This window comes from Tasmannia lanceolata, unplaced genomic scaffold (genome assembly GCF_043159265.1).
Source record: "Tasmannia lanceolata isolate RefF3 unplaced genomic scaffold, GAP_Taslan_0.1 ptg000015l, whole genome shotgun sequence".
NCBI lineage: Eukaryota > Viridiplantae > Streptophyta > Magnoliopsida > Canellales > Winteraceae > Tasmannia > Tasmannia lanceolata.
The window spans coordinates 34,508,397-34,578,763 of NW_027518692.1; the positions used below are offsets into that span (position 1 = coordinate 34,508,397).

The following is a 70,367-nucleotide window of genomic DNA, read 5'->3' on the forward strand; positions in this document are numbered from 1 at the left end:
ATTGGGATACATACGTTGAGGTTGTACATGCAACACTAGATCAGACACAATGACATGAAAGTCCCGAACCGTTGATGACAATATTACCACCGCTTGCGAAGTGACCACCTAGAAGGCCACATACGAGAAGAACGGATCGCGAGCTGAAAGGTGGATTACATTATAAGTACACCCGATACCGACAAACTTGGTCACAATAGAAGAAGTTACAAAGAACCTCCCGTCGTCGGACCAAACCTCGACAAAACTGCTATTGAACCTTCTGCACCAATACTCACGAGGTCAGGCGTACCTTGTCAAGCTCCCTTCTTTGTGTAAGGGTGTGGATTTTTTTTAGGAGAAGTTGTATATGATTTTCTTATGTACTCATATACTCTTATGATTTTTTTTGTTATTTTGTAAACAATGGTTGTATTAAGATACACTTATAATTTTTTGGAGTAGAAGTCACCCTATTTTTGAAATGGTAACGAATCGATTACTGAGTTATTACAGTGGGTCCCACAGTTAAGCATAACTCGGCCTGATATGGTCAAGTAATAATAGAGGTCCCTTCCATCCCTGATAATTTCTAAATTTTCATATGTGCTGCTCCCATTTCATCCCTTGGTCACCCCATTTTCATATGTGATACTCCCATTTTCCTTGACCTGGTAACCCCTTCCAGCCCAACAGACATGAACCGAAAAATTTTCAGGTGTGATAACCCCATTTCTTCTCTTGGTCACCCTATTTTCATATGTGATACCCCAATTTTCCTTAATCTGGTAACCCCTTCCAGGCCCAACAGACATGAACCGAAAATTTTTCAGGTGTGATAACCCCATTTTCCTTGACCTGGTAACCCATTCCAGGCCCAACAGATAAGAACCGAAATTTTTCTAGGTGTGATACTCCCATTTCATCTCTTGGTCACCCCATTTTTCATATATGATACTCCCATTTTCCTTGACATTGTAACCCCTTATAGGCCCAGCAGACATTAACTGAAAATTTTTCAGGTGTGATAACCCCAATTTCATATGTGATATCCCCATTTTCCTTGACCTGGTAACCCCTTCCACGCCCAACAGACATGACCCGAAAATTTTCCAAGTGTAATAACCCCATTTCATCTTTTGGTCACCCCATTTTCATATGTGATACCCCATGTTCCTTGACCTGGTAACCCCTTCCAGGGCTAACAGACATGAACCGAAAATTTTCCAAGTGTGATAACCCCATTTCATCTCTTGGTCATCCCATTTCATCTCTTGTGATACCCCCATTTTCCTTGACCTGGTAACCCCTTCCAGGTAAAAGAGGGTTGTACGCCTGTAATATTTTTAAAATAAACAAAACCGCCTGAGGGGTATTTAGGTAAAAAAAATGTCAAAAAAAGTAAAATGGACCCATTTCACAAATTTGAAATGTGGGGTACCGTTTCACTATTTCCGCTATTTTTTGGACCCTTTTGACCAAATTTCCTTTGTTTTATGATAAATTCACGATATTTTTTGTTGTCCTAATTTTGTTCTTAAATTTGGGAAATGAAATATTCACCCACTTTTATTCCATGGGCCACCCTTTTCTAGTGTAAAGAGGGTAGTCATAATTACACTAAAGAGGGGTAGCCCAGGGAAGCAAAGGCAGCGAATATATCACTTCCCTTAAATTTTAGATTTTTATACATTTTATTTTTTCTGTTTTTTTTTTTCTGATAAAGTAAAAAATAACAATTAAAAAATAAAATGTCCTGAGATACACCCTTGCTAAATCCCCCAGACAAATATTTGTGACTATGAAATTTACAACAATTGCAAGATCAAATCTTGCCAAGGAAATAATACTTCCTGATGAATGCAACATAATTTTAGCTTGATCCAGAGACTAAACACTCCCAATTTCTTATCTTCATTGTTTATTGGGTTGTGTTCTTCCCCACCAATTCCATACAGGTAAACCACAAGGGGTTTCTTCCGTGTCCATTTACAGTTACACAAAGCAATGAGAAATTGCAAGATCAATTTGTGCCTGCACATACCTATGTGATGATCTTTGATCCTCAGAGCCTAAATTAACCTCCTTTCCACCTATAGTTTATGAGTAGACCCACAAAAGTCGAAGGAGATAGTGGGAAACCAACAAATTGAAATATAAGAAAGTCTTCCCTGCATTTCAAATCAATAATGAGCTCTTGGGATGTAACCAACTTGCCTAAGATGTTGACCCAATCTATCTATCATCTTGTAGATTCCATAGGATTGAGGATGTGATCTATCTCCCACTGTAAACTCATGAACTACATCATCAACCTCAATTGAACTGGCTCCCGGCGGCTTTTGAACCCCAGTCCCCTTCATTCTCAATCTCACCTTTGCTACATCGTCCCAATGCCCCGCCGCAGCATAGATATTAGACAACATAGCATAGTTCCCCGCATTCGAGGGCTCTAGTTTGATCAACTGATCCACCACCTCTTCTGCAAGCCCAACATCGTTATGCATTCGGCACGCCCCTAGAAGGGTGCCCCAAATAATGGCATTGGGCTCCATTGGCATGCTCTTGACAAGCTCAAAAGCTTCCTTTAAATGCCCCCCACGTCCAAGAAGGTCGATCATACAACCATAGTGTTCAATCTGAGGTTCCACACCATAGTCCCTCTCCATCCTCGCAAAGTACCGTTGGGCTACATCAACTAGACCCACATGAGTACAAGCACACAAGACGCCAACAAAGGTGACACTATCGGGCGCAATACCTTCCGTCATCATCCTGTCAAAGAACTTGGGCGCTCTCTCCCCATGCCCATGCATAGCTAGCCCTTGTAGAATTGAATTCCAAGAGACCACATCTCTCTCAACCATCCCATTAAACACACCCATTGCCAAGTCTAGATTCCCACTCTTTGAGTACATATCGACCAATGAATTACACACTTGAGTACTAAACCTCAACTTAGTCCTATCAACATAGGCATGAATCCTCTTACCCAAACCAAGTAAACCAGACTCAGCACAACCAGATAAGATGCTAACAACAGTAGCAGCATCAGGTTTCAACCTAGCCATCTCCATTTGATCATACAAGCTAGAGGCCTCCTTTCCAAGACCTTTCTCAGCATACCCAGATATGATTATAGTCCAAGGAACCAAATTCTTCACAGGCATCTTATCAAAAAGAAGCCTTGCCATCTCCATGTCACCCGCTTTGCTATACCCCGAAATCATCGTCGACCAAGAGACTACATTCCTCTCAGGCATTTTCTCAAACAGTTCAAAAGCAACATTCATTTCCCCACCCTTAGTGTACCCATCAAGAACAGTGTTCCAACTCACAGTATCTCTCTCAGGCATTTCATCAAACAGTCGGCGAGCTTCGTCCAACTCCCCTGCTTTCACTAACCCAGAGATCAAAGAATTCCAAGACACAACATCTCTTTCAGGCATTTCATCAAACAACTTCCTTGCAGCATCAACCCCGCCGCCACACTTCACGTAAGAGTCAATTAGCGAATTGGGTACAAAAATATCTGAAGAAAAACCAAATTTTAGTATCTGGGTATGGATCATTCGAACCTGGAAAAGAGAATTGTGGCCCAAACAGGCCTTGAGGAGAAAAGGGTAAGTGAAATTGTCTGGGCTTATGCCGTTTTTTTGCATTTGGAAGAAGGTAGAGAAGGCTTGGATGTGTTGGGAGTTTTGGGTGAAAGCTCTAATGAGGGTGTTGTAGAGAAGGGTGTTGGGTTCTTGGACTTGGTTGAAAACGTTGAGGGCAGAGACCATTTGGCGGCAAAGGGAGTAAGAGGAGATGAGTTTGGGGGCTATGAATGGGTCTTGGTGAAGGTTGGCTTTGAAGATTTGGACTTGGATTTGTTTTAGAGAGTTGAGGTCTGAGCATTTGTGGAGTTCTGAGAGCTTCTGTTCAAAAAGCCTACGTTTGGAAATCCATGATGGTGGTCGAATTGCTGTGGACATTTGAAATCTAGTGACTGAGCATTACATTGGTGTTGTGGCTATAAGCCGATAACTAAGAGAGAGAGAGAGAGAGAGAGAGAGAGTCCCTAAATTTGTAGTACTTGGCTTAGATTTGGACAAGAAACTGGAAATGGGAAGCCTTATCTTTCCAATGAGCCCGTTCGGTTGATACACTTACCATGGAAAAGAGACAGAGAAGGGTTCATTTTTTGTCATCCCGGCCTTTTTCCGCTGTTCACTTGTGTTCCCTCCCCTTTGTTTGATTGTTTCACATTAGATGTGTTTTCCTTGCAGCAAAAATCTGTAGTCAGGGTTTTCTTCTCCAAATGACAGATTTTATTGAATGGATGGCAAGAACTTTTTGGAAAATATTGGAAAGGAAAAATATTTTTAAAATCTTCTAATATAACTTGAATCAACCTTATTCAAATTTTATTTAGAGGGACCTTCAACGGTGGCATCTTCTAAATTAACCATAATCATAGTATTTCAGTCCTCTAAATTGAATAAAGAAAATTATATCCTCTGAATTTTTCCATCAAAATGTTTTTCTTGCAATCCAAAAATGGCCTTAGCCATAGATAGCTTATGCGCGAAAAATCTTCTCCATTGGATGATTCTAACATTAATGTATTATTGTAGGGTGAAAAATATGAAGAGGTAGGCATGTGTAGGTGCTCTACAGATTTAGGGGAAATTTTTCATAGAAATTTTTGTTTCTTAGAAAGTGAGTTTTCCAGTGTTTGGTCACTCATTGTCCATTTTTTTTTTCCAAAATAAAACATGGGAATGTTTTTCAAGAAAAATTGCAAATCTAGTAGACTTTGGACTTTATTTTCATGGAATTTTTTCATGAATTTTTTTTTTCTTAGATATAAAAGCTAAACACTCACTTGAAAACGGTACAAAAATCTCTACAATCATAGGGTTAGTGGTGAGAAAGTAGCCTTGTTTCCCACGACTAGGGTTGTGTTGGAAAGCCAAAATAGGAAAGATGATTTTTTTACGCTTTTAGGAAACATAGACATAAAAGCATTGTTTTTCAATGACAAGAGGGAGTGGGAGGCTAAAGGGTGGCTATGTTAGAGGCAAAAACATAGAGGACATTTCTCTTGGTGAGAGAGAGAGAGAGAGATATTGGTTTCTGTTGGGTTGCTCTATGTCGGTCTTGTGTAGGATCTCTTTCACAGTTGATGGAGAGATGAGTTTCTAGATTGCAAACAGACGATGAGGATGATGACTCAAGATTCCTCTCTAGAATTAGCTGAGTGAGTTAATTGGCTGGAAGCTACACTTGCATTAGCTGTGTTGTTCGAGTCAGAATTAGGATGATTCAATAGTGTGTAACTGGTAATTAAGAAGGCTAATCGTATTTTACGACAACAACAGCCCAATAGCGGCATCAACGAAAAATATTTAGGTGACTTAGAAATAAGCCAATATGGAGATTGTTGAGTTTTGTCTAATTTTACATCGGTTGAAAAAAAAAAACTAGTATTTTAATCAAAGACAGAGAGTAAAAGTTACTGAGGCGTGTCGAATGACACTGTCCTTAAGAATAGTTTCGCCCCTCTGAGATGGTATCTCGGTGCAGCAGGTTCGTTGGCGATCTACCCTCCAGGATTCAACAGCTCTTCACTACAAGCGTGCACTCGCAAGTGTAGTGGGTACAGGAACAGTACAAAAATATCGGCACTACTGGATTGAACGGAAAATCAAGCAAAAAGAATTTTATAAAGAAACAAATTTGGGAAGGCAGTATTTAGGGAGAGAGAGCTTTTCTGGTTTTGTATTTCTGAATGAGGTGAAAGCCTCTATTTATAGGGATTTCTAGGACAATAGAATAAATAGAAAATTAACTCATATTAATTATCTGCACTCAAACATTCAAAAAAAAAACGTCAGACATAGCATTGAAGGAAAATCAAACGGTAGACAAAATCCCACATTTAATTCGGTATTAAATGGGCTACAACGGTAATGAAAAGTTGTATACAATTGTAATCTGACCATTCAATTTTTGGGACAAGCCAAAAGCTTTGAAATACTGCAATTTTTACGACAACATCCACGTGTCTTTTTGTAATAGTTACATCTATTAATAAAAAGATGTTTCGTGGTAAGTTTTATATGAGAGAGAGAGAGAGAGAGAGAGAGAGATTTCTTGGGTTGCTGTGTGAGTGGTCTTGGTTGAGAGGATAGGAATGGTTGCTTCATGAGTTGCTCGTGTACTATTCTCAGGATCTTCTAAGGTTAATCCATTTAATCCTTGTATTTTGTTTTCCCATAGTAGAAGATTTTATCTCACAGCCGTGAACGTAGGCATCTTGGCCAATGCATGTAAAAACTCAGTTAATGTCATATTGTCTTGCGGAGGGTACATGCAAACCCATTCATAATATGGCTCATAATAATATACCAAAACTATCTAATTACAAACCAGCATGGAAGATAACACAATTAGATGCCTAATTTTGACTTCCTACTCCTGAATATATTCCCTACTTTTTACTTTTGAGAATCTAATTCTCACATCCCACATCCCACATATACATTCAGTCAACTGAGAAAATTCTTGTGAGAATCGATTTTTAAAAAGTTAATCATGGTGAGATTTAGGCCACACCAAATGAGGAAAATAAAAAAATAGAATCTTCTATGAATAATAATCATAATCCAGCAGAACAAAATCTGTCATTAACTAGAATTTCAACTTGAGAACCTTACCCAATGACAGATTCCCTGCGAGTTTCTTGTTATTATACACCGGAGGATTGCTCTCTCTACTGATCGATTCATCCCGGAATGCTGCAGGAGTATTGCTCTCTCTGCGACTCGATTCTTCCCGGAGTGAGGCCAATAAAGCCCTTCTCTTCTCCTCTTTCTGCCTCCACTTCCTTAGATGATCCTCAACGGCCAACTTTGCTTTCTCTGCCATTTCGGCCCTCCTTACCGCCTGTTCCACAACAGATTGTAACTCTCCAATCTCTTCTTTCTTGACTTCCAGCTCTTTCTTCAAGGTCTCGACCTCACATTCATTTCTAAAATCGAACATCGAATCTGGAACCCTATCGGCTTTTTTAGCCTTTCTGGTTAAGGATTCATACTCTTCTACCGAAATTGTAATGTTTTTGTAAAACCCAGAGCAGACGAGGTCCACATCGGTAATTTCAGTTTCCCATTCCATGATTGTAGGTGTTTCGGGACCTCCATAAGAGTTGTTTTTGGTATCTGATTCCATGGCCTCTTGTTTCAAACTTTGGGTCTCTTTTTTGGCCTCCTCTACTTCTAAGGCTTCTTGTTTCAATCTTTGAGTCTCTTTTTTGGCCTCCTCTGCCTCTATTGCTAACTGCTGCACAGCTATATAGAGTCCTGATTTAACACTTTTAGCCCTTGCTTCGGCTGCCTCCGCGGACGCAGTTTTTGATCTACTACTGTGAAGTTCAGATTTCAGCACTGCAATTTCAACCTGTGCTTCCGATTCCCTTTCCACGATTTGCACCATCTCGATTTTCAACTTTTCCATTTCAAATGTAACATCCCGTATCTGGTGGTTCAAATCATCAACCACTTCTCTTAATTGCTTCATTTCGGCTTCCATGGACTCGACATAGATTGTTTTCTCAGAGTTCTCTTCCTCCAGTTGCTTTATACCTCTTCTCAGTCTGTCTAAATCCGCCGTGGCATCAGAAGCGGCCCCTTTTGCTTGCTCTGTTTCCATTTGTAAACATTCAGTAAAGAGTGACTTTTCCAAGAGCTGATTCTCCAAGTCCTTCACCATATCTAACTGTTTTCTCATTTCTTCTAAATGTTCCTGGGCCTGTGTTGCGGCCACGGTAGCAATCTCTATCTCTTCCTCCTTTGCCATTAAAATAGCGGACTTCTCTTTCTCTGCTTCAATGGCTCCCAACTTTGAGTGAAGGATAGCTTCATTGAGCTCTGATACATGACTCAGAAGCTCCTGGGTCCTTTCCTTCTCCATTTCAATGGCAGTTTCCATTAACTCGGCTTCCCTCAGAGCAGCGAGCTTAGATTCCTCGGCAGCATCTAGAACTGTTTTTAGCTGTTCTTGGGTAGCTTTCAACTCGTTTAAAGAATGTCGAAGCTCTTCCTCGGCCTTCCTAGTTTCAAAGAGTTGAGCTGAGACCTTTTTATTGTCGAATTCGAGTTCGTCTATACGGATCTTAGCTTCTCCGTATTCTTCTATGTTTTTCTCTCTTTCAGCCTCAGATTTTTTCACTTGCGTAGAGAGTTCTTCGATTGTTTTTCTGTAGACTTCAAGCTTGAGAAGGAGCTGCATGTTGGAAGATTCTTTTATTTCCAGCTGCACCTTGTAGCTGGCCAAGTCCTTCATCATGAGATCAAGTTCTTTATCCTTCTCCATCTCCTGCTTATAATAAAAGTAGAAGAAAATTTGTGCATTGGCCTCAGATATGTTGGCTGATTTGTATATTCCAATACCTCAAAATTAAAAACAAATCACTACTCCGGTATTCTCCGTGTTAAATTATCTAAAAGGGAGATTTTGTGAAACATTAAAAAAATAATAATAATAAAAGGAAAAAAACTGTAACAAAAAAACAGAAATCATGACTTTACAATATAAAAATAAATGATTCCATAATAATACAGACTTACAGAGACAGATTAGGAGGCAAGGGTTTAGCAAAACAGTGAAGATTATGCTTTAGAGAGGTCTGTGTTTTTTCCCTTTTCACATCTAGCTAAGTTATGTGTATGCAGCCAACTTTTATTACGAGAAATATCTAAAATAAATAATGAGAGTAAATAGAACCAAGGTGACAGAATTTTCCCTTGCTCCGTTTGGTTGCCGGAATTTTTTTGGTTCTTGGGACTTTTGTGGAATTTCCGTGGGAAACCCACGTTTGGTTGCTGGGCCCAAAATAATCCGAGGAACCAAAATAACCCCGCATGAAACCCCAGGAAAGAAAAAAATACTCCCAGGAACCAAAATAACCCCGCATGAAGCCCCAGGAAGGAAAAAAAAAACTCCCAGGAACCAAAAATAAGCTTCTAGAAGAATTTTTTTCTTCCCAACAATTCAAGCAACCAAACAAAGCATTTTTTTTTCCCACCATAGTCCGGTCAACCAAACATGGGATTTTTATTTTACCGGGATACTTCCGGGAAGTTTTTTTTCCCACCAATCTCCCAAGAAGTTTTTTGTTCCACAAAAATCCCAAGAACCAAAAACATTCCGGCAACCAAACGTAAGGATTAGAATCCCTTTTCCTTCTGTTATTTTTCCTTTTGTCCTTTCATATTTGGCTCTTAGTAAACACATCTAAATGGATGTATAAAAACAAAAGAGAAAATCCACATTAACAGAATTTTCTCTTTAGAAGTATTAGAATTCCCATTCTTCTATTAATTTTCCTTTCGTGCTTTCATATTTGACTCTTAGTAAGTCCATCTAAATGCATGTTACCAAACAACAAAAGAGAGAACAGAAAAAGGCCAAATTTACTTGTTTGTCATGTGGAAAATCGGAAAAAAAAGGCAAAAAGAAAAGACCAAGTCTGATTAGTTCTCTTTTTTTTTTCATATCACTTTTAAGTTTGTTAAAGCACTTGAGATAGGGCCCACTGCCCAATTCATGAATCCTACTTTTATATCACCTGAAGTTAGTGGTGTTATATTAGTTTAACAGAGCCCATTACTTGATGGCATTATTGGCATCCTTTGTAAATATTGCAAGAGGCATATTATAAATATATGAGATCGAGGAATAGCCCCACGATTTTCCTCTCGTATTCTCTTCTTCTCTCTTCTTTATCTTATTTTCTTCTTCTACCTTTGAATGCTTCTTCATGGATGAGAAACTTTCAACATTAGCATCGTATCATAGCCAGATGATCGTGGATTCCAAGAAGAAGATTAAGATCTGAGTTTTTGTTTATTCTTTGCCTCCATCTTTACTGGGAATTGAACTAAGATCTGATTTTTTTGCTCTCTCTCTCTTTCTCTCTCCCTCTCTCTCTCTCTCTCTCAATATACAAATCGGTTAAATAGGGGCATTTTGGTCATTTGACCGCAATCCGTATAAAAGTCAATTTAAAAACTATACTGGAAATTATTGCACCAACAAGGCAAACTGAAATTAAATTTTGATGGGTCGAGCATCAGCAATCTAAGGCCTGTGGGCCTAGGTCTCCTTAAGGATGAAGAAGGCAAAACCAGGTAGGCTTTCTCTGGTCCAGTTGGGATCAAGGACTCTAACGAGGTTGAAGCAGGGGCGGTCTTACAGGGCAATAGACTTATGGGGAGAGGGGATTTGGGCAGATTGGTCATAGAAGGGCCCCCCTTAACGCATCACGTGGTTGGATGGGAGAAGTCCTTACCCTTGGAGATTCGTATATTTTGTTAAGAATATAAAAGATCTGCTTGAGGGGTACTTGATTATCTTCCATCATGTTAGGAAGTTGGCTAATAGAGAGAGCCCCCCCCCCCCCCCCCCCCCCCGGATTTTTTCCTCTGTCCTTGTAGATGTTTGCCTTGTCTGATTTTCTTTGTCGTTCTCTTGGTGTTGGCCATCTCAACTGCGAGGCCTCACCTTTTTCTTCTTTCTAATAAAATATACCGCTCTTAAAAAAATAACTATATTGGAAATTAATGAAAGAATAGAACAGTTTCAGACTCCATCTTCTCCTCTCCTCTATATTCTACTTAATGTATGAATATTCTACTTTATATGAATTCATCTTAAAGTGATTTTTTATATGGTATCAGAGTTGTGAGATCTCTACAAAAAACAAAAAAAAAGAGTTGTTAGATCTCACAGGTCAAGATTTCAAGACCCAAGGGCCCTCTTGATCAAGGTAATATCCTTTTTCTTTTTATTTAAATTCCTTTTACATTTCCCTTTCTCTTGCAGATCTATCATTCCTTTTCTCTCTTTTCATCTTACTTCCCTTCATTCTATCAAAAATACTAATTTTCATCTTTTCCTTTCCAAACCCCATCTCCTTTTCGTCACATTTCGATCCTAAATCTTCAAACCCCAAGTTGATCTTTCATATCGAAAATTAGGGTTTTCCTTTTCTTACTTTCTCTCCCACAAAACTTCTCTCATTTGCTTGATAAGCCCAACTTAAGTGAGGTGCAATTTTTGCACCTCACTCAACTTTTGTCTTTTAAAACATGAATAGGGCCCCACCTTTCTTTCATCTAAATCGGTACATTTTAGCACTCATCTTTAGTTAAAATATGACCACCTTTATCTCACTTAATTTGGCACATTTAAGCACCAAATTTAACTTAAAATAGGTGCATGTTAGCACCCTCCCAAACCAGCCTTGTGCCCCATCTCATTTGAATTCCACACCCTTCCCCCTTCATTTTGATACACTTTTGCAATCTTTGATTTAAATTTTTCTTCCACCCTATATTCACCTCTCTACCTTTAGTTTCCTCCCACATCCACCACACTATGTCATGGATTTCCTTAGCTCTCATGCTTCCCAAACTTACTTCCTATCCCATGTTCTCCCAATTGGTTAATAATAAACTCTCGCATGACAACTTTCCTCTATGGAATGGTCAAATCCTACTGATTCTTTAGCCAAATGTCTTCTTGATCATTTAAAGGGACTTAACTTCCCCACTGAAGAACTCATTAAAGTAGAAAACCCAAGATGAAAGATTGAATGAGTTAAACATGAATAGTTCCTTTGTCGTTGGCTTTCTGACATAGCTTATAATGCCCATTATGAGAAAGACCAACTTTCGCTTGCATCGATTAATTCCACACTATCACCTGAGCTTCTCTCCAAGGTCCTTGATGTTGCCTCTGCCAGATACCTTTGGCACACCCTCAATTCTTTCCAATTGGAGCAATCTGAGCCTTAAATTATGCAGCTCCGGGCCAAGGTTTTAAATTTCAGTTCCAGTGTCGGTTTCGGCCACCACTGAAACCGAAATATTTCAATTTCGATGGAAATTTCGGCAGAAACCAAGTAAAATTAGTTTAAAATTTTCGGTATTTTTAAAATTTCCGTGGAAATGTCTAAAATTCCGGCAATTTCGGTGGAAATCTTTAAAATTTCAGTGTAAATCTTTAAATCTCGGTGGAAATTTTGTAAATAAGCGTGAAAACGAAATTTGGGTCGAAATTTCAGACTTTCGCCCAAATTTTGACAAAATCTTGTAAAAATCCGGTTCATAGCGAATTTCATTTCGGCCGAAATAGCATGTTTCAGCCAAAATTTTAAACCATGCTCTGGACTAACTGCAAAACATCAATAAAGGGAAGTTGTCCATCCAGGAATATCTCAAGAAGATGAAGACTCTCTTTGACCAGTTTGCGACAAATCAACACCAGAATGATGCTACGAATAAGGTCAGATACACTCTTTAGGGCATTGGTGATGACAATTCAACCTTCACCATGCCACTTATGTCCAGTAACACCTATTCAACGTCAGTTGAGCTTCTAGTCTCTCTCTTCCAACTAGAGGGTATGATGTCTACCCCACTCCCTCGAAAGGCGCTTCCAAGTCCACGACTCACCAACAATTCCCATGGACTCAGTCGTGGTCGAGGCCGTGGCGATGGTCATGGGCATGGCTTTTTTCCAGCCTAATCTCAATAGCCTTATCACCAGCAACAGCCAACAACCATTCTTTCACGATCCACATCCTTGAACCTACCCTGCCTGACCAGCATAGAGCGGACCCCAAAGCCCTCAAGGTGACCTCCTTCCTACTCCTCATCCGCAGTTTCATCGAGCTGCAAGCACAACAATTGTATATCGTGTTGCTACACCAACTCCTTGTTATATATATGGTCGTTGCAATCATACTATAGTGAATTGCTATTATCGTTATGATCTGCAGTCGTCAGGTGGCTCTCCGACTGCTCGAGCTCTCCATATGGGAGATATATCTCTCACTTTCCCATTAGATACACTCCGTGGGTCATAGCGCGCCACATCACTTTGTCGATGACTCAGGTAACATGTCCTCCGTCCATCCTTACTCTGATTCTTCTCGCATCATCTGAATAATACGCATCATCATCATAGGGGATGGATTCCCCATTTCCATCAACATGTTGGTAGCGTGATCGTCTCCACTTCTTCACGTTCCTTTAAGTTCTCGATGTGGCTGAATGTAAACATCCGCATTTCCTAGACGTAGCTCGCCGCACATGGTTACCCAATATGAAAGTACGGAAACTCTATTGGGGTGATGATGTTCTAACTGTCTGCTACTAAGTTAATCGACTGTCATCGTTCATCTTGCGTTGCCAATCACTAGTTCTGTTTTGTTTCCCAATACTTGTTTGTTTTTGCAACACCCTTAAGTGTTTGCCTCCCGGTCTTAAAAAACCGGATCCCCGTATCATTAAATGTGTCTTTTTGGGATACTTTCATACTAAAAAATGATAATGTTGAGATATAAACCCATTGGTACTATGATGGATCGCAATATAAAGTTAGTAAAGAATAACGGGGAGTTGTTTGAAGATGCTGGTAGATATCTTTGCCTGGTTGGTAAATTTACCTCTCTCACTATTACATGTCCTATTATTTCCTTAAGTTCTGTAATCCAGTTCATGCAGATTTCTTTTGTAGACCACTGGGAAGTTGTTTGATATTTCCTAGGGCATCTTTGGCATATTCTAAGGTTTCCGAAGGGAACTCCAGGAAGGAGGCATTTTTTCAAGAGAACCGATCATTTAAGAGCAGAAAGTTTCTCAGATGCAGATTGGGCAGGATCACCTTTGAACATGAATTCAACTACTGGCTATTTTACATTTGTTGGGTAAAATTTAGTCACATGGCACAACAAGAAGCAAAATGTAGTTGCTCAGTCTAGTGCAGGAGCAGAATATCATTCAATAACCCACACAGCAATTGAATTGATATTCAAAATTCCTCAACCAATGAAGATGTATTGAGACAATTAAATTAAATTGTGATTCAACATCACTAGCAATCCAATGTTTCATAAAAGGGCTAAACACGTTGAAATATATTATTGTTTCATTTGGGGAAAGCACTGGCTCCTCCATTTTGGAAGTATCTGTCAAAGATGGGCATGGATGACATATCTGCACCAGCATGAAAGAGAGTGATAAAGAACTCAAGTGGGATAGTGCCCACTACCTACTCATGAATCTCAGAATCTTCCTATTATATCACCTAGAGTTAAATGCCTCTATATTAGGTTGACAATGCTCATCGCATGATGACCCTAATGGAATCCTTTGTAAATATTGCAAGAGGCATATTATAAACGTATGAGATTGCGGTTTGGGGGAAAATCTGACACAAATTTTCTTTATATCGTATTCTCTACTTCTCCTCTCTTCTTCTTCCTCTTTTTTTTTTCTTCTATCTTTGAATGCCTTTACATGGATGAGAATCTTTTAGCATTTTAACAAACTTTAACTAAGGCTCCATTCAATTGCGTCACTTCGGGTGGAAAGGAAAAGGAAAACAACTCATTACATTGATTAAACAGAATTCAGGTGTTATGTTGAATGGAAAGGAAATTCGGGCAGCCTACGTGGAATCCACCGAGTCCTACGTGTAAAACAACTTTCCCTGCCCAACTTCCCCACTCTCAGCTACAGAAAAGATCCAAAATCACTAGGATTCATTTTTACCGGGAGCCAAAATCAAAACCTTGTCTCTCGTGCTCTCATCTCCTGCGCAGAAGCGTCGCCTCGCCTTGGTCATCGCCCCCAATTTGCTTCTCTCTCTCTCTCTCTCTCTCTCTCTCTCTCTCTCTCTCTCTCTCTCTCTCTCTCTCTCTCTCTCTCTCTCTGTGCAGACATTAATGACGAAATGAAGGAGGTTCATCTTCTTGACCTCCATTGTCGCCACCCATCTACTTCTCTTTTTGCAGAAAACCTAACACCAAACCCCCATTGGGAAGCATCTTCTTGTCTTTTTTGCAGAGAAACCTCAACCCCCTTTTACGGATACAAATGTAAGACGAAACAACTTGTTGGAAATTTTTACATAGCCAGAGAATAAAAAACGAAGAACAAAGATACGGTGGCTCTTTTCCTTTCCATTTCATAAGCAACATAAAATCATTTTTTTCTTGTCTTTTTTCCTTTTCTATTTTCTCTTTTTCTATTCACCACTTCATTTTCTCCTATTTTCAGACTGAGAAATGCAACTGTATGGAGCCTAATGGAAAGGAACCTGGATCAAATTAATTAGATTTTCAACAAAAATAAGATGGAAATTCACTAATGGACATTTGGCTTTGACAAAATGGAAGAGAAAATAAATGAAAATCCTATGAACCATATGGGCTCAGCACAACCCAGCTGCAGTGGCCAGTAAGATGGTAAAGAGCCACCGAGTCCAGCTCAGTAGCTAAAACTGCAAAGAAAATTTTGAGGGAAAAGACCACTCAGTTCAAGACACACTGAGGCAGATCAGCCCGTCAAGTGTGGTCATAAAACTATAATATTCTTGTTTTCAGTTGCCACTTTCCAAGAGAACTTACCTCACTGCTAGTTGATCTGTACTTCCTCTGATCATTTTTCTGCCCAAACAAGGACAGTGCAGCTTGGACTGATTCAAATGGTTTTGTATCTATCTCACCCATCTGGTCCCGGTAAAGATCTGACAAGTAACCTGCAGAAATCCAGTTCAATTTGATTAATTCAAAACAGTGGTAAACATCTCAAAGAAACTAGCACAAAGACAGAGAAAGCATCTAGGATACGTGGAAATTGTACGAGCTATGATGCTAATGTGGACAAAATCGAAATGGACTTAACTAAAAAATTTATATGACAGAGTGAGTGCAATGATGCTTCAAAAAATAATAACAAAGGGAAAAATTCTTCTTGCATATGAGCGAAGAAAACCCAACCTAAAATTAGGAGGAAGAGATTTGAGAAGATTCAAGGCAAGTGTTCACAGCCTGTCCCAAGCCAGGATAAAGGAGGAGGGTTGGCGTCAGGTTGGCAGCCAGCCGTAAACTTTGCCACTCTTCTATGAAATCAATCCTATAGTCATTACAGAGCTCCGGTTACATAAGTTGAAACAAAATACCAGTAGCACATTCCAATAGATATTTCTTCAAAATGATATTAGCATATATTTTTCATACTAGCACACTTTCACTCCAGTATTTTCTACTACTTTGAAATCTCACTTACATGTCTATACTTTATTAAACTTAGAATTCAAGAATTATCTTCACAAAACCACTTGAAAATTGCATGTGTCCTACATTTTTTTAAGAGTATCTACCCAAAAACAACCTTATATCCTCAAGATACCTAGAAATTTGGCTTCTCACATACATTAAAATATTTATGCTTTCAAAGACTATTATTTTTGACTCGTCACTCTTTGCAATAACTCTTTAACATAGTCTCAAGATTTCCAAAATTATCCTTCTCCATAACAAATTATTATCTAACTTTTATGCATTTCAAATTACCACTTCCAAAGAATACTCAACCAAGATGATTAATGTCTTTTTATGCACTCAAGGAGCCTGAAAACCCTTTGATGTGTAGACAGAAGAAGAAGATGAGGGTGTCATACAAGGAGGGGAGAAGGCATTGGTGACACATGATGTCATGCTGATGGCAGCAGAGGGATATGAAAGCTATACGAATTACAAACATGATAATGGACAGATATTTTTGAAGAACTGAATAAACTAGAGATATTTCTCACGATTCTGATCAGAAAAAGGAAAAGAAACACCAACGAGCTGAACAAAAAGAATGAGAATCAATGTTACGATCCTGAGTGGGGGGGCCTAACGAGGTATGTGACTATAGGCTGGTATGGGGCAAGTTTAAAGGACCTAGCCAAATGTGTTCCATCAGTTCTGAAGCTTTTGACGTATTGGTTAGGGACCTAACATTTGGCATCAGAGCAGCCACCACGTCCTGTGTTCGAGTCATGGAAGGGGCGACCTGTGGAGAGGACTACCTTGAAAGGGATACCAGGTAAAAAGCCAGAGTAAAAGAAGCCAGAGTGAAGAGTGGGTCGTCACAGAAGGGGGTACCTGTGGAAAGGGCTACCTTGAAAAAAAGCCAAAATGAAAGCCGCCACAGAGTGGGCTGCCAATGATGGAGGATGAGGAAGTGTGGTAGAATGTTACGGTCGTGAGTGGGAGCTTGCCTAGGTATGGGACTACGTGGGACTCAGGCTCGTAAAACACATGTTTAATGGGCCTAGCCTAATGTGTTCCATCAGCTCTTGAGCTTTTGGTGTATTGGTTAGGTAGATAACATTCAATATCAGAGCATCCACCACATCACGTGTTTGAGTCACAAAAGGGGCGACATGTGGAGTGGACTATCTGGTAAAAAGCCAAAATGAAAGCTTTTAGAGTGAAGTTGCCACAGAGTGGGCCACCGCGGAAGGGGAGGCATGTGGACAGGGCTACCTGGAAAGGGCCATAGTAAAAGCTGCCACAGAGTGGACCGCCATGAACAACGGATGCGGAAGCGTGGTGGAATGTTACAATCGTGAGTGGGAGCTTGCCTAGGTATGGGACTAGGTGGGAGCAACCTGGTATAACACAGGTTTAATGGGCCTAGCCTAACGCGCTCGATCGGCTATTGAGATTTTGGCGTATTGGTTAGGTACCTAACAATCAACCTACTTTTAGGTGTGATATGAGCTATTTTGGAAGGAAATAAATGACAGGGTATTTAGAGGCGTGGTAAAAAGCCCTCATTTCTTATTCACAAAAATTATATCAATATCCATTGCTTGAGTTAAGATTTTGCCTAGTTTTAGGTTCTTATCCAATTCTGACTTATGGAGGTTGGAAATAGATATGCAATTCGGGAGAGATCAGAAAAGATACAGGCCGCAATGGTACCCTCGTAATCAAGGTTCAATGAAGCGTAATTTTAATGGATCAAGTTTGGGCAACCCAGGTCCTGCAAGTATGGCAGGAGTGTTGAGAGACTATCAGGGTATGACTAGGTGGGCCTTTTCCGGACCTATTGAAATCACTAATTCCAATGACAGATTAGTTGAGGAGAGGGTTCTAAGTCAACAGAAACCCTAACAATCAACCTACAGTCTTGGGAGAGTGTATGACCAAAACTAGAATGTAGAAAAGGAAAAAAAAATTACCTGAAGGTGCAGCAGGAAGCAATATCTCAGCTGAAGCAGAGAGCATCGGACCTGCACCGAAGTTTATTAAAAGCAAAATCATATTGATCAGTTCTGCACCAGAAAATTACCAACACCATATGACAAGAGAGAAATTTCTGACCTAGATCTACCGCAAACCAAGGTCTTTTCGTCAAGAAAGAAAATTACAGCAGACCAGACCTGCAACAAAATCCATTAAAAATGAAATCAATCTAGATCTGTTCTTTAGCAGAATATAACAGAAAACCGAAACCGAAACAACAAATGTCTAACCTAAAATCTCCGAAAATCGAATTCCCTGAAGAAATAACTGCGCAGGCCCGAAATCAAACCTGCAACAAAGTCCATCAAACGAAGAACCAATCAGATCTGTTCAAATGAAGGGAAATAAATGTAAAACAAGAGAAAATCCTGACCTAGATCTTCCGAAAACCGAAATTTCAAGGAAGAAAGGGGCAAAATCCAAATATCTGATCTGCAATATGACCAATTGAAGCTTTGTGAAAGACATTTTGGCCTCTCGATTTTAACAATTTGGAGAATGCGAAAAGCGGTATTTGTCGCAATCGAAGGTTCCAGAAATGGAAGGATTTCAGACCTTGAATCCATCGACAGAAACCCTAATTCCAACATTTTGTTCGAATAGAGACGAGCGGAGAGTACGAATGTTCGACTCTGTTTTTTTACTTATCTCGGGATTTACTCCATCAAAGTGTTTTCCTTTGGGTAGTCATAAATTCACCCCCTCCTGGGAGAAATTCACCCCCTCTTTTACCTGGTTTTGAAACTGCAACCGGTACAGGCGGTTCATCCTCTCTCTCTCTCTAGACAAACCGTACACACCATGAAACCCTTACAACCTTCTCTCTCAACACAACTATTTGATGGGGCCCACCAACTAAATGTTTTTTTATCTTTGAACAGGTAGCCACCATTTCTACCTACCAAACAAAAAGGTAGGCACCATTTTATTAAAAAAAATATGTGCACCCGTATGAATATAACAAGTATTTAAAATAAATAAAAAAACTTGGGCCCACCACCTTATTTGAAATCCAAATCATTCATTTGTTGGGCCCAATGTGAATAGGCCCTGTGTTGGAGATGTGAAAGTTGGACATGCCATTCTCATTCATTGAAGTATTGAACGTTATACCTTGTTGCCATTCTTGGCTATTGCCAATCCAGCTCTTGACCGTTGCACCTTGTTGCCATTATTGGGAAATGTGGATGAAAGATTAGCATGATCCCGGTATTCTCTTCTTTTCTATTCTTGATGAAACATTGTATTCTGTTATGAATAAATCTGCCGAACCACATAAAACATTCTCTCTCTTTTCATCTTTTGGGTTATTTCACCTTCACTGTAAAATCATTTCCATAGGATGATCGTAACCCTCGAACAGACACCATAATATAACAGATCGAAGAGTTAGGATCATTCTATGGAGATGCTTTTATGGGAAAAGGCTATTTGCACAGGAGCCCAACAGGTCAACGGTTTGGATCTTCAAACAATGTGGGCACCAATGAATTTTCTAATAAACACGCGTTTTATATTGTGTGCAGGTGGCCCACCTTGCTCAAAGGTTTAAGTTTGTTTTTTTTTTTTTTTTAGATGGTAAAAAAATTCATTAGAGGAGAACCGAGAAAGTCCTCAAAGGAGCATACAAGAATAAAAAATAAAGAATACAGAGAAAAGAGAGCTAACTCAGGGAGGAAGGAAATCAAACAATTCCAAACCCACCCTAGTCACCCCATCCCTTACCAGAGAGTCTGCATCAGAATTAGCAGATCTCCTTACATGTCTAAAGAAATGTTCAATGGGTTTAGGTCTACACTCACTCTCATTGCATACTATTTGCCATCCCTCCAATAAATCAAAGGCCGATACAAATTTCAACAATGAAAGACTTTTCGCTCAAGCAATAGAGAGCAATTACTTTTATGTATAGCCAATATGGGGCTTTGGCCACCCCCTCAAAGACTCTAGCATTTCTCTCATTCCAAAATACCTACCAAGAGGCAAGAAGACATATTCTCCATAATACCTTCCCTTTCCTTTTCCACGGCACATTTTCTCAATAAGACAATAACTCAGTGATTGACCTAGGAAAAATCCAACAAATTCCAAACCACACAAGAATGCGGCTTTACACCTCTCTAGCAACCTTGCAATGAATGAAAAGATGGTTAATTGACTCACCATCTTCCAAGCACAAGGGGCAATGGTCTACAAGCGACATGCCTCATTTCCACAGGAAGTCAATTGTTTGAATCCTACCATGAACCACCCCCAATCCAAAAAAATTAACTCTAGGGGGACAATGAAATTTCCATACCTTGGCTGAAATAGAGGGTACACCTCAGGGCACCAACTGATGATAACAAAATTTGACCGAAAAGAAGTCCGAGGAATCCACACTCTCTTATCAAAACCTGATCTTTTGATGTAGCAACCCCCAATCAATTTCAATAACTAAGATATTGCGTCCAACTCCCTGTCAAAGAAATTCCTTCTGAACTTCGGAGTCCAAGTCACAATAGAACCCTCCCATTCGAAACATTCACAAACCAGAGCCTCATTTGAGAAGCAACCTCAAATAACTCAGGGAACATCAGCATCAGGGGGTCACTCGAACACCATGCACCAAACCAAAATCTAATCCGGTTTCCCGAATAAACTTTATACTTAATACCACCATAAAAAAGATAACTCAGTTTGCAAATATCTCGCGCACACAGTTAGTGACTTCTTTTTATATAAGTCCTTCGAGCCCCAATTTTTAGCCGAGAATCCATACTTGCTCCCAATTATCTTAACCCATAAAGCATCTTCTTCCACCCCAAACCTCCATAACCATTTTCCCAAAAGAGCATGATTAAAGTCTCTAACTCTTCCAATACCCAGACCCCCATTCTCCATTGGACGACATACATTTTCCCATTTGACAAACGGAAAACCTTTCTTATCCTTTGATCCACCTCATAGAAAACTTCGTTGAATTTGCTCGATCCTTAACACCACGCTCATAGGACATTTAAACAAGGATAAGAAGTAGATAGGTATGTTAGCTAATACTGCTTTTACAAGTGTTAACCGACCTCCTTTGGAAATAAGATTTCTTTTCCATGTTTCTAATCTCCTCTCAATTCTTTCCACAATAGGATCCCACAAGGCCTTGTCCCAACTCCAAGATGAAGACCAAGATAAGACGACTGAAAAATCTCCACCTTACAACCCAAAATGCTAGGAAAAACCCTTACCTCCTGCTGAGAAGTGTTCAATGCATATAGTCTAGATTTCTGGAAGTTGGTTCTCTGGCTAGAGATCATTTCATAGCATCTAAGAGTGCCTTTTAGATTCAAAATCCGATTTTGCTCAGGTGCAAAAAAAAGAAGAGTATTGTCTGCAAATTGAAGCAATGAGACTTTCACACAGTCACTGCCGATCTTGAAACCTTCAAACAACCCCAAGCTGTTTCCTTTTTTCATCAACCTATACAACGTCTTAGCAATAAAAACAACAAAAAGGGAGAGAGGGGATCCCCCTGCCTTAGACCTCTAGAAGATTCAAAGAAACCCCTAGGGGATCCATTAATTAGAATAGAGAACCAAGCCGAGGAAACACACTTTCTAATCCATCCTCGCCATCTACTACCAAAGCCCATCCTCCCAAGGAGATAGATAGTCCAAACAGTCCCACTCAACTCTATTGTAAGCTTTCTCCATATCCAATTTGCATATGACACCGCCTTTCCCAGCCTTCAGGTAGAAATCAATTGCTTCATTAGCAATGAGGGAACAATCCAGAATCTGCCTCTTACTAACAAATGCGCTTTGACTGTTCGAAATAATCAAAGGAAGGATAATCTTCAAACGATCAGCTAAAACTTTCTCTAACAATTTGTATAGGCACCCCATCAAGCCAATGGGACGAAACTCCGGAACCTTAGAGGCCCCTTTCACCTTAGGAATAAGCGTAATAAAAGTAGTGCCCGTTCCCCTATCAAGATCCAGACCATCATAAAATTCATTGAAGAACGCTAAACAAAAGCCATCGGGCCCTGACGCCTTATCCTTTCCCATAGAAAATATTCCCCTTTCGATCTCCTCCTCCTCAAAAGGTTTTTCCAAACTAGAGCTCATGTGGAGTGAAAGGTTACTAAACTCAACCCCCTCCGGAACTATTTAATTTATTATAGAGAGATTTTCAATTTATTTAGTTCCTAAAATGATTTTTTTTGTTGAAGGTTTTTTGACGAGAATATTGGAAGACATAATATTGTTGCTCATCTCCTAGTTTTTTTCAAAAGCATTGGAAGGGAAATAAAAAAACGCTAAAACTGATTAAATGGGTTGGGCGTAAATTTGTCATTTTAAATTTTTTAACGGAGAAAATTTAAGTTAGTGAGTTTTAGGGAGCAAATATTTGCTAAAAGTAGGACTGTTAAACTAATATGCCTTTCTAATAAGCAATTCTTTGCCATGTAGGGACTACCAGACTAACCAACAAAAAAAAAAAAAAAAAAAGGGAAAATTACATTTACACCCCTTATAGTTTATGACACATCCACTTCTACCCATACAGTTTAAAATGTGACAACTACACCCCCTGTAGTTTCAATTTGTATGAGGTAGGCCCCCTCAGTTGACGGTTCATCCACAGATTGAAGGGTTAGGATGATCCGACGGAGCTGATTTTTTGGGCACACCCTATCTATGTCGGGGCCCATCAAATCAATGCTTTGGATCATCCAAACAATGTGGACCCATACCCGAATCCAAACACTACCAAAAACACAATGGGCCCACATGGTTTGGATGATCCGCGTTCATTTGATGGACACTGACATAGATAGGGTGTGCCTAAAAAATCAGCTCCATCAGATCATCCTAACCCTTCAACCTGTGGACGAACTGTCAACTGAGGGGGTCTACCTTACACAAATTGAAACCACATGGGTGTGGTTGTCACGTTTTAAACTATAGGAGTAGAAGTCGATGGGTCAGAAACTAGAGGGGATGTAAATGTAATTTTCCCCAAAAAAACCCTAAAAATAAAAAATAAAAAATCTTGGGCTGGATTAGCTTAAGTACCAGTAATCAAGGCCCAGCTGGCATGTAGAGAAAGAGACGACCAATCATCTCATTCGAGAGAGAGAGAGAGAGAGAGAGTCTACGTACTCTCTCATTTCCACCTACCCTTTGTTTGCCATTCGTCACTTTTTTTCCCTCTCCTGTTCTTACATTACTTTCATTTTTCGTTTTGCTCTCTCTGTTGCACATCTGCATTTATTTCTGGGTCAATTCTGAAGTCCTTTTCCTCTGCCATCAATGGAGGTAAAGCAATTAAAAGCATCTCCTCCTATTTACGCAACCCATCTCTTCAAAACCTCTACGCGCCCTGTTGCCATCCAAACCCAGAAAAAACATTCCTTCAGATTCATACTCAAAGCTTCAGCAGGAAAAAACCTTCAATCCGTTGGAAGTCCTGCTCCCTCTCCTGTCAGGTATGAAAGATTGGATTTTTTTTAACCTTTTGTAGCGAAATTCTAGATGGGTATTTAAGATTTTGATGAAAGATTGGATTTTTTTTTACCTCTGTAGTGAAATTCTAGATGGGTATTTAAGATTTTGATGAAAAGATTGGATTTTCTTTGACCTTTTGTAGTGAAATTCGACATAGGTATTTAAGATTTTGATAAAAAGATTGGATTTTTTTGACCTCTTGTAGTGAACTTCTAGATGGGTATTTAAGATTATGATGAAAAGATTGGGATTTTTTGACCTTTTGTAGTGAAATTCTAGATGGGTATTTAAGATTTTGATGAAAGATTGGATTTTCTTTTCCCATCCAGCCATCCTCCATGCCCCTCTTATTTTGGGTTGGTTTTGACATTTTGTAGTGAAATTCTGGATGGGTATTTGAGATTTTGATTCATGATTCCCTTCCTAAAGGGCTTTTTGAGATTCTGTATCTGATCATTCAAATGGTTACTTTTTTGTTGTTAGGTTTCATTGATCATCAAAGCTTTTTTGGTCTCCCAAGCCTTAGCTTTTCAATTTCCTCTTCTTTTTTTCTGTTAATAAATGAGATGTTGTGTTCTTTTGTTTCTCTTGGGCTGATTTGGTTTGTTATTCAAAGATGGTATTGTAATGGATTGAGGAAATAGGTTTTGGGGCTAATCGTTGATAGTGGAAATGTTCGATGGGTATCTTTGTGGGAGGTAGAATGAATGATTAAGGTCATGAAAGTTCCGGGGCGATTGGAAATTCATTTTCCTTTGAATTTCTTTGTTTTAATTCTTGTTTCTCACGCAATGGTCACCCTCTTTTGTTCGTGTTTTCCTAAAAATATTTGTATTCTACATCTTTTCTTCTTTTCTTTTTTTGAATGGTTTGTATTCTACCTCTTTTCGTTGGGCGCTTTTTCTGAAAATAAATTCATTTGAAAAGACAACATTATGGGTGGAAATGCTAAGGGGGTGAAATATTTCCCATAAATAAAGGGGAAAAGTTTTAAATGGGTTGTTTCTATCTAGTGGTGTACTTTGAACCAAAGATAAATATTTTTCACAAGTTTTGTTCACAATCTGTCCATAATATATTGAGATTCTGAGAAGCATGGAGGATGAGTAAATTTGAATTTTGAGAGACATGGAGGCTCTAGTATTGATCATTGACTAATTTTATAAAAGGCTCTTCTTCTTCTGCAAAAAGAATTCATGACTCACCCAAGTGAGGGAACTTTGTTTTTTTTTATATATGGCAAGAAAGTAATGCTTGCAAGCATATGAATATAGGTTGTGTTTATAATGCACACGTCTGCACCTTACTGTGGCCACATATATACATACACTAATGCATCAATAAGTAGATACTTGTAATACTGAGAAGTTGGTTTGTTTTAGTCTGTAACATAGTTTTAAAACTCCCTCGCGTCATCGTGGACTCCTCCGAGTCAACTCCCTTTTACCTTGGCCGCATTCCACGTTTTATCGCGTCTGCATTCCGCTTTTTAACCTACAGAGTCATAAAAACTCCTTTCACTCCCCCGAGTACTCAGCCGCGTCAACCAAGTACTTGACCGTGTTGTGCCGAGTCGACTAGGATTTTCTTTGTCCGTGTTGCGCTCTGCATCCGTGTTTTTAAACACTGGTCTGTAAGAATCGAACCTAGAGTAGAATTGGTCCATCACAGCCTAAAAATATTGCTACTACAACATTGCATGACTGGTTAAATAATAAAGTATGTGCATTCATGCATGCGTGCACCTAATCAAGATTTAAGGTATCCGTTTCGGTAGTGATGGTAATGAAAAATTGTCCTCTTTGGATGGGAATTTCAGTGGAAATCTTGTAAATTTTGAAAATGTTCGGAAACATATGCTGATGGACATTTAAGATAAAACTTCATGAAGTGCTAGAATAAGCACAAATACACTGTAAAAAACAATTACATAAGAAAAAAAATACCCATAATGATTTAAATCGAATACGTAATGACAAGTGCCAATGTCTGATAATTCAGTACATTCCACATTGTAATTTACTTAATACACGCAATATTTCATATGCAATTCATATAAATATAATTACGTAACATATTGGTATAGTATACTAGTAACACACTTATGATTTTGGTTTTGCTATGTATTTCAGTTTTGGTACTTGTTTTGGTGGGGATGGAAACAGAAACATTTCGGCCGTTTTGTGTCGTTTTTCATGGAAATTTAAAGCGATACGCCTAATGCTTATGACTTGTATTACACACAAGTGCACACTATTGCCAACAAATGCATTTTCCACACCATTAGTGCCTATGTATTCAATTTTTTTTTTTTTTGGAAATAGAGTGCTCATACGTAAACATAAATGTATATATTCAAGAAAACACATAATTATTCATCAATTTGAACTCGCACACAGACATATACAGCCCGTGTACATGTATCATATACACACAAAGCATGAAATTCACGATATGAGCTTGAATGGGTGCACTCACACGTAAGACATATGAGTATGGTGAATACACACACTCATCCATACATATAGGGATTTGCTAGGGAGCATTGCAGAAGGAATTTCACGGATGGGCTGTTGCATGTGCGAGCAGCCACCTCAGATGAGTTAAATGAATAAGACAAAATTTCAGCCTGCTTGGCTGCTCGCACATGCAACAGCCCATTTGAGAAATGCCTTCTGCGATGATCCCTAGGAAATCCCATATATATATATATATATTGTATATATATATATATATATATATATATATATATATATATATATATATATTGTATTTTTTATCAAGTGATCAGGGAAAGAAAAGTACTCTAAAGAGGTTTATGGAAAAAGATTCTTCTAGGCCCTCACTAACTGCAAATTTCGCCATTAAAAAACTGCAAATTTGAAATTAGGAATATATTTTCATTTGCATGCTTGTCTGTGTTCTACTTTCCAAACTATGTGAGGTACATGTGCATGACCCACAAAGTGAAGAGAGGATCTTCTCAATCTCTTTGAATTTCGGAGAAAACAGGTTAAGGCTTGAGATTCACTTTTTAGTCGTTTTACCTTGTTCCATAATTTCCTTGAACCAACAAGTCCTTTGGGCTATCTCCTCAAGAAACTTGATATCAAACCAAATGACCAAAGCCCCCTCTTTGGTCATTTTAGGGTGCCAGCTGGTTGACATAGACAACGGCATTTTCATTCTTTTTCTTTGAAAAGAAGACAATCTCACTCTTATAGAGAAAACGCCCCTGGATTCTTCTCATCCGTTGTTGCTTTCAATATTGCCATTAAAACTTAGTTTCAAACTATCTCGAGGGGTTCCGTTCAAATACCTCTTGGTTTTATGACATATTAGTGGCCCTAGATGACCATCAAGTTCTTAGATGGATACCTAGTGAGACCTCACTAAGGCGAAATATGACTACATTTTGATACTTAAATGATGATGCCACTAATGATGTTTCTAGGCTCCACAGAAATCCTGGTGAAAATCGTGGCTTTCCTCTCATGCCAAGTGCCTCACAAAACATGTGAATAGCTGCACGACATAACTTGTCCGTTCGCTGTTCCATAGTGTGTAGAGGTTAATAAATAATATATCAAAAAACCATCAAATAAACCCAAGCAGAAGTTCAATGTCTCCATGAAAATATGAAGGATATTTTCATGGTAAGATAAAAACATGTTAAAAAAGGATATTTATGCAATTTTGTTGCAGAAAGCACAATTAACCATTATTGCAATTTTACATTAACCAATAGATCCCTTGTCTCATTCCCAACTGCATGATTTTCATCAGCATCAGAGAACTATGCACCCTAGATAGTAGCAAAGAAAGTGGGGTCATTATGGTTTTAGAGCAAAATGACTTATTTGAAAAAAGCCCTATTAAATTCCTAGATTTAAATCACACCATCAAGTCCTGGCGAACCTTGGGGTGAAAAGTACTTATTACTTACCCACAGTAACAGGCGTCCTCACCACACATATATCCGCACATGCATGCATGGAAGTGGCATAGCGATGCAATATACATACATTAATCCATTCACATGTATACCAACATACAAATGTGTACATACTCATGCTTAATACATGCATATGTCTACACACACATGCACATATTGTTAAAGTGATCTGATGTGTTATTAGGCTGCTGTCTCTACCTAGAAAATGTAGGCAACACCTTTAACTTTTGAAGACTTGGTAGAGCAGATGCTGATATGAGTTTTTTTTTTTTTTTTTTTTTACTGAATATCCTTTTAATACATAGATCGGAGAAGAAAATAAGGGTGGATGAGAGTGAAAGCTTGACTCTGGACAGTATACGTCACTCTTTAATCCGACAAGAAGATAGTATTATATTTAGCCTCTTGGAAAGGGCACAATATTGTTACAATGGCAATACTTATGATCATAATGCATTCTCCATGAATGGTTCCCCTTGCTCTTTGGCCGAGTTTATGCTCAGGGAAACTGAAAAGCTTCATGCACAGGTAAATTAAACTTCCATCAAAGAAAAAAAGGGAAACTAGTACTTTTGGAAAATTTGTTATGTTTCTTTCCCAATTAACAACACGCTTTTTATTTTATTTTATCACAAGTCAGTTTGGCAGATATAAGAGCCCGGATGAGCATCCTTTCTTTCCAGCAGATTTACCCGAGCCTTTGCTGCCACCTTTGCAATACCCGCTGGTATATATAATTAACTGCAGTTTGTCATATTGTTGAATACTCTTTTTCTCATCATCTGAGAACTGAAACTTTGATTGATCATATTTTGTTGTCTTGTGCTACAAGTTCTCCAACATTTGCAGAAAATACTCTGTAACTTTTATGTTCACAAGCAAATTTACTACCATTTGTTGGTTCATCAACGCAGAATATTGGAAGTGGATTTGATTGTTTGATATTTTAGCCGCTGAAAGTAACTATATTGTTTTCTTATGCTTCCTTTGGCTCCTTGAGAAGATTAATCAAACTGAGAGGGTCTGTTTTATATGTAGGCTTGTTTAGTGATGACTCTATGTTAACCGGAGCTCTTATCCTCAAGATTTTGCATTCTCATTGAAACAGAAGTTGGGGGAAAATCAAACAGAATGGTTGATGCACTTAGTAGTCACTCTTTATTATTGAATACCTTGCATGCACATGTTGTGGGCTTTAGAGAGATGAAAAATCAGTATGGAAGTGATCTGTTTTTTTCAACCTTGTGTTGAAGGAGCTGGCAAGGATTTAAATGTCGGTTACGGTGTTGGTTTCAGCCACAACCGAAACCGAAAATTTCGGTTTTGACCGAAATCATGTAAAATTCGGAAAAACAATTTCAGTATTTTACAAGATTTCGGTGGAAATTTCGCCAATTTTGGTGGAAATCTTGTAAATTTCGGCGAAATTTCGGATTTATGTACTTTTGTTGTCGGTCCCAGACGAAATCTGAAAATTTGGAATTTTGGTATTCCGGCCGAAATTTTAAACCACGGGAGCTGGAATGTGCAGCTCCTGCGTCAAAAACTTGTTTTTATGTTCATGATGGTTATTCGTTAGAGAGGGGCCCCTCTGTGATCATATCATTAGAGAACTGCACTTGGGTGGACTCGGGGGTCATTTTGGAAGAGATATGACCTTGGCTATGGTGGCTGATTGTTACTTTTGGCCAAAGATGCAACAGGGCGTTGAAAGTTTAGTAAAGATGTGTCAGATATGTCATTTTGGTTTGTACTTTCACCCATTTCACCATGGGTTCATCTTAACATGGATTCATGGATGTTTTGGGACCTCCAAGAATTGCTCGATGGCATGAGTCAATATTTGTAGTAGTTGATCATTTCTCAAAGAGGGCTCACTTTATTCCATGCTCAAGGATAATTGATGCGTTACACATAGCCGAGCTATATTTCAATAAGTAGTCTGCCTTCATGGTGTTCCTTCCATTGTAGTTTCAGACGGGTAACGTTCATGGGATCGTTTTGGAGTACTTTATGGAATAAATTGGGTACTCAATTGAAGTATTCGTGGGGATTATGCGAGAACATGGGATTTGATTCTGCATCAAGCTGAGTTTGGCCTATTATGCCTTGGTTGATTGTTCTATCAAGAAAACCCTGTTCAAAGCTGTTGATTGGCAAAACCTACAGCACGTGTTTGATCTTGTCCCATTACCTTATATACAATAGTGAGTGAAGATGTCGAAGCCTTTCAAAATTTTAAACACACTCATGAAGAAGTGCATGTATAATTTTAAACACTTCCAAAATCAGCATCACGGCTTCAAAGAATTCAGCTAAGGTGATCAATTTTTGATGAAGTAAAGGAACAATTTCATTAGGGAAGTTTTCACAAGTTGAAGGCTAGAAAGATTGGTCTGTACATGCTTTTGAAAAATCGGTTGTAATGCTTATAAGGTAGAGTAACCTGATGATCTCCAGATCAATCCTATATTCAATGTAGCTGATTTGTGCGATTATCATGGGTTTGATGAAACTGATGATCAACCTACAACTAGTGATTTGGTGAAGCAATTGCCTAAAAATCCAAGGGAGGTAATTGAGGAAATTTTGGGCATGAAAGAAGCCTATTCCTATCAAGGTAATCAATATCATTGATTCCTTACCAAGTGGCCTGGACAACCACCAAGTGAAAACATGGATTTTGGAAGATGAGTTTAAGCAGTTAGATCCTAACACATATCAGATGTATTTGCAGATTTTCTCATTTAAGCCTTCATCTCGGGGGGAGTTTTTTGAGTGAACACCATGATAACCTTGGGGAAATAGTACCAGCCGCCATTTTCTTTTTCTTTTTGTGGTTCTAGTGACTTAAAATGGTGAAGACCATCTACTTAAGTCATAGTTTAGATCACGTAATTCAGTCTCTTAATAACTGAAGTGATGAGGACCATCAACCTAAGTTTTTATTTGGTAGTTTTTTGTGTTATTCACTTCAAAGGACTTTTTAGGGCAGAGATTAGATTATTTCAATAGCTGTGATTGCTTTTAGGTTAAACATAAAAACGGGTTATGGCTGTAAGAGACATTCATTATTGGAGATTAAAGAAACGGAGAGGAAACGAAGAGGAGGTTCTCTCCTCTAAATGGCTGTACAGCCAGCAAACACCCTTCTTGGTATTTTTCGATCTCTCTCTCTTCCTCTCTTCATTTGTGTTTCCTCCCCTTTATCTCTTAGATCATATCTGTTCAGATATGTTCTTTTTTACTTTTGTTGCGTTAGGGAACCCAGGTCATTCTAGCATCGGGGGCCTTCTCTGTGACGCTAATTGTCTAGTTTGCTGGGCTGACTTCAATCCTACTGATGTGTCGGATTCTATTGAGGTAGAAGTTCGCACCCTTTTGCAGGATATTCGATTCGTTGATCCTCCTCTCCTTGATTCCCTTGCGGTGGACGGAAACTCACTCAATGTTACTTGGTGGGTGAATGGAGAGGTTTTCTTTGGAGATTTGTGGATGCTTTTGAGGCCTTGGATAAGGTGAATGGTCGTGCTACCGACTTCAGGCTCTCTGTTTAGCTAATGGCGAGGCGAATGCCCGCTCTCGGGATAGCTCTCTACAGTCTCTTTAGAGTTTTTTTTTTATCATCTTCCGCCTTGAAGGGTGACTGTATTTTGGTTTCTTTCTTTGCTTGTATCACTTCTCCATCTTTGGTTGTTATGTCTCCATTTTCTATCTCTGCAATAAAATTTTGGTATTAAAAACGAAACATGACAAAAACTCGGTCAACTTGTGTCTTGTCTGTATCATCTTTGCTAGAGACTGATTAGTCTTGTTTTTAAACCTTGATATAAAGATGAATAAGATATATTGTTCGAGCATACCATTGCATAGCTTGGGCCCATGACAAGATTCACGACACGAGTAGAGACCTAGATGTTATATTCCTTAATATTGAAAAGTGCCCATGAGATATCACTCTCTTTTATAGAAGGCTCGTAGGGCTAGGTTTCACCATTTGGGAAGCTTTGCCCCTCTTTAGCTTTTTCTCTCAATAACACTTCTGCTATTCATAAAATAAATTGTACTAAGGATGTTGGTTATCTAAACGAGATCTAAAAGAGTGTAGGGTAGTGATTAAATGGAGAGGGAGGGTAGATGGGGAGTGGTATGGACCCTTAACCTTAGACGACATCTAGAATAGTGTAAGATAACCAGCCTTTCAACTCTTTTATCTCATCTTTATGCTTGTTACTGTTCACCTAATGCTCCGAATCACAGAATTTGGACTCCAGACCCAAATGTATCTTTTTCGGTTCGTTCTTTCTTTTTCAGGTTGGGCTCCTTGAGTAGTGAAGCATCCCATTGCGCAAGGGTGTGGAAGTCACTGGCTCCTCCTAGGGTGGTGGGATTTTCTTGGACTTAGAAGGAGAATTAATACTTGTGATCGCCTAAAAAATGGAAAGTTCATCTAGCCTCTTGGTGCGTGTTATGCAAGGAGATTGAGGAATCTTTGGACCACCTACTCGTGCAATGCCGGCACTTCTACAGGTTGTGGATGAACACCATCAAAAGCTTTGGACTCTCATGGTCGTTGCAAAGATCTATCAAAACCATTATCTTGTAATGGAGTGGCAGTCCTTTCGGGGAAGTGGGTCAATCCTTCTGGACTCTTGTGCCATATGCAATAATATGGCACATTTGGAAGGAGAGAAATAATTGAATCTTCCAAGATAGTTCGAGACAGTGGGGAGGACTCTCATTGACATCAAATCCGATATTATAGCATGGAGTAAAGCCAGATTGGAACCTTGTCCCTATAGTGTTGGGGACATCCATCAGAACCTTGTCCCTAACTCCCTATAGTGTTGGGGACATCCTTAGGAACTGGAAGGTGATCATCTTTGAAAATAAGTGGAAAAAAAAAGTAAAACCCAAATGAAGCCCCCCGCACCCCGGCTGGGTCAAGCTAAATTTTGATGGAAGTTCTAAGGGTAATCCGGGTCCGGTGGGTATTGGAGGTGTATTTCGAGATTCTAACGGCCAAGAAGAACTGTCCCTTTTCGGATCGGCCTGCATTTGTGAGTCAAATGAAGCAGAAGCTGGGGTGTTGTTATGGGGACTGAAATGGTTTGTGGCCAATAAATCTGCCCTTATCATAGAGGGAGACTCTTCAAATGTAATTTCTTGGGCATGCGGTAAAGACGGGGGACCATGGGCTCTAGCAGATGTTATTGCGGAATTTCGAGATCTAGTGGCTGTGATAACCCCAAGATCCAACACATGAGGCAGTCAGTGAATGAAGAGGCTGGCAAATTAGCAGAAGATGGGGCAGACCAGGAAGGCACAACAATTGTACAAATTGCCTCTGCAAATATTCAATAATTCGGATATTACTGAATCTTACTGCACACTAACTTGTTGCTGGGTGCATCCCTGTTTCGAGCTGTTCCTTCCTGGTGGTATCTTGTGCAAACGAGCAACAATGGAAATTTTGTTGTTTCAGTGTATATTCGCTATAATCCTAAGGGCTAAGGAGCATCTGTTGTGTGGGGCTCCTTGCTTCTGCGAATTTGTGGTTTTATATGTATTATGAGGGGGACGTCTTGTCCCAGCCTATGTATATAAGCCTGCCTTATTAACAAAAGTGACCTTGCAAAAAAAAAGGGTGTTGGTTATCTTTGCTGCAATGCTACTGATTGAATCATAAGATGCATACTATTGACTAGGATTGTTGGGGTGCAACTTCTTTTTTTTTTTCTTTTTTCTTTCTTTTTATTAAATTTCACTTGGATTTAATTGGGTTTGATGAATTTTGCTTTTTGATGTATGATCTAATTGTTGTTGACAGTCCTGCGGAATTATTACTTTGAATAACTGAGCCTAACTTGATCATTTATTTCTGGTCTCAACCTAGGTTTTGCATCCCATTGCTGATTCTATCAATATAAATAAGAAGATCTGGAATATGTATTTTGTTGATCTTCTTCCAAGATTAGTTAAAGGCGGAGATGATGGTAATTGCGGGTCAGCAGCCGTTTGTGACACAATCTGCCTCCAGGTATGTGTTTCAGCCTTTTATTGGGTGACCGCTATATATTGCGTAGTTTAATGGCCATATAGAAGAAAATTGACTAGAAAATTCTCTTAAACTTGCGATTCCATTAACAATAATATCCGAGGAGGATTGTCCAATGTCTCATAGGCATATTATCTTGTAAATTTTTGCTTAATAACCCATGGTTCAACTCTCAAACAATTAGAGTAGAGTGCTTTTCTTGAAAGTTCCCATTTCCGTTGGTGTCCAAGTTTGCAAAGTGTGTAAATTCACCCCTATTGCTAATCCGTTGGCCAATCTCTTTTGCCTCTTTGATCACCTAAATTAATTCAGGAAAGTTCCCTATTAGTCATAATGCTCACATGCTCGAAAATATCAGCAAAGATAATGCTTGTTGGTCATGCCCAAAATCTTTGAGCTACTGGAAGACATTTAATTGAAAAAAATAGAACCATGATATAATTGTATAAGCATTAAAAAAATATCGGTAATAAACTTAGTAGCCAAGATGAGAGAAGTGACTACTAGATGCATAAACTATATTTTAGTAAAATCAAATGGTCATAAACTAATCCATGGGCTCAAATCTCAGCCTAGTTATCTCTCAATAGTGATTCTCATTGGAGTCCAAACTCCGATTTTATTCTTTATAAAATTTCCAAGTTTTTCATCTAGTTTCGTAGTTGAGTTCCATGTTTTTGAACATTGAGTAATATTCATGTCTTGTAGATTGTTCAAAATGGTGAAATAACCTTGTTTACACATTTCGTGTCTTTGTCCTCATGGCTTCAGTCTATTTTTCTTTATACTTCTTAACTGGGTTTATAACAAAATTTTAGGGTGCATTCTTTAAACGTTCTCTTGATTCTCATTCTGGACGTCAAAATCAATTCTTATTCTATGGAGTGCTTCCAGAATCAGAATCACATTTCTTAACTCATTTCTAAGAATAATGTTTTATATTTTTTGAAACAGAATCACGTTCTCCTGTAATTGAAAACAATTGATTCAATATAATTTATTAAGAGTGGAGGAGGGGAGGGAGAAACATAGGAGGAGGGGAGGGAGAACTTGAGCTAATGGGAGGGAGAGATCATCAACAATCTCGTTTGTTTTAGAATTTGAGATCCGATTGAGTTCAAAACCTATGTTTAATTTTGAGTTCAATAATTGGTTTTGGATTCAAAATCAGTTACCAAAATCCAAAACAAGTACAGCCTTAGCCAAACCAATTAGAAAAAATACAGAGAGAGAGAGAGAGAGAGAGAGAGAGAGAGAGAGAGAGAGAGAGCTCTGCAAATGGAAATTTTAAAAAAAATGCAAGAACATAGTTGGATGGATCGGGATGGGTTTGGCCTGCTAGCCCTCATATATTTATTAGAAGAAGACCTTTGGATTTGTCTGCTTTTATGGAATCGAATAATTGCTCAATGCATCGACAAAATACTTCATCGCCGGTGGCAGCCGGTGGCAGCATCTCCAAACCCATTCCCCTTTCTAAATCCACGGACAAGAAGAAGAAGAGGGTTTTAGAAGAGGCCAAAGGCAGAAGGTGTGAAGCTGACGAAACCCTCCAAAGGCGAGAAGGACCGATTCTAGCAACCAATGTTTGCCAGTGGTGAGTACACACAATATCCCATAGCCTCTCATCATGTGCTGTTTTGTACCACTGTTTGCTAATGCAAAACACCATGGCCAGCAGCTCCAAGAGCAGATCTTTGTCCATACTCCAAAACCCACTAATCTTTTCCTCCTCCTCCTCCTCGTCTTCTCAATTTCTTCAACTCCTTCCATCGTCTCCACCTTGCTCATCGCTAGTTTCATAGCTCTAGAGAAAAGAAGGAATCTGATTCAATGAGATCCGAGCAGAGAGAAGGCTTTTGATTTTTCTTCCCCTTTCTTATACGTTATCTCTTTTCCTCTAATTGCTTTTTCATCCCACGAAAGAGTTGAGAGATGAGAGCCCCAAAAAAATGATCCTTATCCCGTGGAGCGAGGAATATCCGCTACGAAAAATTAGCCTAAAAAAGGAGAATGAATCTATTGGATAGAATGTAAAAGTGGTTGAAGAACGACATTCTAGCACAGCATGGTTTCTGGGGAGGGAAAAATACGAAGAATCCTTCCTAAAAAACGTTAAAGAATGCACCCTTAGTTGCTGTGGTTTTGAAATATAGGCTTCATATCGAAAGCTTTAAACCTGAAAGTATAACATTAACCCATATAACCCCTATGGCCTTATTATTGTATAGAAAATATTATTCTTTGCAAAATTGGTGAACTGCTAAATCTGTGAGTCCATCTTTCAGTGTCTGTCAAATGTTGTCTGATATACCGTTATCTTGTGAAACTTAGGTGCCATGTCTACCTGATGATCCTACCACTCTTGTGAATACCATCATATAATGTATAGAGTATGCCAAGTTTAGGGTTGTGCACTATTCGGTTCGGTTTCTACGTATTTCGGTTCGGGTTCGGTTAAGAAAATCATTTAATTTCGGTTATCCGTTTCGGGATCGGTAACTGTTGTCAGAATTTCGGTTTATCCGAAGAACCGAATTGTTGGGTTGGGAAAAAAATTGAAAGAAAAATGAGTTATGCACACTTATGCACACCTATTTTTTTACTTAGGACAACCCCCACCAGTCCACCACTAAAGTAAAAGACTAAAAGAGGGTGTCCCGAGTAAAAAAACGGGTGAATATATATAATATATATTCTTTTAACTTAGGTTAGGCTCTGTTCATTCGAGAATCGAGAGTTGAGACCATCAGACCAATACACTTTCTTTCTTCACTTCGACACTAAACTAGGGTTTCAAGTTTCAACTCCGGCCGTCACTCTAGCCTCCAACTCCGACGAGGCGATGATCTACCCAACTCCGGGAGGCGACGATCTACTACATACCTTATACGAGACTACGACACCGTGCTGCCAAAACCCTCTTCCGAAGTTCCGAACCCTATTTTTCTTATGTGACCCCAATCTCTGTGATCCCAACCGCGCCAAATCTCATTCTTTCAACCCTCAATCTTGATTTCTTTCAACCTCACACCACCAATCAAAGACCCATCCATTCGGTTTCAATGAGGGTTTGGCTTTGGCACATTGGCTGAGAAAGAGAAAGAGCCAAAGAGGGTTTGGTTGAGATATACTGAAAGAGAAAGTTTTTTTTGAGAGGTTCTATTAGGGTTTCAAGGAGAAATAGAGAGAAGGGGTTTTTTTGGAGTTGTAAGAAGAAAATCAGAGAGGGTAATTATATCTTCTTCTTCCCATGTTTATTCTTTTTATCTGTTGTTTTCTTTCAATGTATTTCGGTAACCGAACTAACCGAAAAACCATTTTTTTCCGGTTTCAGTTACAATATATTTCGGTTTGGTTTCGGTGCCCTTCTCCCACTAACCGAAATAATTCGGTTCGGGTATTTTTGGCAAATTCGGTTCGGGTTTAACCGAATGAATTGCCAAGCGGATGAGGATCTAATGCGTGCTCTTGTTTAGAACCCCTATGGCCTTATTATTGTAAAACTACTGAAAACCCCCTAGATAAAAACGTATTTACAAGAATCCCCTCAAATTTTTCTTAATTACCAATAGCACCTCAATGGCTTTTAATTTTTTTTTATTTTATCCATTTTACCCTCAGAACATAACTTAGAAATCCCTAAAATCTCTCACTTCACAGCCTAAAAAAATCTCTCTTACGAAGGCAACATCTCTCTTGTAAGATTTTATATGGTGTAAACCGGTACAGTCCATTATTTTTCAAAAAGTATTATACGTGCCACTGTGGGATGATGCGAACCGTCCATTTGATGTGCACAACGTTGTATGATCCAACCATTCATTTGATGGGCACACCGTAGTATGATCCAACCATCCATTTGATGGGCACACCGTTGTATGATCCAACCATCCATTTGATGGGCCACAATGTAAATAGGATGTGGCCCAAAAATCATTTCCATAAGATAATCCCAACCTTGTGATCTATTGAGGAACTGCATATTATGGAAACTGCTATAGATTTGACGGTTGGGATCATTCTATGGAAGTGATTTTTGGGCCACAACCTATTTACGTTGTGGGTGGCTCATCAAATGGATGGTTTGGATCATACAACGGTGTGCCCATCAAATGGCCGGTTGGATTATACTATGGTGTGCCCATCAAATGGATGGTTTGGGTGCTCGTACGGTGTGGTCCGTACAGTACTTTTTGAATAATAATGGTTTGTTCGAGCTTACACCATCTTGCCTGTGTGTGTGTGTGTGTGTGTGTGTGTGAGAGAGAGAGAGAGAGAGAGAGAGAGAGAGAGAGAGAGAGAGAGAGAGAGAGAGAGAGAGAGATTTTCAAAGGATTTAGTGTTGCTTTTAGTGATGGAGGGATTTAAGGGATTTCTAAGGGTAATATAATGAATGGTATAATGGGTAAAAGAAAAAATAGAAAACTATTTTAGGCACAAAATTGTATCATTGGTAATCATGAAAATTTTGAGGGGATTCTGGTATATATGTTTTAATCTAGGGGGTTTCTAGTAGTTTTCCCTAGAAAATATTATTCTTTTCAAAATTGGTGAACTGCTAAATCTGTGAGTCCATCTTTCAGTGTCTGTCAATTGCTGTCTGATGTTCCGTTATCTTGTGAAACTTAGGTGCCATGTCTCCCTGATGATCCCACCACTCTTGTGAATACCATCATATAATGTGTAGAGTATGCCAAGCGGGTGAGGATCTAATGCGTGCTCTTGTTTAGAACAACCCCCCCCCCCCCCCCCCCACCCTGACTTTTATTTATTTTCCAAGTTCCCGTTATCTGGAAATTTATTTCCTGTAAGCATATAGGTGACCACTAAATAACGGGGGTTCTCCATTTTTAGAAAGTTGCCATGTTGGACATTTCTGGACACAAAGATGGCAACTATTGGGGAAAATCTTAATATCATAGCACTAATATAATCTGATTCATTCTTGTTTATCTAAATACATTTTTGTATCATTTATGCTCAGGAATTTTATGTGATCATGTAAGCATATAACCTTATTGACGTGTATGCTCCTTGTCAACTCCAACGGATGTGCCCATGGCTAAGTTATATAGGCAGACACCAGACTAATCTTTCCATTACACCAATTATGTAGCACCAAATTAGCTGTAGTATAGGTGGAACTTCTGCGTATTACTTTATCTATAATCTGTTTTTCCATGAGTGAAGTTATCAAGTTGGTAAAATTTCAAAATTCACTGTCTTCCTAACTTGGATTTCTTCTTTGTTATGCTTGCAGGCACTCTCAAAGAGAATCCATTATGGTAAATTTGTAGCAGAGGCGAAATTTCGAGCCTCCCCTGTTGTATACGAGGCTGCCATTAGAGCGCAGGTATACTTTCTTCCCCATATGGCAACTGATTCTTGTTCGTGGTCTCCCTTTGTCGTTAAACACAGTTCTGCTATGGATTATGACACTATTCTTTCCCTTTATCCTTTTTGGGGTTTGTAGGATGGGGCCCGGTTGATGCATTTGCTAACATATGAGACAGTTGAAGCAACAATCAAGGAGAGAGTAGAAATGAAGGCAAAAATATACGGACAAGAGATAAATGTCAATGAAGATAAAAATGAAGGTGATCCATTATGCAAAATCAAACCCAACTTAGTTGCTGATCTTTATGGAGACTGGATCATGCCATTGACTAAGGAAGTTCAGGTTGCATACTTATTAAGAAGGTTGGAGTGAAAGAGAACTTTCATCGTTGTCTGTAGTTTACAAAATCTTATCTATCTAGGAGCAAAGATAAAAAGAAAACACAGTTCATATTAGTATGGAGCAGTCCAGTTCCTACTATATATATGGGTAGTGAAGAAATATAGATTTTGTGTTAGAATTTGCTGTTTTTCATGTTACAATCTATTGATTTGAATTCTAGTTTATGATTTTAATAGGGTACTTCAGATTTTGGTCCATCTTAACAGAAATTGTGCCTTGCTGAGATCAGACATTTCTGAATTAATTATATCAAATTAGTAATGAGAATTTATCCATGTTATTCAAATTCAATTGCTTTCTTATCTATTTTACACGGATTCTTCTGAATGGGTAAAAGTGCCCATGTCTGACACGGGTCGGATTCCAATACGTCAAGAATCTGTCACACTACTTGTTCTCTTTTATCTATTTATTCTGAATAAAATTACAACAACTTTACAATTACCGCATGTTTTGAGTTTTATCCATCCTAATAGTAAGTATTTACATGGGAACAAAACAATATATTTACTTATTTAAATTTTCAATATATTGCACATTACAACCATATTATTATGTAAAAATAAAAACTTGATAATTGAGAAAATATTTTGGCGGATCCATGAATCTTTCTTTTCGAGGTTTGCCGAATCCAACACTCATACCCGTGTGTCAAATTCCGACTTTCGTACCGGTGCAACATAGTATCTGATGGGGTTCAGCTTGATTGTTTTAAGATTTTTATCGTGTTCAGAATAATGGGCTTAATTGAATTGGGCCCTTCTTATTTCGATGCCTGACATTGCTGATTCGATCGAAAGCTTGCTGATATTATTTTATTTTTTTTGAAGTGTTGGAAAACTTGCTTTATAGAATAAAAACACACTTAAAACCCCCACAAGACATGCTCATGTTGTAAAACATGGCATTCGTAATGGGTAACTCTTGACTGTGTTGAGGTTCAGCTTGATTATTTTGAGATTTTGAATATATTCAAGAACTGATGGTCGACATGAAACTATGCCATTTTGATTTCTGTGTTCAACCTGGGACAATGAAAGGCTTGTAGATTTTAAAAGGTGATCGGCTGAGTAAATAAAGGGCTTGCAGACTATAGAAGAAGGCATTGGAAAATATTTTCAAAATAAATAGAAAGGGCTTATACTTTTTTAATATAAGTAATTTTGTAAATGGCAATGAAAATTACTTTAATTAGAGTTTTTATAAGGCCGTCAAGTCCTGTGTAGGCAGTACCGCCCTTGATATTTGATCCAACAGCAGCCTAGCATCTTGTTTTTCTTCCACTTCTCATTATCTTCCAACTCGTGCCCTCTCAATTCTCTCCGTCTTACTTAGTAAGCTATATTTTTACCCTCAGAAAAACATGACCAAACACCATATAATTTATCAAGAAAAATAAAATAATAAATCATCTTTTTGCTTAAAAGAAAGAAAAATGTAATATACCATTTGTTGCTTAAAAGAAATAAAAAATATATGATGGTGAATAAAAAAAAAGCGGGCAAAACACAGGCAGGGTTATCCCAACCGTTCATTTGCCGTAGATAAGCTCACAGATTTCCTACTCCCATCAAGCTACCCAATTATGTAACTCACGAGTATTGAATAGTTCGAACTCTTAGGTTTAGTGTTCGTCTATCCCGAGTTCTGGATCTCCCTTTCATCTGTTCTGAGTTGGGGATGGCGTATTGGTCCCCAGCTTACACACCCAAAAAGAAAAAAGAAAAGATATTCCCGTCATGCAGTAAAATTTAACAAGATTAGGACAACAAATAATATCATGAATTTAACGGAATATTTTTGCCAAAAATAAAATAGGAAGGTATCTGGACTATGTTTCATAATCTCGAAAAAAAAATTCGGGAATTTATTGTTTTATCAAGAAATCGCAAAAAATTAAAAAAATAAGGAACATAGAAACATGTGATGCGCAGTTACAGAGTCTCCATTGATCTGTTTTGCTTTAAAAAATGAGAACACAGCTCAAGGGGGGAACATGAGAATTCTTGCCTTCATGATGAGCTCAAGACAGCTTATGAATATAGACATTAGAGGACTCCACTCAGAATGTGATAAAAAGTTTCAAGAGGGTTTGATCAAAATTCAATAGAAATCAGGTATCAATTAATACATACCAGTTTGTACTCTTAGTGATAATTTAATTGCTTATAGACATCTTAGCTACTCTGCGATCAGATGTCTATGCTTCTGCAATGGCTCGAGTCTGTTTTATTCTCTTGTTATCTTCCACCTCATTCTGAACTGTATCACCTCCACCTTCCCCGTCCTTTCTAACTTCGATCCTTGCAAAAATGGGCTTAGGTTCTGCCATGACCTGACCCGCTTTCAGCCCTCCCCATTTGGCATCATTCTACAAAATGAAGGGCATGAAATTGATCAGAAATCGAATTGGTGACCAACAGGCAGGATGAGCTACTTGAGAAAAAATTATTAATAATAATTCATAAAACAATCTCATACTAGGCCAGCTTACAAAAGTAATCTGTAAAAGTTTCAATCAATTTTCTTAAAAAGTTCATTTGAAGATCAATGCAGAAAGGTCTTCAACTGAAAGGAGTTAAAATTAGACGAGTCATTCGCATTTTTTTATGAGTAAAAAAAAGGCTCAACTTTTCGTACATTTTGCGCTCATAAGCATAGATGTCATTTGAAGACAGATGGGATTGTGGAAAACCCATTACATATAAAAATCATTCCCAACTTCAAAGAGGCATTGTTTAGTAGGTATATGCTTTCTCTCACCCTTTGAGGGAGAGAAGTCACACGCACACGCAAAAGCACACTACTAATCCATGCTTAGTAGGTATATGCTTTCTCTCACCCTTTTTTCTCACCACTACTAATCCATGCTTCATATGATCAGGCATTGTACCATATAACTGTACTCAATTGACCATTAAAAATAAAAAAAAGAACGGTACTCAATTAACGGGTCAGGAACTTGAAAAATATAAAGCAGCCTAAGATATGTTCGTTCGGTTGTCTGGGGTATATGAAATACCAAAACTGGTAAAAAGGATAAAATGTAGAAGAATATAATAAATAGCAAGGTATGTGGTAAAGAGAAACAGAAAAAAAAAGTTCTGCACTAAAGAGAAATTTACCCAAGTCACAGCATTAAACTGATCCTTCGAATAGCCAAGCTGTGAATATATCCTCAAACATAAACTTGGGGCAATAGGAGACAAAGTAATAGATATAATCCTCATTGCTTCCAATACAATCACAAGGTCCTGTGGATCAAAGACAGATGTAAAATATTGCTCAGGATGTATAGTGCTCCGGCATTGTTAATGGCCTCATGCAGCATTATTTGGATGAGCTTTCGAGTACCAAATATGAAAATTTGGAAAGTCATTTATCAGTGATGCTTTACAAAAATCAGTGAGTTCTCTTGACTCAGCACAGCTGAACTCAGAAAAGTAATTGGTTTCTGAGCTGATGGTTTTTTTTTTTTTTTTGAATGGCAAGAAATAGAAAGAGAATGATATTTCTGAGCTGATGGTAACCTTATGAACATTAATCATAATGGTGCACCAAAAAATCGATTAGCTGAAGTGGTTGCAATCTTCTACTCGCATGTTTTATTGTCATTAAACCATACAAGAATCAGGCTTTAGTTATTAGTCAGTGGAAGGTTTTCCTTTCTAAGCATCAGTAATCAAGGCTTTCTTCTTCTTTTTGAACAGTACTGTCGCAAGTTTTCTTTCACTAATATATGCAAATTCTGTTAAGACAAGAACCAATATACTGATCAATGTTTAAAAACCTGAAACTCAAACATGGACTCACCCATTGGACTGGGGAAGTGAACTAGGCAGAGTTGAACTAACTTTTCAATGACTAAGCCGAGTCACACGATTTTTTATTGTCTCAGCAGGGACAGACCAAGTCAACTTTCTCAGTCAATGATTGAACAGACGAGTTCCAAAAATATTTAATATCTATGAACCTATGCGATAATAATTTTCTTCATTCAAAATCATATTCTTCACATATGTCTACTAATCATCTGTTTCTGTACATGGTTTAATATTTAGCCAGCTTCCCATGCTACACAATACACAAACTAAATATCAAATAGATCGATTTTTTCCAATGGAAGCTCCATACTCCATAAGATCCAATTATTTTCTATATTAAGCAGATATAATTTTGGATATAGTGATGGCCATGACGGAATCCATACGTGAGATCATCTGGAGAACCAAAGCACAGTCATCAGTCATCACAGTTCCCAGAAGGAACTCCTATGTTGTTTTGGCATGGGAAAATATCACCCTTGCGAAACACGGTCAAGTAGATACAAGGTAATAAATAAATCACAATTCACAAATGGCAGTATTAATAAACCATAACTGGCAATACTAAAGAAAGAGACCATCACTCAAATTGCAGTGAATTCTATACAATACCTTTTTGGCAGCTTCAGAACTAGCACCGCCTTGCTTAAAAAGAGTCCACGGAGCACGCTCGTCAATGTACAAGTTACCAGCATTGCCAATCTCAAGAACACACTCACAAGCTGATAATAAGGACAGGTTCTCATAGTGGAGCCTTGCTTTCTCTACCTACAAAGACTGGGACGATGAGTAAAGGGAAGTGTTGACAGAAAATACAGTATCAAATATATAATCATAATATGAAATATGTAAAAGCAACTTTTTGAATAAACACTATGCCTGTATGCCATATATAAATGACACTGTGACCCAAAAATCGAAACTCGAAACATATTAATGACATCAAGACATCTCCATCAAATATTGTTTCATCCAAACGTGTACTTGTTTCTTCCAAATTAAGTTAAAAATGCTCCATAAAAGAATCTAAGATAACAATGTTGAGAACGTAATGGGTCACTCCACAGATACCCCATTACTGAAAATATCAGTAATTGCTCCATTTGTATATATCATTATCTTAATTGCTCCAATTGTATATATCATTATCCATCCTTCTTATCCATTCAATGAAAAGTAGCCTGCCCTATGCATATTGTTTACAAGAACCAGCGTATTTTCGTGACAGAGAGGGAAAAAAGAGGCTGGTACAAACAATACACTGTATATGGCTTCAGATGGCCCTTCCGGCATGGATTTTATATAAAAAATCCTCATGATAACCCTATCCATCTGACTATACCATAGAGGTCACAAATGGAACATTCAAAAACATGCTAAGATCCCTTACCAAATTCTCTACGGTATCTTTGAAAACATTTCCTTCTGCAATATATGAATTCACTGCTAAGGTAGATTGGCAATTTTTTTTCAGAAGCCCAAGGGTGCGGTTAAGAAGATTCCCTGCACAACGCAAGAGATGATTATATATTAGACTAATGCATCCTTATCACAGCAAAAGCAATGATTGAAATTTCGGTTTCGGTGTCAGTTTCAGCCACAACCGAAACCGAAATTTTTGGTTTCGGCCAAAATTAGGTAAAAAACAAATTTCAGGTTTTTCCGAAATTTCGGAAAAAGTGTGGAAATTTTGTAAAAAAAATAAAAATTTAAATCTGGCCAAAATTTCGGTATTTCGGCCGAAATTTAAAACACTGAGCATAAGCAATTAACTTCACCAATATAGTATCTAACTGTCCGGAAAAAGATACAGAGCTATTGCTTTTTCTTGAACAATAATACATGAGCTATTACTATTGATCAATTAGAGAATACCCGAGTTATTTACCAATTGTATTCGCAAGATGGGCATTTATAATACTGATGAATCGATCCTCCGAAAAGTCTCCGTCATTTCCAAATTCCACTTCTCTCAAGAAGAAGTACCTAACAGCATCAGGCCCAAATCTATGAACCAGATTCTTTGGTTCAAGTGTATTTCCCAATGATTTCCCCATCTTCAAACCATCCTAAAATTTTCAAAATAAAAAGCATTGCTGCATGAAATGAAAATAAATATATCAGATATAGTATAAAAAGAACCAGTATTTCCCCTAGTACATTTTTTCTGTTAATTTTAAGTCTACTAGAATACAGTTTCCTTGTCCAAACTTTAAAAGTCAAAGAAGCTCAAGCTCAACCCTAACAATAAGCATGAAACCCAAAATTACCCACATTTATAATTCCAACATTATAACGTTAAAAGCTAATGTATAGCTGGGGTTCCTGTTTATATCTGGAAACTTTAAAAGAGGCAGATAGTTTCTTATACTTGTAAGATGGGGTCCAATCTTTCGTAACTGGTTTGGTTCCTCTACTGAATGTCTAAAACCCAATTCAAAATTAAGGCATCAAAATAGAGGATTCATTGCCGATAAAATAATACCAGTACTCAAAAATTGATACAACACAAATCCAATAAATGCCCAAAAAAAAAAATCACGACCAAAATGTAACTCAAGTTGGCAAATGGCACTAAGCTGTACCATGGAAAAATCATCTCAAGTTCCTAACCCTTCTATTAGCCAAGTAGCCATCACCCACTTCGCCTTTCTTTCAATGGACCATCATGTGATTCTCTTCATGTGCTACTCCAGCAGAACTTTAAAGCTAAATTTGCCTCTAATTTGAGACAGACACAAGAAAAAAGAGTATCTATGCCAGTGTTAGTGATTACAAGTACTAGTTATTTAGTTTTATTTTATTTCATTAATGGCAAATATGAATATCATTCAGCAAGTAATTACTTATATATAAGTCAACTCCACAATTTGGGAATATGACTCTTCTCCCAAAAATTCTTTAATGTCTTTTTTTTCTCTCCTTTCTTCTCCTTTCCACTTCAGCATGGTATTAGAGCATGTTATACATTAGAACGAGGGTTTGAAGTTCGGCATCTCATCTTAGCAGGTACTTTCTTCCGTTACTTTCTCTTTCCTTTCTTTTGAGGAGGAGATTTCTTTTTGGTCTTCGTATAGTCGTACCATTGACATCACCAGTTGTACAACTTTTAGATTTCCCCTCATCCTTGACCACAGATTTGAAGGTTGAGATCTATCCTCTGGGAATTAATATCTCAACCCGAACCCGACCCGATTTCCCAATTCGGGTCAGGTTGGATAGGTTGACCCAGTTATGATGATATCTTCCCCCTTTAGGTTTTTATGTTATTAAAAAACAAAAAACAGAATAATGGTAATTGTTTTTTAAATGTCGGGTTTTGATGCGTGTCGGGTCAACCCGATACCTTAACCCGAACACGAACCCGACCCGGCTCGGGTTCAACTTCCTCAACCCGAACTCGAACCCGAACCGACTCAAACACAACCCGACCCATGATTTCTTCGGGTTGAACCTGACCCGGTTGCACCCCTAGTCCCCCTACTATGAATGAGATATTCATTGACTACAGCCTGCTTGGAAGGAAATAGATTCTCTCTTTTCTGAGCTACTTGCTTGTCACTAAAAACATTTGGATCTACAGCTTGTAGGCTTGATTTTGATTCTCTAATCAAAGGTGCCTGGAGCCCCGTAACAAGAACAATGATTTGTTGAAGGAATGGTACGCCGAAAGCTAACTTAAAGCTCTACTAATGAGCTACACTTTCGAGCACAAGAAAAGGTGTCCTATCTGAAAGCCAAAAGCAATAGTGAATCTATCATCTACCACTTACTCGGACCGGCACTGAAAGACAGAAACAATGGGATGAAGTTCAAAGCCAGCTTGCACGTCAAGGTTCCAAAGGTGCAACAATGTCCTGACTCCTGAGGAAGGAGTTTAGAGGCCTTATAGTAGCACGGACCTCTTTTTCTTTCTAGGTCAGGCGGAGGAGGCTAGTCCAAGATCGCATTGTTCCTCTACAATGATAACAGATGAACTCAATGGCTAGGCGCCACTCTCTTCCCGAGTTGTTCTAGCTTCTTCATTCTTATATGCCGCGGTGAACGCAAAAAAAAACTGAAAGAGGGTTATCTCCATAGAAGCAGAAATCTTCCCTCGGGGTGCCTCTCCCATCTCGGAACCTTGATTCGGCGCTCCTTAGAAAGGAGCTTCCAGGGAGCGTAACCCCAAAGAGACGGGAACCGCACCCATGACGATCCCAACTTCTATTACTCCATAAGTCCCACCAACTTTCTTGCATCAGATCCCTCCAAATCTGCAAAGTACTTCATTAGAGCAAGCACAAAGGCTTGTGCATCTTCAGAAGACACGAGGAACGAGTGCACGTAAATGAAGATGGTTAGAAATTACGCTTTTTGAGGTACTTAAATTGAAAATGGTTAGAAACTATTTTTTTTATGTACTTGAATTTTGAAAGATATATAAAGAAAATATTACACACACTCCCATGGAGCTCCCAAACTTACTCTTCTAAACCCCATGCTTCCCCGCCTCCGCCCTCGCACCCGCACTCGCTTCGTGCTTCTAAGGTCATCTCCACGGAAGAGGGGAGAAGAAATTTATTTATTTCACCGCTCTTTAGGGTGCTAAAAGGTAATAAAAGGTCATATAGCCGTAAGCAAGTTTCAGAAATTCAAGCAGCAGTAAGACATCTAAGATATCTGTGCATCCAGTAACTATACTTTTAAATTGAGTTCATCAATTAAGATGAAAAAAAGGAAATTTATACAAGTTATGGGATTTTAGTTCTAGCAAGACATGAAAAATCTATATTTGGAGTGGCAATACCTTTGTTAGAAATCCATGACCAAACACCTTAGTGGGAAGACTAAACCCTGCTGACATTAACATGGCTGGCCAATAAACTGCATGGAATCGTAAGATATCCTGTAGAAGACAAAAGAAGGTGTCCATAAAGGCTTTATATACACAGCACTGTGCTAACTAGAGAAGCCTAAAAGCACATTTGTTAATAAAGAGACGACGAGAAAAAAGGGCCATCTGCCATTAAAAAGAGTAATAGAAACTGATGCTCTGCACGCTAAAGTTCGTGAAAAAAAAATACAATAAAATGGGATAAATCATAAATTTCTCCTCTTTCAGCCAAGTTTTACAAAACCTGGTCTTACTTAGTTCAAGAGGAGCATAATGATTGCTCTTGTATGAAAATAATAGTTTGCACCCTGTTTTACAGTTTGGACTTTCATAGTCACTGTGTTCTAAATTCTAATTGCCAAGCTTAGCGTAACGGTCTCAAACTCTCAATCGCAGTCTCATGTCGCGCATAAAATGATAGTGAAATAGACACATCCTATACAACTGATGCAAGTGATAGGCCAAATAAGAGGCATATTTGCCCATTAGGACTTTTAGGAATTTATTTCTGTGTTTTTTAGTTTCTAGGATCTTATTTCCATATTTTTAGTTTTTAGGGCTTTTATTTTTCATGTTATTTAGAGTTCGGGAAGTTATTTACTTTCTATGGAATTTTATTTTAATTGCCTATACATGGGCCTTATGCAGTAGAAATTACAAGTTTTGATGGATTGAATATTGATTGAGATTCTCCCCTCTAATTTCCTCTCTTCTCCCCCAAGACTTTTCTCCTCTTTCTCTTCTATTCTTCCTTCTATTCTCTTCTTCTCTTCTTCTTCTCCTCTTTCTTCAATTTCTCTTCCCTTTCTTTTGTTTCTCTTCCCCAGCCTACACCAAATTTGGTATCAGAGCAAAGGATCCAAGTTTCACGAATTTTTTTCCAACTCCTTCATCCCTAGAAATTGCAAACTGACATCCTTTTTTTATATTACTGAACCCGGAAACCAGTCCTTAAAGCATATGTGAATCAACCACCGACCCCTTTATTCTCCCAAGCAGCCACACCTCTTTATTTCACATCAAACCCATCCTCTTCCTTAACCCTAACCCTAACCTTAACACATAAACCCTCTCCCCAACCCCTACAAACCCTTTTAATTCCACATTTACTTCCTTCACCATCAACCCAACCTCAAAACACAATCAACCCTAACTTTCCGCCCGAACCCAACCCCCACTTGTTCTCCTTTAACCCCACTGAAAAAAGGGCAAACCAAAAACCAAAAAATGAGAGAGAGAGAGAGAGAGAGAGAGAGAGAGAGAGGTGACCTACCCTTCCAACCAACTCGTCGCACCGCCGCCGCCTTATCGAGTGAGGAGAAACCCAAGTGGGTTTCTGTTTCTTCTTGACTTGGGTTTCTGTTTCTTCACGACGAAGAAAACCCAGTTGGGTTTGTAGGTCACGAAAAGAAAAAATTGCCCATGTGTTTACTTGTGGACACCCTCCCCCTCCCATGTGTATTTCATACCATATAAGGTAAATAAGCCCCCTCCATTTCCCCACAAACACCCCCATCTCTTTCACTTAAAGTGGTCACGTGACCACTTTCAAAACAAAAGAGTAATCACCCCTCCCCCTTTCTTCCCCTGAGCATCACTTTCCATTTAGGCCAAGCCAATTAACCCACGCTCTTCTACCTTTAGGGACCCCCCCCCAAAAAAAAAGAAAAAAAGAAAAAAGAAAAACAGAAAAAAGAGAAATAGAATTTCCTTTTCTCTTTCTTCATTCTCTCTCTACACTCTCTCACCTCTCTCCATCACATTTTCTCGCTCTTCATTCGGGCATTTTCTGCTCGAAATTTTGCCTCCTCGTCAACATGAAAGTTGTTCAGAACAACTTGAAGAGTCTATCCAGCCCACTTTCAGCAGCTAGCACCAAGTGCTACGTCGAGCAAGCTTCATCATCCGTCGATTTTAGTCCGACCACCGATCTAGGACATCCAGGATTCCAATTTGAGACCCGCACACTGTGTTCCTTTCAGCATAATAGACAAATCAGACAACTAAATTCATTTTTCGACACCGATCTCAATGGCTCCACCATTTGTTCCATATTTTGATGGGTATGACGATCGATATTTGAAAGGCTACACTCACTATAGCTATTATGAGGATGCATGTATAAGGTGAATCTATGCTTTGGATGCATATTATGAGTACTATGGCTATGATCACCGAGTGGCCATCTGTCGAGCTAGAGAAACTGCAAGAGGACAAGCCCGATCGTTCTAGATACACATGGTGACACAACGCCGTAACTTAGGCGAACCTCCATTCTGTTGACGGGAGGAGGTCCATTATGAGTTTATGGTAGCTTATGCGCGAGTGGCTGTTTATCGGTACGATCAGATGTTGGTACGTGAGGAGGCAGCTCGCCGTGAACGAAAAGTCACAGCACGACGTGCACGAGAAGCCGAAATTGAAGCAGGCAACTGATATCTCAAGCGTCACATGCATGAGAAGGATTGTGCTAACACTATTGAGGAGCCGGATGCTAATGTTGATGAGACCATTATAGTTGTTGAGCCCATGATTATGTCAGATAGAAAGTCCATGATGGCAGATACAGAATCAGAGATGGAAGATATAGAGCCAGAGAGTCTAGTGACTGATGAGGCATTGCCAGAGCATGCACAGCACGAGCAGTTATTTGAGGATGCCGATTTCATATTAGAACATGAGAACAATGACATGATTGATTCTACGATAGATGTTCCGATCGAGATGATTGTGGAGGTTGAGACAGGATTTCAGTGTACATGACGATCATCAGGAGATTTGTCAGTCTGACATCACTGACCGCATAAGATATCCACGGATGCGCTTATTGGTGATGACCTTTTAGATGATGGTCATGGATTGGTACTGCCCATAGCTATCCCGCAGATGCAGGAGTACGTTGCTATATTTCCAGCCAGTTTATAGCCGCTGATACTACCATCCTTCAGAGGAAAGACAAGGCACTTTATAGGCATGGTTGCCAAAGAAAAGCCCATGGATGAAGCAATGTGAGGGACATCAGCATTAGACATATTAATAACACAGGCAACAAACTTTACCCTCTCAATTTTGAACCAAAAGGTTTCCTCAATCAAGGTGATAAGGATATTTAAGTTTTCAAGTTGCGTTTTTGAGGATCTGGCTAGAATGATTGCATCATTGACATAGCGTGTTGGTGATTTACAAAATAAGTCATTTTCAAAATGATTTTTGAAAAAAAAAAGGCTTTATTTTGGGAAAATTGGTGTTTTGAAAGAGAGAAGAAAAAGGCTTGTTACTATTCAAAAAAAAAAAAAAAAAGGGCTTGTCGGAAGGCTATAAGTTTAGTCCCACATTTGGAAAGTGAGAAAAGTGGAGAGGGGTTAATAAGTATCCCTCCACTTTTCCCTCTTGTTTTAAAATTCAAATGTTTTGCAAATAGTGAACCAATGGACAATGCAACGCACTGTCCGCGCGGTGTGGGCAATGGACTGTAGTGCGTTAGTGGAGCTTTTTGGCGCACTTTGCACTTCTTGGATTTGAGATGTTGATCATGACCTTAATTGAACGGTGCGATTGAGTAGCAGATGATCTCAAGCGGCTGCGACCTGCTCAGATGTACTCCAACGATTAGTGCTTGACCAGCTGCGATTTGGAGAGCCGAATCGTGACCAGTCGTGTACCAACAATCAAAGGCCGATTGGGTGTGATATGAGCTGCAGATTGGCAATGGTCAGGATCTAACAGTTAAATAGTCATTAGGCGTAGGACGGGGTTTTTACTAAAGCAAACAGTCGCTCCAGAGCTGATCTAGACCATAGAATCGCAACCTAATGCGATCTAACGGTCAAATAATCAGCCCATCATGATCAGGTGCCACCAAAAGGTGCAATTCAATATGGAAAGGCACCAGAAGGTCTATAAATATGCTAGAAACTCATCATTTGCAAAGTAATCCGAGAATCCATGGGATGGAGATCAAATTTGGGATTTCAATAAGCCTTCTTCACCCTCCTTAGAGATTTCCTAATCTTTTTTATTCCATTTTCTTGTTTTATCTCTGGTTATTTGTTTTTCGCGGAAACAAAAACCAGTATCTCATAGACATGCCAAATCCATGAGTGTTTTAGGTTTGTTTCCGCTTGTGCATAGCGTCACAAACATCAATAGATCCCTATCTATTGGCTTCATTGTATCTTGGAGGGGAACTCGTGGATCCCCTTTGCACATCATTCAACTGGTGGGGGAGAATATCGTCTTAAGTAAAGAGGCGTTGTGATCAATTCTTTCTACCGAGATTTTTCTTCAACATAGTGTAAATGGGATACAAAAATTCCTCCAACTAATATACCCAGGAAAGAAATGGAAAAAATGACAATAATAATGGATGCAAAGTGTTCCGCATAAAAAAAACATGAATCCAGACATCATACCTTGCCTATTAAGTGTAGTGAAGCAGGCCAGCCTGAAGAAATGGCATTTTGTAAAGTTGGTTGCTCCTTGTCCTTCAATAATGCTGAAACATACCTGCTCAACAAAATAGACAAACGGAAATCAAATGAGAGACACCAGATTGTTTTGAAAAACACACACACCAACAAATCCCTCATGAGGGTAATAAAATAAAAAACGAGAAGGTTCACTGTAGTAATTTGAGTAGAAAACCAAAATTTATGTTTCACTGAAGCAAAAATTAGAAGCTAATTATCTGATAGATATTAGGTAATGAAATTTGGCTTTATATAAGTTGAAAGCAGACGTCTTAATGGTCGATCTGGCATATTGATTTGGCATACTAGGAATGCAGGTCTTCGGAATTGTAGAATGAGTAAGGATTTTGTTCCAAAATCATGCTTGACAATAGAGAACATGGCTGATTTGATTTTGTTTAACTGGGTTGGGGATCTGGGGTAAGTATCCAAACTCCATGTTTATAAATCGGCCGCATCATTTTATGAAATTGGCAAGTATGTCATAGTGGACCAAGATAATTTCTAACATGGGAAGTGGTAGAACTTGATATAATTGGGTTAGTTGGAGGAGACTTCAACTACAGATCTCACTTTAGAAGGTTTCTAATCAACTTTCAAAAGTAGAGTAACTTTAGAAACTTATTCAAGTTATTAATTTCTGTGAATCGATGGGACCTTAGTCATCGATTCCATCCATTTCGTCCAAAATAGATGAAATGTTCCGTTCCATATTGAAAAACGTTCCATTATTCTGCCAAAAAATCCGGTCAGTTTCATCCTGTTCCAGACCAATCTGATCTATTTCGTTTAAAATGAATGAAATGGGTCAAAACAGCATGTTCAGGATGAACCGTGCAGAATTTTTGGGCAATTTCCAGATTGGAATTTTGAGGAAAGTTTCTTTGGTTTCCCCCTTTTACCCTCTTTTGGTTACCATTTTGTATGCCCCTCATTCATATTTGGCATTTCATATGATGAAACTGAATTTGAGATTAATTAGGCTCATTAAGAGTCAATTTCATGCACGTTGTACATTTGGTATGATGAAACTGAACTTTGACATTAATTAGGCTCATCAAGATCCAATTTCATGACTATGGTAGATGTTTTGAGTAGTAAAATATGTATTTTTTTAACGGTAAGTAGTAAAATATGTATTTTAAAAAATCCACCTGTTGTAGCGCCTTTTTTCCTGAAACAGAACACTCGAACGGACGAAACAACAGAACGTTCCATTATAATGAGCAAAACAGAACATTCCATTCTAATGAGAAAAACGAAACTCCCACTAGAATGCACTTAATAACTAACTCTGGGATAGAATCTGTATGCTTCCCAATTTGAAAAGTTACCAAACTTAGACCATCTAGCTAGAAGTAGCCACTTCCCATTAGAAGATGTGGAGCATTAATTTTGACTCCTTTTCTCTTTCTAGTTTCTACTCGTACCTCTCCATTACCATCAAGGACAGGTCATGATGTCTCTCTCTATATTTTTGAATAAAAACTTTTGCCACCATTCAAAACGAATTAGTAATTTATTATGGAATAAACAGTAGTGGTTTGGGTTAGAAAGTAACCGGTCTATTAGCATTTTTGAGGTTCCAAGTTCTAACTGTTCTAGAAATTGGTATTATTGAATTTTCTTGACAGCAACTAAGTTCAAGCTTCCTTTATTGTTTTCAGTAATCAATAGTTCAAGGAGGTGTGTTATTTAGAATAGAATGTTGAGGTTTTACTAGATAGTTCTTGGATTTGCAGGCTGTTTTATACTAATATGTACATATAATGCAACATATGAATAATATAATTCATGTTATTTTTCTTCTTTACTATGTTATTACGGTAACATGGAATTTTATTGATTGGTCAGATTATCTTCAATCTTTGAATTCTCTCTCACGACTGCACAAGGATATTCCGATCTGCTTTCTGATTTTGATTCAATTCTACTTCAGATTTCAACTTCTTGTTGGTGGGGGCCTCTTCAAGTAGTTTTAAAATCCTCTAAGTTGGTTATTTCGGTGGGTTTCTAAAACTGGTTTGCGTCAGTGAAGTCCGGATTTTGTAGAATTGAAAGATAGTTCGGGAAAAGTAATGGAGCACATATCTCGCAGCACAAAGCATAGAAAATTAATAGAGAAGCTCCACATACACAGGATGGTTTTATTTTATGATAAAGACATGGTTTGAAACAAATGGTGATCAAGAAGAAATTTATTGTTAAAACTCTCAAAGCTAGGCCCAACTCTGGCTTAATTGACGCGTGCTTATGCATGTAGATGCACACAAAATCAAACACGATGATGAGGGTTTCTACAAAAATATGATTGACCTGCGAACTTTTGAAGATATTACCATTAAGTATGGCCTTTAGTCAGTTAAACTCCACTAAAACCTAAATGAAAATGCCTATTGAGCATGATGCAGTTATGCAATATTTCATGCATCACAACCCATGAGTATAGTTTTAAATTTCGGCTGAAATCCGAAATTTTGGCATTGAATAAGATTTTTACATGATTTCCCCAAATTTTCATTTTTCACCTTTATTTACAAAATTTCTACCGAAATGTTAAAGATTTCCTCCGAAATTTAAAGATTTCCACTAAAATTACCGAAATTTTATACATTTCAGGGAATTTTATTTTTTTTAAAAAAAAAAACCAAAATTTTGTCTAAGTTTTACGTGATTTTGGCCGAAATTTCCACCAAAACCATAATATTTCGGTTTCGGTGATGGCCAAACTGACACCGAAACCAAGCCCATGAGTAGTACGGTTCATCAAAAGACATGAGAGCAAACATGTACATGCAGATGTGCATGTGTGCACCACACAGCCGTGCATGGGCATGCACTCCAGTATGCATAAGCATGTGTGCATGTGAGTTAAGTTAAAGATGTAAATAAGAACAAGATACATGGTGAAAGATCATACCCCAATAAAGCATCAAACCAAACATATATAGTTTGCTTATTGTCGTTTGGCACAGGAATACCCCATTCCACTGATGCACGAGATACAGAGAAATCTCTCAGTCCACTTTTAATCCAGCTTTGCACCTGCAACACTAGCTACATCAGAAATGAAATGAACAAGAAAATTATATAGGAAAGGAAGAAATTTCATATAGACATCTAAAGATGAGCTTTAAGGTTATTTTCATTTGAACATCAGAAAGAGGTTTAAGTTTAGCATTACTAAAAACATTCTAATAAGACCGGAAACATTCGATTTCAGGATTAATGCAAAAATAATAAATTAAAAAGAGGAGACCAAGAATAAAAAATTGACATGGAACAGAGCTATCTTTGAAAGGTACATTTGCAGTCAACTGATTGACCCGTTAGTAGGAATAGAAAAACAATGAACATCGGAAAAAAATTTACCAAAAAGATTCAAATGCGAGGCACGTAAAGCTCCATCTCGAATAAACAAAGATTCAAAGAAAAACCCAATTACGACCTATGGAATCTCTACTGTGAGAGGAAGCAACAGGAGGATATTTCCAATATATGTGATCTGTGGATAAAGTCCCCTGGCTAATGACAGCTGTTTATGGGCCATCTGTGGACTCTGATAGGGAGGCTTGTTTGCAAATATACAGAGGTTAATATGATCTTCTCTGAGCCATGGTGCTTGTCTGGCAATTTTAATGTGATTAGATGGCCAGATGAGAAGTTGAGTGCCACCGCCGATTTAAGGTGGGAAATGAAATATGGAACTGAAAAGGTTTTTAGTTTATTCATAGAAGTTTTTTAAACATTGATAGAAACCAAATAAAAGAAAGGAACTCTACAAAATCATTATTGGTTGACTACTAATTACATGACGAAAACAGAATCAATCTTCAGTAAAAGCCTCGGCAGTACATATGTCATAAGATAACATAAATACAAGGATGTCTACCTCCTAAATGGAAAGAAGTGCCTGATGTTATAGTTTAAGTTTCTATAATAATACACTAAGAACCCAAGCATTTGGGCATATAAATGATAAAAAAAAAAATCCAGATATAGAAAAAACCACTTAGCCTCACCTCCTTCAAGCGAAAAGGAGGCTGTACAAAATCTGGATTATGTGCTAATAACTCTTCAAGCGACTTTTGATACTTAGATAAGGCAAAGAAGTAGTTGTCCTCCCTTCGTTGAACACAAGGCTTAAGGTGCATGGGGCAACATCCATTCTCAAGCAAGTCCTTCTCATCCTGAAGGTATTCAACTGAAACTAATGATGGCCAAGCATGGAAAGACAAACAATTCACACAATACGCCTATTAACTAAAAACATGCCATAATTTACTCAATCCGGATGTATTCCAGCTATCACAAAACAAGACATAACAGAAAGAATAGGACCATAGTGGTAGACTGCCACGGAACAAGGGCAGAGCAGATCACACAAGTCTCAGATTTAGCATAAATAGTCAATATGCATATCTAAACAGAAGAAAACCATAGGGCAGGTCAACTAGCTGATCAAGGAGTCAAATTAGGGAGGTGTGTTAAAGTGTAAAAGATTAAATAACGCCTTCTCCAACACCTTAAGCTTTTGGAGTAATTGGTAGTTTCACAAGGTGCACAGAGTGTAAGGAAAAATTCCATAGGTTTGAAAATAATAATGGCCTGAGACACTCCAAACCCTCCCCAACTGTCACACATTTGCATTTTTTATCACATTCACACACACGAGAAGAAGCTTTCAAATCTTTGCTCAATCATCCATTCATCCGTCATAGCATAGTATCATCCATTCGAGAAAAGTGCCCGGAAGCTACATATTTAAGAAAAGAAAGAGAACTAAACATTTCTAAAATCCTAAACAAAAAGTTAACACTTATCAACTAAAATACCCTCTAATGACAAAAACTCTCGGCCCACCAAAAAATTTCTTAATACATGTCAGGGGCCTATATAAAACACTCATAACTAAAAGAAACCAAGTTATGTTGGGTGGAAAAAGACAGTGGTACCCCTTCTATAACTTAAAAGACCCCTAAATAGCACATAAAAATTATAATGTGGGTCCTAGGATGGTCCATATCAACCCCCCTCCCCCTCTTATTTTATTTTGGAAACTCTAATGCTAACTTGCACATACCCAAAAAAAGCAGGATATAAATAAATAGATTCACTTTCATCAGTGCAACCATGAAACTCTAGTGTCACTTGCATACCCAAAAATACCTCTGAATGATATAATGGCCTGTTTCATGATTTCATCATTGCAAGCATTGCAGGGAAATACTTAAATGGTGGAAGTTTGTGGTTTGAATAGTCCAATTCTTAGTAAATCAAGAAACATATGATGAAAAATTGCAACAACTATACAGACATCTGATAAGAATATTATATTACAATAAGTTTGTGTCAGCAATCTTCTAAGAACGTATTTGAAAGATAATGATATTAGATGAAAGAAAGGAACAGAAAAGAGAGCTGAGATAGCCCCACAAAAAAGGCAACAACCAACCTTGTACGAAAAGGTTTTAACTTTTTAACAAACAAATTACTACACTTAGGGGCCGTTTGGATACGTGGATTTTAGAATCCAGGTTTTTAATTTGAAAACAGTGTCAAAGAGGGTTCATGATCAAGCTGCTGCCGCTGTCTTGGCAGCGTTTCTTGGATTTTAAGTAAGAAAACAAGGTTTTAGAAATCTCTCCCACATCCCGAGATTTTTAAAACCTGGAAAAATGGGAGGATCTGCTACTTTCTTGCTGTTAGAAAGAAGGGCGAGAAGTAAAAAACGACGGCTGGTCCGCTTCTTCTCTTGTCTCTTAGCTACAATTTTGAAGAAATCCCGGATCTTAAAATCCGCGTACCCAAACGGCCCCTTAATGATATTGAATTGCCATGTTAATTTGTACAATAAACAAAAACAATCCATGATAAAAGATTGGTGAATTGCACTTGAATTATGATCTCCAAGGTTTCACCTTATACTCCTCGCAATTGACACAATAAAGCCCCTCATAGTCAGCACGGTAAATGTCGCCATTGTTGAGGACCCTGGAGTAAAATTCCTTTACAATTGCTTCATGACCTGGATCGGTAGTGCGAATGAACTTGTCGTAAGCTATGTCTAGCTGCAATCAGTGAGTTAAAAAAGAGAGAGAAAAAGAAAAACATCATGTTATTAGACTATATACAGATAAGTTATAACAAAATAAGACAACTCCATGTTAAAGTAATCCAATTTGGATGTTTATCAATAATATTTTGATTAATGGATGCAACAATCCCAGTGGAGTACAAAGTACATCTTTCCAAAGCATCCGGTAAGCATGTGAAACAGCGTCACAATGTTCACTTGGGCTGCAACCTTGACCAGCAGCGGCGGTTGCGATTTTTTCCCCGTGCTCATCAGTGCCCGTGACAAATATAACTTCCTTCCCCAACAGCCTCTGGCATAAGAAACAAAAATTCAATCAGAGAAAATTGGAACTACGGAGATTTTTTTGAATGGAGGAACAAAGGAGGTTGTTATCACATTCATTCAAATTGCTTTTTTTCCTCTCAATTATGGACAAAGTGAAGAGGTTGAGATCACAAAGAAATTCATATGAGAATAAGTAATTTGCATGAATTTGAATTTTTCAGATTGCAATCCAAATGTATTGCCGAAAGTTTCAAATAGTAAGATTCTCCCCACATTCATTTCATCTCGAATACAATTATGGCAGAGAATGTTGGATTTACAAGCAAAGAAATCCCCATAGAATATTCTTAAAAAAACTCAAATATTATTTAGAAATTGAAGATTTTCAGAATCCTTTGGTGATGTGGTCTCTGAAATCAGGCAAGATTGTGGAACCTACCAACCATGAGATTGTCAACACATTCATTGCAATCACTCATGTCACAGAATTTATACAAAAACTGAGGACCTCTTTGATGCCGCCAAAATTGATCCTTATTTAGAAATAAGATTGTTCCAACTCGATATTATTTTCAAAGGGGCCATTAACTATATCATCTCTAAAATATTATAGCCATTATTTGCAAATAATCACATTTAACTGCAAAACCATACGCATATAAATTCTAAGGGTATCCAATGAGCCCACATAGGTTTATCCACTCATTTCGAGTCAAACCAATGAAATGTAGAAAGTATTATAACCATTATTTGCAAATAATCACATTTAGCTGCAAAACCATTTTCATATAAGATTATCTTCAAATAATTTGTAGAGGTATTCAAAGAGGCCCTAAAGTTGCCCACAATGGTTTATCCACTCATTTCAATTCAAACCAATGAAATGAAGAAATCTGAATGTCTTTGGTGATAAAGGGCGGCCTTAAGTCTGATATGACTGCCAGAAAAAAAAAAATCAAACTCAAAATGGGTCAAGATTCCAACTGATTTCTACAAAAATAAGCACACCCACGAGGCACATATTACAAATTTCAATCAGAATACAAGATACAAAGACATTTCAAAGCTTGTATCAATAAAGGGTACCTGGAATCGGGCTATGGCATCAGCTGCAATAGTAGTGTACGCACTTCCCATGTGGGGCGGAGCATTTACGTAATAAAGAGGCGTAGTGAGTACGAAAGGTTCGGTTTTTGTGGGTTTTGCTTCTCCATTATAGCAATAGCTTCTACAAAAAGACGCAGAAGAAGATGGGTTTTTGCGAAAATGGAGGGTTTTTGTGAGATGTTTGGTTTTGGAACAGAGAGAAGAGAAAGGAGGAAGGAAGCAGAGGCTGTTTTGGGAATAGAATAGTACTCTTCTCGCCATCTCTCTCTCTCTCTCTCTCTCTCTCTCTCTCTCTCTCTTATTTACAGACGAGTTGAAGAAGCTCCTGTGAGGGATTGAGTTATTATTCTCTCTTTTGCCCCCATTCTCTCGCTCTCTTATCTACCTGAAGAGTGAAGACTGTCTCAGCCTTTTATAGACAATTGGAGCACTAACCAGGAATCGCCCGAGTCGAATGTACAAGAAAAAACGTGTTGACTCGGCCCTCCGATTAGTTCCATTAGTATAGATGTGAACATGATATTCCCACCCCCTTCCAACACCGAGTTTGGTTGCAAAAACGCTCGGCATTCATTGGAATTTCAAATGCCAATTAATGTTGATTCCTTATTTGGTTGCCAATATTGCATTGAAGTTCCATTTAACTACCAAGCATCTTTGACATCATATGCCTCCGCTCATCTTCCAATCAAATTCTATCAAAATGTTAAGTTTTTTGTAGAAGAATGGTGGTCAAGGCCTTGGCTTTTCTATCTTTCTCTCTCTTCACTCTCTTTCTTGGGCATAACACCCCAACTTTTTTCCATTACTCTTGGATAGAATTGCTTGCTACTAAACACTACTTATCACTATTCTTCTAGACATATCAAATGCTTGACATTTCCAATAAAAAAAAAATTACAAATACAAACAAAAGAATGTGGGAATACTCCTCAAAAGGTGAGGTGGGGGTTTTGCTTTGCATTTGGGTGTCACATCAGCAAAACCCCTTTTTTGATTGCTAATATAGCATTAAAATCCCTCCACTAGTTTACTTATCTGTTGATACATCACCCTTGTCTCCTCCCAAAGAAATACAAGCCAAAAACTAAAATAAAAATGTTTTTTCCTTGGATTTCTTGAGAACCATGCTCTCTCACTCTCTCTGTCCTTATTGGTGATGACACACTCTCTACCACTAGAAAAGGTTGACAACCAAACAGCACTTACCACAATTTTACAAGGTAAGTTCCAAGCAAATCCAACGCTTGTCTCCTCCTTGTTGACCGCTTACGCCACTATTCTACGAGGTAAATAGCTGCAACCAAACTTAGCCTTAAGTTTGCCTTTACTTTTATCCTACTCTACATCTCTTTTTCTTCTAGCTACTTTAACACTACTTAGATCCAAAGGGGTCATTTGAGTTTCCTCCCAAATCAAGGACAGGGAAGGTAAATCGGATTTTTTTTAATAATAATAATAAGTAAATAGGATTTTTATTTCTACTTTGTCTTTACTTGGAAAATGACATTATTTTACTTTCCTTCTGCTTAAGGCAGAACTTTTCTTTTATGGATTTTTTCTATTTCTTCATAGTTTTCTAGGGGATAATGATACGTTTTTTCATTTTCGATGAGGCAGAAGGATTTGTCCGATTAACACTTTTGAAGTTCTACCTGTTTGAGAAGGATTCTCGGTTGGGAGTTCTGAAGATGAAATGAGATATTGGAAATATAAGCGCTTTAGGGCTAAATCCTACCCCCCCTAGCGGCGGAAGTTGGTAGTTGTTGTCAATCTCTCTGTTTTAGGGGACGGCATTCCTCTGTTGACATTCTGACTTTTTCCAAACAGACTGATGAAGGTGATCTTGGTGAGCTCCTTGTGGTTTTTGGATTGGAAGCCAAGACTCGGGTGGGACTAAGGCATTAATCTTTCGGTGTTCCCTGGAGTCTAAAGCGACTAAAGCCAAGTTTCTCAACCTCCTCTGTGCTCATTTTAGATCTTATTTTAGGGGAGTGATAAATCGGCAGTTTTTAACGTTAACCATTAGGGCGTGTGAGTTGAACACTTGTACTGTGTTTAACAGCAGAAGAAAACTTTATTCATTCTCTTGGGAAAGTTGCCTTATTTCACCCACATAATTTGTTTGGGTGGGAAGGCAAGAAGGCAAAAAAGGAAAGTATCTTATTTCCCTTGTTTTTTTCCTTTTTGGTTGATATGCCAAAATAACAAGTGTTGCTCTTAGGTTTCTTAGAAAACCTAAGTATAAAAATGAAGACGAGTGTCTCTTGTGTGGCTAGAGAAAAGAGAGTGAATGTCTCTTGTGTGGCTAGAGAAAAGAGAGTGAAAAAGAGACAGGAGAGAGAAAAAGAGAAAAAGAGAAAGAGATGAGTGAGAAAAATAAGAGAAAGTTGGCTTTTCTTCTTGGGTTTTCCACTTGTACAGTCTTGGTTTGGGAAGCAAAGAAAGGGTTGCGGGTTTTGGGTTAAATCCATTGTAATCCTTCTATATTGTTTTTCTGATAGTGGAAGATCAAGTTTCTCGCCCATGGAGTAGACTTGGCCGAACCACGTAAAATCTTGGTGTTCATCGTGTGGCTTGATTTGTTTATTTTACTTTTCCGTTTAATTTGTGCACGATCGGATTGTTTTGCCTGATGGATTTTTCTCAACACACACTAACGTTTTACGTTAAAAGGGGTTGATTTAAGATATATGAGGGTCGATTTATCACTGCTCAAACAAACAATTGTAAGAAGGAGAAATTATATGCTGAAGGGCCGTATGAACACGTAGAGGTGGTACGATAAAGGACTACCCTTGATATTTGATCTAACAGCAGCTCCTCAAAATGTGAGCTGCCATTGAATCAAATATCAATGATGGGATGATGAGTACGTGCTCATAAGGTCCTTCATCATATAATTTTTCTGGAAATAGTGCTACAATAAACTATTAGAGGATTACCTCGTTGACTAGGTAGGGGTGTCAATGAACCCAGACGGTCCAATGGACCCAGGGGCGATGGCACATGAAAGGGAAGGGGGACAATTGCCCCCCTTAATTTTTGGGGAAAAAAAATGAGGAAGTCTAGCGTTTCGGGACTTTATTGGCCAATAGGGAAGGGGGACAATATGAAGCCATTCGGGACTCTATTGGCCATAATGTGCCTTTCTGGCTTTCCCTTCTAAAACTACAATTAATACATCGGCAAAAAAAATCGCACATCTCCTCTTGACGCTAAAACTGATAGGCTGGCATTGATTTTGAAATAAATCATTCTCTTAAATACCATCAATAGAATCATAAATAGTCGGCATTTTCCTCACAATCCAAACGGTTGATTTGTTGCGCCCTTGCCCATAAAACCATCTCCATTGGATGATCCTAACTCTTCAATCTATAGATATTTCTAAATGTAATTTATCCACATATTAGAGGGTTAGGATCATCCTATGGAGATGATTTTTTCACCTGTGATTCCTAAATCAAAGTGTACTAATAGGACACACGGAGAATCTAATATTTGCACTCCATTTAATTGAAAGGTCTCAGATCCCTTGAGAGACATCTTTCAGAGAGGGAGATTATATGATGGCCAGTCATGTATGAGGGTGCAGCCCAGGCCCACATCAATTTGGTGATCCAAACCGTTCATTTGTTGGGCCCTAATGTATATAAGATGTGCCCCAAAATATCTTCTCAATTGGATTTATGGAGGTTTAAAATTGACGGTACAATATAGAAATCTACACCTAACAGAGGGTGAGGGTTCGGATGAACAGTATGTAGAATTTTTTTTGGGATACACCCTATCTACATCTACGTAAGACCCAAAAATTAATGATTTAGATCAGCCAAACGATGCGGGGTGGCCACCATATATAATCTCGTTAGAGAGGGGTTTTTTTGTTGACTCAAATAAACCCCAACAAGTTGACACGTGATAGCATAGAAGTCTCAAGTAACTATATTTACTCCGTCAATGCCTGTCAAGAATAACGCTATAACGAGAAAGGCGCATTAAAGAAGGGAGCAAGGCCGACTATTTTGACCGATTTTTTTGCCGCTGTATTAATTGTAGTTAGAGAAGGGCAAACCAGCAAAGCGTATTATGGCCAATAGAATCCCGATTATAAAATAAGTTTAAAATTTTAATTTTACCATTTTTATATCCCTTCCTTGTAAAAAATATCTTCTTCTCTTCCCAAGTGAGGGTTTTTCCCTTCATTCTAAAAAAATATGCCCCCCTTTTAGGGATATAACAATGAACATTTGAGGTTTTTTTTTGGAAACTATAATAGTGCTTTCATTTGTTTGGAGAAAAAAAATTACTATAATTTTTGCCCCCCTTGTGCAAAATTTATGGCATCGCCCCTGAATAGACCCTCCTAGTCCTCAGTTTAACGGACATGATCGAGACACATTTCAGATCCACATCATAGGATTAGAAAATATTTCTAATTGGATCCAAACAACTAACAGAAGTCCGTGGGATGGTCCAAAATCCGATTTACTATACAGGTTTACAAAAAATACCCTCTAATTTTAATTACTTAAAGTATTATTTAGGCGTATTTTAGTAAAAATAAGTCCTATGCACCTTTATTTTTCAGAAGGATTCGTATTTTTAGAGAGAATATCTTTTTTCATATGAAAATTTTTAGACACGTTGCTGATCTGACCATCACATCTGTTTTTCTTTTGTAGGAGTACAAAGAGACACCCCAAAAAAGATCAATCTCTGGTCTTCTCAAAGAGCAGAGTAACACTAAAGAAACAAATTAAAGTCTCTCTCCTTCACCCCTTTTCAACCAACTCTACAGTAAAAACAGTGCAGCCCCCTCTCTCTTTACGTCTCCCACTCCATTTTTTCTTCTCCTTCTCGGTTCACCCAACTCTCTCTCTCTCTCTCAAGACATCCTACGAACCAACCAAGTCTCCTTTCCTTTATTTGTTACTAGCTATCTTGGCCCCTGCCATGCACAGGCGTAAAATAATGGTACTACCCTCATCAAAACATTTGGTAAAATGGTGGGCCCCACCCTCAACGCTGGTTGACAGCTGGGATTAGCTGTAGATAGTGGGACCCACTACATCAAAACATTCGGTAAAATGGTTTGGTGTACGTGTACGTGGAGGTGGAGGTAGTGGTGGTATAAAATGGTGGGCCTCACGCATGGGTATTAAATGATGGGCCTCACTTTTCAATGGATTTTGTCTTATTATCTGAGGTGGCTGCTCTCTCATGCAACAACAGGTCCACAAAATACCTTCTGCGATGATTCCTAGCAAATCCCCTCCGAGGGGGCGGCAGAAGGAGCACCACAAAAAATAGTTTCATTTCTATGGGCCATGAGAAAACAAGCAGACATAAACCAATTGAATGGTTGTTGGGTTCTTGTTCCAAAACCCTAATTTCTTAGTGGCCCCCACTGGTAAATATCTAAATGGAAAAAAATAAGGGGCCTCACGTAGAAAGAGTGGTCTTAAATACACTGTAGGGTGACCTAGGGAAGAAAAAGAGCAAATTTATCAATTCCCCCAAAATAATGTCATCCAGTTGACTCAACATACATTATCTCCCCCACCTCTTATCATGATTATTGATTGGTCCAGTTGCAGGCAAGGTTTAAAATTTCGGTTTCAGTACCGGTTTCGGACCGTAAAATTTTGAAATTTCGGTCGAAATCTGGTACTTGACCCGAAACTAATATTTTATTCAACATTAAATTTCTATCGAAATTTCGGTGAAATATTAAATTAATATTAAAAAAACATATTTTTTGGGTCAAATTTCGGAAAAACCAAAATTCTGAAATTTCGACAGAAATAAATAACCGTTTCGGTTTTGATGCATTTCGGTGTTGGTCTCCACCGAATTCAAAACCATAGTTGGAGGCACATTGGTGATTAGATCTTTTGAGATATAGAACTCATTTCTCGGAATCCCACTAGATTGATGTTCGTGGTTGTCCTACTCCTGACCATAGGATCAAAACAACGGGACAATCCTAACAATCAGATCGATGAAATCTTGCCCATTGAATATGGTTCCTTAGCCTTTGTAGCTTTTAATCAAGATCTGACTTTGTACTCAGGTCAATCCACGGGGATCCCTCTAGATCTATGCTCCCAGTTTCCTTGACTGCATGATCACAATAATCGGGAGATCCTAACCGTTGTATCGATGAGCTATTGTGAATAATGAAACTATGGTTCCGTACCCTTTGTTGTTCTTCATCTAATTCGATTGATATTTTAGAGTCATCCCGACCGTACGAAGTGCCCTTAGTTTCTCATAAAACAACTCAAATGACACAAGCCCGTTTTTAACGGGGGCATTAAAATTAGTTAATTATATTAAGTAGGATGAGAGGATGTCAAAGGAGCGAAAAACGCGGGGTATTTCCGTCATTATCTTAGGTTGTCTGGGCAAGCAAGTCAGTATAAATTCGGAAGGTGGCTGCATTTCATTTGACTGTAATTTGGACCAAATTTGTCTGTCATTTATTCAAGATATAATCGTCCCCTTTCCTTACATGGGACATCCCATTCTAGTGTATTTTATGACTACTCTTTTGCAGTAGAGGGGGCTGTTCCAAGTAAGTAAGAGGGGAGAATATATATCATTTCCAAAAACATAAAACTAAAAATCTCTCTATACGTTCCTTCGTCTTTCTCTCGTGGACTTTTTAACACTGATTTCCAGATCCCGCAGAAAGACAAAAAAGAAAGCTGAAAAAAAGAGCGGAAAACGAAGAGGATTTTAGGTGCAGATCTCAGAAAGGTCTGAAAATTATAAACATGGCGGTTCTCAGATTTTGAGCTGAAAGCACAGACATGAAATTAAGCTGAAAAAGGAGGGAAAAACGAAGAGGATTTGAGTTGCAGAGCTCAGAAAGTGGTTTAGAAACCCTATTCATGGCGGTTATCGGATAGGTTGATATCGGAGGCCATCACAGTGAAGTAATCTGAAAAGGAAGGGAAAAGCGAAGAGGATTTGAGTTTCAGATCTCAGAAATAGGTTTAGAAACCCTAATCGTAGTGGTTATCGGAGGCCATGGCAATATAGTGAGCTGATTAAAAGAGGGGAAAACGAAGAGATTTGAGTTGCGGAGCTCATAAAGTGGTTTAGAAACCCTAATTTTCGCGGTTATCGGATTAGTTTGATATCGGAGGCCACAGACAAGAAAGTAATTTGAAAAAAGAGCAAAAACTGAAGAGGATTTGAGTTTCCGTAAGTTAGAAACCCTAATCATGGCGGTTATCGGATAGATTGACATCGGACAAGAAAGTAAGCTGAAAAAGAGAGCGAAAAACTTAGAGGATTTGAGTTTCGGACATCAGAAATAGGTCTAGAAACCCTAATTCGGAGACCATGGCGGAAAACGAAGGAGCTTCGAAGACGGTGGGCCCTGCTCGGCCTACAATCGCTCTCCCACCACGCGAAAATCTCTTCATGTGGGGATCTGAAGCAAGTCCAGGCCCCATGACTCTAGTCTCCTCATTCTTTTCAGACAACGATCCTGATTCCGATTGCCGGTCTTTCTCTCAGCTCCTCGCGGGGGCCATGGGGTCCCCAGTTGCGTTCCCTACGCGGAGGAATACCTTTTCCGTCGAGAATTTGGCGGATGATTCGGCCGGAGATAGGGATTCCGGTGACGTAGGAGGGGTTTCAGGTGGTGGCGTTGCCGGAGCAGGGGGAGGAGGGTTGAGGTTTAAGCAGAGCCGTCCGTTTAGTTTGGCGATTGCGCAGTCGCCGCTGTTTACTGTTCCTCCTGGCCTTAGCCCTGCCAGCTTGCTCGATTCGCCTGGATTCTTTCCTTCTGGGCAGGTGGTGATTCAAATACTCTGTCTTTCTGTCTCTTTTATTTTCTCTGTTTTTGTTCTTTATGATATTGTTAGGGTGTGGATTTGATTGATTGCTTGGAAAGTTCAATTATTAAGCAAGTTTTGTGTACCCTGTTTTGTGTATTTGAGATGATTTTCGTAGGAACAAAAGAATTTTATCTGTTAGAATGCAAGAGTTAATATAATTTAATTTGTGAGCATTCAAAACAGAAATGTAATTTAATTTGTTGATTAATAATCTCGAGAACAATATGTTTGACTTGTTTTTACTTGGGGTTTAGGAATGGGAATTAGGGTCTAAGTTCTATTTCCTTGTTTCGTCTACCTCTACTATTAGCTCAAATGATATAGGCAGCTTGCTTCTTCTTCTTGCTGTTTTCTGTAAATACACACTTGTTACCATTAAAAAACTTGTAATTTAGGGAAGTTTCAATTGTTATACGTGGTGTGTTTAATGGTTTTTTTTTTGGGACAATAAGGTGCAGATTGAAAAGCAGAACAGAGGGTAGATTTCATTTGCCATTTTCATTAAATGGAACGGAATTTAGCTTGCTACGTGGAGTTCCTTTAGGCTCTGTTTCTTCCGACGTAAAATTTGTTTTATGTTATAAAAATGAACATACAACAAATTTTACGTCCATTTTTATGTCGAAAGAAACGGAGCCTTAATGCCAATCTTTTCTTGCTTTGAGCCTTGTCTGTAAAATTTAAATTCGAATAACCTTATAATTTACCAAGTTCACCTGTGTTTAATAGTTGTCCTTTTGAAATAACATACGGTGAATGTAGAGATTCGAACTGGACAGTAAATTTCATGTGGCATTTTTTCTTAGATGGAATTTGGATGGAATCTTCAGTTTTCATTAGATACATTCTTTCAAACACCTCCTTTGTTGGATAGTTGTTGCTATATCGTATGGGTTTGACCTCGTAGCTCCTGTTCCTTGGTCTGGGACTCCTCCCTACTTTAAAAGCCCACAATTTGCAATAGATAGCTTTCCCTTCTCTGTGTGACAGATGCTTGTAATTCTTTATGTGTAATTGAGTAAGTTTCTGTCTTCCACTATTCTCTGAGTGGAAATTCTAGACATATTCCATGCTTGTCTACTATTTTTGACTTCGATTCCACTACTCTCCAAGCCACCCCCGAGCAACCAAATGGGCCCTAGAAGCCTACAATTTGCACTAGATAGCTTTGCCTTTTCTGAGTGACATATGTATGTAATTCTTTCTTTGTAATTGAGGAAGTTTCTTATTATTAAAAGGGTTTATCAGTTTAACTTCAAAACCATTTTAGTTTAAAGAGGTTTTCTTGTTATTGGTATTCTAGTTTGCAAATATATGGTGGATTCGACGTCAAACCTTACAATGGATTTCATGTGGCATTTTTGATAGATGGTGGCAGGCTATCTAGTGCAGTAATTGTCATGAGTGAGAGTTTTTCTTACTATCCTTTTCTTGTAGAATTGTTGATGTATCTTGATCGATTCTTTCATCTAAATAAATAAGAAGAGCTACACTTTCTGAGTTCCATAGAAGTAATCGCTTCTAGATGGTAAAATACCTCGTATAATCATCTAACATTCAAAAAAAAAAAAAAACGAAAAAAACAAAAAAGGAATGGTATTACCTCGTATTTTATACCAGGTATGTTTGATAAATTGCTTCTTGTTGCATGGGATTAGATTTCAGAGACTTTCATATGGTATTTTTTTGTCATTTCTATGCCAACTTATCTAAAAAGAAAATTCCTGTAAAATAAATGACTTTATGGGGGTTTATTATTTTAACTGATTCATGGAATTTCTATAGGGTCCCTTCAGGATGTCCCATCAACAGGTCTTGGCTGAAGTCACAGCTAAGGCTGCCCAATCCCAATCTCATGTACCTATTCGAACTGAATATCCATCTTCTCTATCAGCGGCAACAACAGCTTCTTTGGCATGCACTACAGGCCCTTCTGTCAATGCAACTCCACTCAAGCAGATGCCAGTCTTGACATCAGAGACTAAAACCACCACCATGGAATCACAAGGGGTCTCTCATTTTGATCAAAGATCTCAACAGCCTACCCTTACAGTCGACAAGCCCGCCGATGATGGCTATAATTGGCGAAAGTATGGACAAAAACAGGTGAAGGGCAGCGAATATCCTCGGAGTTACTACAAGTGTTCCCATCCAAGTTGTCCTGTCAAGAAAAAAGTCGAACGGTCTCTTGATGGCCAAATAACCGAAATCATCTACAAGGGCCAGCACAATCATGAGCGGCCTCAACCTAATCGACGTGCCAAAGAAGGTGGCCTTTTGCCATCCGTACCTTCTGAATTGAATGGAAACACCAATTTGGCCGTTGATTCCGAAAAGTGTTCGATTGGTCAAACTGGAAATTTAAGCAGATCATATGAAATTATAGATGGTCCTTCAGTATCTAGGAGGGATCAGGAATCTGGCATTGTGACAACAGAACAGTTATCCGGGTCAAGTGATGGGGAGGAGGAAGTGGGTGATGCTGATGTGAGGAGAGATGAT

At 38.5% G+C, this 70,367-nt stretch overlaps 5 protein-coding genes across 7 annotated transcripts in view; 2 read left to right on the forward strand and 3 right to left on the reverse strand.

The window, feature by feature from the left end:
- Positions 1-1,870: 1,870 nt before the first annotated feature.
- LOC143846799 (pentatricopeptide repeat-containing protein At3g29230-like) lies at positions 1,871-4,286 on the reverse strand. The gene has a single exon (XM_077355362.1). The coding sequence runs from the start codon at positions 3,954-3,956 to the stop codon at positions 2,163-2,165; it is 1,794 nt and encodes a 597-aa protein (XP_077211477.1). The 5' UTR covers positions 3,957-4,286; the 3' UTR covers positions 1,871-2,162.
- A 2,234-nt stretch (positions 4,287-6,520) lies between these two features.
- On the reverse strand, positions 6,521-18,752 carry LOC143846802 (WEB family protein At1g12150-like). Of its 2 annotated transcripts, XM_077355367.1 has the most exons (7): positions 18,495-18,751; positions 18,352-18,410; positions 18,200-18,258; positions 18,058-18,108; positions 15,818-15,953; positions 15,446-15,576; positions 6,521-8,343 (listed from the first exon to the last, which is right to left on the reverse strand). In XM_077355367.1, the coding sequence occupies exons 6-7, from the start codon at positions 15,545-15,547 to the stop codon at positions 6,658-6,660; spliced, it is 1,788 nt and encodes a 595-aa protein (XP_077211482.1). In that variant the 5' UTR covers positions 15,548-15,576; positions 15,818-15,953; positions 18,058-18,108; positions 18,200-18,258; positions 18,352-18,410; positions 18,495-18,751; the 3' UTR covers positions 6,521-6,657. The 2 variants fall into 2 exon arrangements, with proteins under 2 accessions (XP_077211482.1, XP_077211481.1); XM_077355366.1 differs by lacking the exon at positions 15,818-15,953 and having other exon boundaries at positions 18,495-18,752.
- A 4,521-nt stretch (positions 18,753-23,273) lies between these two features.
- On the forward strand, positions 23,274-39,657 carry LOC143846803 (chorismate mutase 1, chloroplastic-like). Its single transcript, XM_077355368.1, has 6 exons — positions 23,274-23,591; positions 27,871-28,093; positions 28,206-28,292; positions 33,462-33,605; positions 38,887-38,979; positions 39,100-39,657. Exons 1-6 carry the CDS (start codon positions 23,416-23,418, stop codon positions 39,334-39,336), a joined length of 960 nt encoding a protein of 319 aa, XP_077211483.1. The 5' UTR covers positions 23,274-23,415; the 3' UTR covers positions 39,337-39,657.
- A 1,521-nt stretch (positions 39,658-41,178) lies between these two features.
- On the reverse strand, positions 41,179-60,324 carry LOC143846806 (methionine--tRNA ligase, chloroplastic/mitochondrial-like). Of its 2 annotated transcripts, XM_077355372.1 has the most exons (12): positions 59,986-60,324; positions 58,781-58,924; positions 58,457-58,606; positions 56,558-56,725; positions 55,456-55,580; positions 52,479-52,572; positions 47,980-48,078; positions 45,079-45,259; positions 44,581-44,693; positions 43,803-43,958; positions 42,492-42,620; positions 41,179-41,737 (listed from the first exon to the last, which is right to left on the reverse strand). In XM_077355372.1, the coding sequence occupies exons 1-12, from the start codon at positions 60,265-60,267 to the stop codon at positions 41,567-41,569; spliced, it is 1,812 nt and encodes a 603-aa protein (XP_077211487.1). In that variant the 5' UTR covers positions 60,268-60,324; the 3' UTR covers positions 41,179-41,566. The 2 variants fall into 2 exon arrangements, with proteins under 2 accessions (XP_077211487.1, XP_077211488.1); XM_077355373.1 differs by lacking the exon at positions 56,558-56,725.
- Positions 60,325-66,659: 6,335 nt separating this feature from the next.
- LOC143846807 (putative WRKY transcription factor 3) overlaps positions 66,660-70,367 on the forward strand; it is a 6,038-nt gene continuing 2,330 nt past the window's right edge. Inside the window, exons 1-2 of the mRNA XM_077355375.1 lie at positions 66,660-67,821; positions 69,651-70,367. The exon at positions 69,651-70,367 is cut by the window's right edge and continues 32 nt beyond it. Of these exons, the coding sequence (XP_077211490.1) occupies positions 67,366-67,821; positions 69,651-70,367 (1,173 nt within the window). The 5' untranslated portion in view covers positions 66,660-67,365. The remainder of the gene's footprint in view (positions 67,822-69,650) is intronic.

Coding starts and splice junctions, on each gene's coding strand:
- LOC143846806 (XM_077355372.1), bottom strand. CDS start 60,267: ATGGCGAGAAGAGTACTATTCTATTCCCAAAACAGCCTCTGCTTCCTT. Junction 48,079..52,478: donor CACTACACTTAATAGGCAAG/GTATGATGTCTG, acceptor TGTCTTCTACAG/GATATCTTACGATTCCATGC. Junction 41,738..42,491: donor AGTTTAATGCTGTGACTTGG/GTAAATTTCTCT, acceptor TTCATTTTGTAG/AATGATGCCAAATGGGGAGG.
- LOC143846799 (XM_077355362.1), bottom strand. CDS start 3,956: ATGTCCACAGCAATTCGACCACCATCATGGATTTCCAAACGTAGGCTT.
- LOC143846803 (XM_077355368.1), top strand. CDS start 23,416: ATGGAGGTAAAGCAATTAAAAGCATCTCCTCCTATTTACGCAACCCAT. Junction 23,592..27,870: donor CCTGCTCCCTCTCCTGTCAG/GTATGAAAGATT, acceptor TTTAATACATAG/ATCGGAGAAGAAAATAAGGG. Junction 28,094..28,205: donor CTGAAAAGCTTCATGCACAG/GTAAATTAAACT, acceptor ATCACAAGTCAG/TTTGGCAGATATAAGAGCCC.
- LOC143846802 (XM_077355366.1), bottom strand. CDS start 18,103: ATGCTCTCTGCTTCAGCTGAGATATTGCTTCCTGCTGCACCTTCAG. Junction 15,577..18,057: donor GCTTCCTGCTGCACCTTCAG/GTAATTTTTTTT, acceptor GGATTTCTGCAG/GTTACTTGTCAGATCTTTAC. Junction 8,344..15,445: donor ACAGATCAACTAGCAGTGAG/GTAAGTTCTCTT, acceptor TATTATAAGCAG/GAGATGGAGAAGGATAAAGA.